Source organism: Colossoma macropomum, unplaced genomic scaffold (genome assembly GCF_904425465.1).
Source record: "Colossoma macropomum unplaced genomic scaffold, Colossoma_macropomum, whole genome shotgun sequence".
Taxonomy (NCBI): Eukaryota; Metazoa; Chordata; class Actinopteri; order Characiformes; family Serrasalmidae; genus Colossoma; species Colossoma macropomum.
In genome coordinates this window covers 8630746-8702834 of record NW_023494787.1, presented here as the reverse complement: position 1 = coordinate 8702834, position 72089 = coordinate 8630746, and the positions used below count along the sequence as shown (strand labels likewise).

Genomic DNA, 72089 nt, shown 5'->3' with positions numbered 1-72089 from the left:
GTTAAACCTGTACATTTCAGCAGGCCAGAGGGACACTCCAGTCAAAATGAAACATTTAACCATTGCTGTATCTGATGTAATCCTGCTTTCTCACATGCTACAGTGGTGCTGCATTGGTTTCTAGAGTGAGTTATAGTTTAAAGACTAAGAAAACCCATTCTGATGACGTATCCTGAAGGTTGTAGTTTTTGGGGTGGATTTTTGGGGCCAGATTGTTATGACTTTGTTTCCTGTTACCTGGTAAATGCAGAAGTAAGGTAGATAGCTAACATTACAGCTAGGAAGCCATATTATGGCCTCTTGTAATGATTCAGATGAGAGCAGAGATGACCACTAGTGCAGGAAGTTTGTATGAACATAGAGCTAACACAGCATACAGGTAAATAACCAAATATAAAAAGCATAAACAAAAACAGGAGAGGCCTAGTAAACAAAGAAAAGCATAGGCTAAGTTATTCTACGCTAAGCTTTAACAAGAGACAGTAAAACAGGAAGTAGGCACTAAACTAAGCACATTAATCTTTGTGGTGAAACAAAATGCATAATGCCATGATATTTGTATCGGGGAAAAAAAAAGTTTTTATTACTTAACCAGTGAAGTGATTCAATTAAGATTGTTTTATTGAGCCCAAGAATAGTGTGCAAAATAAATTAATAAATAAAATAGATAAAATAGTACAGTTATTGTGGGCCCCCCAACACTACACATACACATGTTATAGCAAAATAACAATAAACAAAAATGGCTAGTGTAACTTACTATAGGGAGATGGTGCTGGTCTTGGAGAATCAGTCCTGCAGAGGCAAGGGCAGTAAATAAGTGTCAGTGGAGAAATAAATACCCTGGTTACTGATATAGACTCCTAAATTATGCTTGTGTATACTTTCTCTCCTTTGACTTCTTCAGGCAGTGTTTCTAACCGACAGACAAAAAGGTCTGTGAGGGAGAATTTCACAGCAGGCAGATTTTTAGATATGCCATAAGAATGGTACACAGTTTCAGTGTGTGAACTACTCCCTGGTATTCAGGGAGTCTCATGTTGGCCAGCAACTCCAGCGTTGCTAGCTGCTAACTCTGTTCACCATAGCGGCGCTGTTGCTAATTTTAATGACAACAAAATGTCCAAATATTTTCTTTTGGAAATTCTCTTTTCTAGTTTGGTAATGTGGTCTTCCACACATTAATTGGGATCTTACACCTCTTTTGTCTTCGGTTTGGGAAATGAGTAATAATTCTTTCCACCAAACTCTTGGGAAATTGGGCAAGTTTTCAGGTTCACAAATATGCTGTGGCATATTGTAAAGTTTTTCTGAGGTGTCCCAAACTTAGTTACTATGAAGGAGCAACTGAGTGAACCTATATGCTACAGCACTATTAAACACGTTCGTGGTTGAAGCAGGCTAAACAATGACCTTTCCCTAAATTTGTATTTGAATGTGTATTTTTCCTGAGCGGATAGCATGAAGTCATAATAAGTTTATTTTCAGGGGAAATTGTCTCTCATTAAAGCTACACTATGTAAGATTTGGGGACTTGGGAGACCTCTCTGGTGGAAATATGTAATTGCAAGCTTCGGATCTCCTCTCCGAGTGGAAGAATCTGATGATTGCAAGGGCACTGGGTATTCAAAGAGAACTCAGTCAAAACACCAAGCTGGGCCCTCTTTTTGAGCCTGTGCTGTGATGTTGATCTGTAAAGGCCTGAAAACCTCCTTCAAATTCTTACCTAACACCTCTGACTTTTACATTATTGTTAATTTAGGTTGTACAGGGCACCTCGCAGCTGTGCAGGCACGAGATATATTAATGTGTGTTTGACATCAAGTAAGATCATCTTGTTATCATCTATACTGGTCCAAGTAATCAAAATCACAGACTACTTTGAGTAAATCTACCTTTATATTAAGACACAAGAAACATTTTTCAAAACCTGATAACATATTTATTTATAAAATTTATTTATTTAGTGAACGGTGGCATGTATATGACAATGCCAATTTTCAGAATTGTTTTCAGAATAAAATGATCCAGGGCACTGCTTATAAACAATATTGTAGCACATATTTTAGCAACAGGTCAATTTTTAATATTCAGCTTGTCTGCAGTGCTGAGCTACCAGGTCTACATGAAAAAGACACACTAAAATGTGACGTAAATATATAACTATCCTTTCAGAGTTAGAGTGAGTTGAAACATTTGTATCATTAGTGATAATTAGGATTAGAGTCCTCATGGCCGATAATGGGAATACACCATAATCCAGCTGTGTGGCCAGAGCTAGTGGACTAGTTACATTCCAAGTCCAGGATTGGAAAGTTGTCAGGTGTTTAGCTTTGCATTGTGTGGTTTATTAAACTGTAAGAAGCCATAGCTGATCTTTAGATGTACTTTTCTGTACTTGTACCTACATTTCCACACATCTCCTCTATTTCTTTTCTGGTTGCATTTTCTTTTTAATTTTAAACAGTTTATTCTGACTGACATTTGGATGGCTCCAGGGGTAGATCTAGTATTAACAGGGGTGGCAGAGAGTATTAATGGCTATATTAAAACCAAAATAATTTTATAAGCTAACTGTAAGCTTTGCAAATTTGCAATTCAAACTAATTATCAACCAATTAAACTGCAATTAAATTTCTCATAAGGCCTGAACTATAATTTAACAGTAGTACAGAACAAGTGAGTGTCAACTGGAGAATGTCATTATCCCAAAGATGTTTTGTTAATTTTTTTCTTTTCAGTCAATGTAATTTCAACACTACAAAGTTTAGTCAGTAGGAGGAGCAGTGCCCTCAATGCTCCACTTCAAACTCTGCCTAAGAGCACAGCCGTTGTCTCACAAGCCACTAAATTCTGACGTCTTATTGGCTCCCCAAACATCTGCACATTGTGCTGAATACAATATTGCATCATATTTTATGGGCTGCAGAATTGGTTTCCAAGTAGGGTGGTAAGCAGTGTGGAGAGGAAGGAAGCTGCCAACCCCAGCCACCCTGTAGATCTGCCCCTGGATGGTTATTTGCCATCAGAGCTTGACAGCCTCTGATGACTCTGAGACAACATAGACAGTTTTTTCTTTTTTGTTAGCAGACTTTTGTAACCCTTGACATGACTTCCTAGCTATGTCTTTAGAGGATTTACGTAGTTGTGGTTCTTAACTATAATTTCACCAAAAAAAATAAAACAAAACAAAAAAAAAACAAAACACTGATAACATCATTTATGGTTGTCAGAAACTTACGCGCTGTTATCCCAGTACCAGCCGTATGTCGGAAGCTGAGCTGTTGATTGGTCAGGTTGGAGGAAGAAAGAAATAAATTAGAAAGAAAGAAAGAAATTAGCACTGACTGACCAGTGAGAACACACCATCAACCATGTAAACCAACTGATATGTCTACTGATACGCTTATGTTTACATACAAAGAAAAGATGAATGCACTGCTGTTCCACAGTTAGCTATATTAGCTGTATTAGTGATTAGATGAGACATTAACGTTGTATTTTGTTACTTACACATAACATACTACAGCTGGCAAGAGAACATTCACTGTTGACCAGCATATTGATGGTATATATCATATAACAAAAAATCAAGAAATAGCTTCATTTTACAGTTTCACAAACTGATCATAAAATCACATAAGAAACAAACAGCAATGGAATAAGGGGTCATATTTTACTGAGCCAAAATATCAGGAAATAAACGTGCAGAGATCAGTGTGGTCACAGAAGCTCAAAAAAGAGGCAGTGTCGGTTAAAATGATAAAGATGGGAAATATGGAGCATGAGTGTTGAGAATATGAGGCCTAGTTCTGACATTTAGTGTGGCTTTATGACATTTTGTATAAGATTTGTATATTTGACAAAAAACTGAACCGATATGTTGTTGAACCGTTGTTGTTGTGTTACTCTAGAGTGTGTGTGTGTTATTTGTGTTATTCTGTGTCGGGTGTGGGCAGGGGTGGCGCCAGGAATGTGTTGGTGCTACAGGGGTGCTGAATCATGTGAAGGGGGTGTTATACATGTGGTTGCGATGGTGGCAATATGTGAACGGAGGTGGAGTGGGGGGTTAGGTACACACTGAATTCAGGATGGAGAAGATTCTGTATTAGGGTCATTCTACAGAAACGTCCATTTGTGTGTCCCTAGCATTTAGAGATATATTACACGTAAAAAATGGGTTAGGGTTACAATTTATTTATATTTTTAAATAAAGCAATACGGTTTTTAAACAATTATACCTTTTCAGCTACGAATTTAGCAATATTGTTTTTTTAAATCAATGATCTAGAATTCCAAGCACCACAGACGTGCTCGTCCCCACAGTCATGTTTAAAGGGTGCGGCCATATTTTGAAGAAAAAAACACATTTTTCTGCTATTTTAACTACAATAATCTATACATGACTATGGAATATATGAATCAAATGACATAAAGAAAACAAATGCCAAAAACAAAAAATCTCTTATTTTGAAATAAAAATCACACTGATGACATCACTTGACTTCCTTTTACCAATTTTCTGAGGATCTTTGAAGAAAAGATAGTAAGTCCACTGTGTCTTTTCAGTTATCAGAAATTTTCTCATTTAACTCCTGATTTCATATGAAGCTTTTTGTTGAAGTCACTGGTGTGACCTACTTTATTCTTAGGTCATTGTGGAAAAATAGAATACAAAAGGATTAAATTACATATTTTAGTGGATATTCCACGACTGACAACGTGGTTTGATGCTCTGTGGCAGCCATTTTGTAAAATGCATTTTTTATCAACAATGTCACTGGTGTTACTGTCTTGGGTGTTAGCTTTCTTATATGTAACACCAATGAGGATTGGTAACACCAGTGACACCTATGGATAGATAGAATTGTGGACGTTTCTGACCCATTAAAGCTGTTTTCACACCTTATTCATTTGCTTAAGTCCAAATCATAGTAAGTCCACTCTCACTTTTCCCACCTTCTGAGGTAGAAAAGTAAACAAAGCTTTTTACTATATTACACAGACCACATAACTTATTTCTGATTGGCTGGGCCACACATCAGCAACCTGTTTACTTGAATTCAAACTGACGCAGAACCAGAAGTAGAGACGGAGTGAGGTTTAGTTTCATTTCTAAGACTACATAAGCTACACGCAGACTTTATTTAAATGTAATAATAAGTGTGATAATATGTTTTTTCAAGAAAATGAATGAGTGACAGATCTGGCTTTTATACCATGATGGATGAGTGAAGGTTAAAACAAATAATAGGTCGTTTAATAGAGGCAAATAGAAAGTTATTCAGGGGTGCTAACGGGGACGCTGAATGATTTTCAGGCGGGCTTCAGCACCCTCTAGCACCCCCTGGTGCCGTTCCTGGTATGGGTTCAGTTAGTTGGGTTACGTGTCTATAATGAAGCGGAGGTGACCTTCTCTGCTAACGGACCGCTCTGTATGAGCCTTTTCTGCCGGTGTAAATAAAGAGCACCTCCTGTAGCAGAATCACAGCCTCTCCTTCTTCACCAGGACACTGACACAGGTGCACGCGAAGGGTCAGAGTTCAGCACAACACCTCTCTTTCTCATATCCTTTCATTGTTTTGCAGATAGAACACAGCTGTGCACGTCAAATATACAAACACCTACACAAAACATAATAAAGTCTACCAATATGTCAGAACTACAGGCCTGTATTCTGAGCTTCAGTGACCATAAGTGCGCTCTGCTCTTTATTCCCACTCAATGTGATGGGACTTTTTAAGTGTGGATGAATAAAATACACCCTTTTATTCTATTTCTGTTTGTTATTTGATTTTATGATGAGTTTGTGAAACTGTAAATTAAGCTGTTTCTTGATTTTTCCACTGACAATAACCAAACCAAAAACGAGAATTGACCCATTTCCCGTTTTTCAATACTGGATTTTGAAATGAAAATCAAATGAACAGAAGCTACACGGACCAAGACTTCAGTTCAGCTGGTCTTAATATCTGTTGCTTCACTTTGTTGTTAAAGCAAAGCTCTATAATTCATTGATTTTGGCTGGTCAGAGGCATCGCTGTTCAACAAGTTCACTGATCAAAGCTCTGGAATCACAAATACATCAAATGATTGTACTATGTTAGTTCTGTGCAACTTCACAGCAGCAGATCATTTACAGGAAGCTGTGAAAAATGAAGAAATTTGAAATGCGTACAGAATGATGAACAGAGATGATGATTCTGAAATGACTGAGAAATGTATAACATTAAGAGTAGTTATTATAAAATTAATATCCACAATAACTCATCTTTAGACAGTGGTGAGCACTTAAACAGATCATTCAAAAAAAGAAAACTGTAAATAGAAAATTGCATTATATCATTTAAAATTTAATCACTTCTTGTTGTTCCCAAAACCGCTTAAGTATTGAATAAAACATCTAATAAACAGCTTTGAGTGTCTAGTCTGTAGGATTTCAGTCTTCACTGTGTGTTATTATTGTGTATAAAATGACGTGATTGCACATTTTAAATGGTAGAGCAGCACAGATGCATCACACCAACTCCATCTCCACAAACATGCCTGTTTAAGCAGCTTTAGGTTATGCTATTAAGTTGTGGAACAGTGCAGTTATTTTGGTTTCCACATCAACATAAAAGAGAAAATGTGAGGCAAGAAAATGGCTACAGTATAACACAGTGGATACTGGAAGTTAAACCTGTACATTTCAGCAGGCCAGAGGGACACTCCAGTCAAAATGAAACATTTAACCATTGCTGTAACTGATGTAATCCTGCTTTCTCACATCCTACATTGGTGCTGCAGTGGTTTCTAGAGTGAGTTATAGTTTAAAGACTAAGAAAACCCATTTTGATGACGTATCCTGAAGGTTGTAGTTTTTGGGGTGGATTTTTGGGGCCAGATTGTTATGACTTTTTTTCCTGTTACCTGGTAAATGCAGAAGTAAGGTAGATAGCTTTGTATGAACATAGACCTAACACAGCATACAGGTAAATAACCAAATATAAAAAGCATAAACAAAAACAGGAGAGGCCTAGTAAACAAAGAAAAGCATAGGCTAAGTTATTCTACGCTAAGCTTTAACAAGAGACAGTAAAACAGGAAGTAGGCACTAAACTAAGCACATTAATCTTTGTGGTGAAGCAAAATGCACAATGCCATGATATTTGTATCGGGGAAAAAAAGTTTTGATTTATTACTTAACCAGTGAAGTGATTCAATTAAGAATGTTTTAGTAAGCCCAAGATTAGTGTGCAAAATAAATTAATAAATAAAATAGATAATAGTACAGTTATTGTGGGCCCCCCAACACTACACATACATAGTTATAGCAAAATAACAATAAACAAAAATGGCTAGTGTAACTTACTACTGGGAGATGGTGATGATATTGGAGAATCAGTCCTGCAGAGGCAAGGGCAGTAAATAAGTGTCAGTGGAGAAATAAATACTCTAGTTATTGATATAGACTCCTAAATTATGCTTGTGTATACTTTCTCTCCTTTGACTTCTTTAGGCAGTGTTTCTAACCGACAGACAAAAAGGTCTGTGAGGGAGAATTTCACAGCAGGCAGATTTTTAGATATGCCATAAGAATGGTACACAGTTTCAGTGTGTGAACTACTCCCTGGTATTCAGGGAGTCTCATGTTGGCCAGCAACTCCAGCGTTGCTAGCTGCTAACTCTGTTCACCATAGCGGCGCTGTTGCTAATTTTAATGACAACAAAATGTCCAAATATTTTCTTTTGGAAATTCTCTTTTCTAGTTTGGTAATGTGGTCTTCCACACATTAATTGGGATCTTACACCTCTTTTGTCTTCGGTTTGGGAAATGAGTAATAATTCTTTCCACCAAACTCTTGGGAAATTGGGCAAGTTTTCAGGTTCACAAATATGCTGTGGCATATTGTAAAGTTTTTCTGAGGTGTCCCAAACTTAGTTACTATGAAGGAGCAACTGAGTGAACCTATATGCTACAGCACTATTAAACACGTTCGTGGTTGAAGCAGGCTAAACAATGACCTTTCCCTAAATTTGTATTTGAATGTGTATTTTTCCCGAGCGGATAGCATGAAGTCATAATAGGTTTATTTTCAGGGGAACTTGTCTCTCAGTAAAGCTACATTATGTAAGATTTGGGGACTTGGGAGACCTCTCTGGTGGAAATATGTAATTGCAAGCTTCGGATCTCTTCTCTGAGTGGAAGAATCTGATGATTGCAAGGGCACTGGGTATTCAAAGAGAACTCAGTCAAAACACCAAGCTGGGCCCTCTTTTTGAGCCTGTGCTGTGATGTTGATATGTAAAGGCCTGAAAACCTCCTTCAAATTCTGACCTAACACCTCTGACTTTTACACTATTATTAATTTAGGTTGTACAGGGCACCTCGCAGCTGTGCAGGCACGAGATGTATTAATGTGTGTTTGACATCAAGTAAGATAATCTTGTGATCATCTATCCTGGTCCAAGTAATCAAAATCACAGACTACTTTGAGTAAATCTACCTTTCTATTAAGACATAATAAACATTTTTTCAAAACCAAAGAAAATATTTATTTATAATATTTATTTAGTGAACGGTGGCATGTATATGACTATGCCAATTTTCAGAATTGTTTTCAGAATAAAATGACCCAGGGCACTGCTTATAAACAATACTGTAACACATATTCTACCAACAGGTCCATTTTTAATATTCAGCTTGTCTGCAGTGCTGAGCTACCAGGTCTACATGAAAAAGACACACTAAAATGTAACTTAAATATATAACTATTCTTTCAGAGTTAGAGTGAGTTGGAACATTTGTATCATTAGTGATAATTAGGATTAGAGTCCTCATGGCCGATAATGGGAATGCACCATAATCCAGCTGTGTGGCCAGAGCTAGTGGACTAGTTACATTCTGAGTCCAGGATTGGAAAGTTGTGAGGTGTTTAGCTTTGCATTGTGTGGTTTATTAAACTGTAAGAAGCCATAGCTGATCTTTAGATGTACTTTTCTGTACTTGTACCTACATTTCCACACATCTCCTCTATTTCTTTTCTGGTTGCATTTTCTTTCTAATTTTAAACAGTTTATTCTGACTGACATTTGGATGGCTCCAGGGGTAGATCTAGTATTTTCAGGGGTGGCAGAGCGTATTAACGGCTATATTAAAACCAACATAATTTTATAAGCTAACTGTAAGCTTTGCAAATTTGCAATTCAAGCTAATTATCAACCAATTAAACTGCAATTAAATTATTATATTTTATGGGCTGCAGAATTGGTTTTCAAGTAAGGTGGCAAGCAGTTTGGAGAGGAAGGAAGTTGCCAACCCCAGCCACCCTGTAGATCTGCCCCTGGATGGTTATTTGCCATCAGAGCTTGACAGCCTCTGATGACTCTGAGACAACATAGACAGTTTTTTCTTTTTTGTTAGCAGACTTTTGTAACCCTTGACATGACTTCCTAGCTATGTCTTTAGAGGATTTACGTAGTTGTGGTTCTTAACTATAATTTCACCAAAAAAAAAAAAAAAAAAACACTGATAACATCATTTATGGTTGTCAGAAACTTACGCGCTGTTATCCCAGTACCAGCCGTATGTGGAAAACTGAGCTGTTGATTGGTCAGGTTGGAGGAAGAAAGAAATAAATTAGAAAGAAAGAAAGAAATTAGCACTGACTGACCAGTTAGAACTCACCATTGACCATGTAAACCAACTGATATGTCTACTGATACGCTTATGTTTACATACAAAGAAAAGATGAATGCACTGTTGTTCCACAGTTAGCTATATTAGCTGTATTAGTGATTAGATGAGACATTAAAGTTGTATTTTGTTACTTACACATAACATACTACAGCTGGCAAGAGAACATTCACTGTTTACCAGCATATTGATGATATATGTCATATAACTAACATTATTAAGAAATCAGCAGGTACATTAGCTGCATTACCTGTTAGCTGGGGTTTAATACAGACAGCCTTTTATAACATGTTTAATGTGTGCTTTTACAGTAATCAATGAGGACAGAGATGCAAAAGAGGAAGGCAGGGAGAGAGAAAGAGAGAGAGAAAGAGAGAGAGAGAGGTAAATTAAATAAAATAAATTTAAAACTACCACTTGATTTAGTGCAGGTTTGTACATATATATACGTATTTTCAGCTGAAAATAAACACATAATAAGTAGTAAAATTATTCATTAAATACACAAACTGGATAGGAGTCAAATTAGTTTATGGAACAGTAGTAGAAGTTTATGGAAGAATGGAGGGATGGAGAAGGAACAAATGAAAGGAAAAGGTGCGTACCAGTAATGAATAAGTAAAAAGGAGCAATGATTTTGTTAAAAAGAACTAAAGGAGAAACTTACAGTTGGTGTATTTCTCATATTTGACAGTTATTTTATTCACTATGAGATGTAGGTCACATTTTTGCACAATGGACCTCACTAAAATTCTGATCCTAGTTACAGCCCTGTATATATACACATACATACACAACAAAACAAAACTTTGTTTTGACACTGGAGCCAGTAACGTTCCTTAACACGTCCTCACAACATTAAACCTAAAAAAGAGATTCACTGGTTACTTCTGTTGCACCCACACTGTGTATTCAAATGAACTCACCTGCTATTGTCCTTGTGGTGACCTCATGTGTTGAAGTGGTAAAAGTTGCTGATGAATAAGAAGGAAGATTTTTTTACATTAATTAATCATTACAATGTTTATAAATGTATCAATGCATTATTAATTCATTAATTAAATGAATAATGTCATTTATTAATTAATGAATAATATAAAAAATGAGAAGAACAAGAAGTCTTCATAGCATTATCAAGTTTGCAAGCTGGCTTAGTTTATTTGAACTTGTATAAAATGTCTAAGACTTCAGTGCAGTTGGCTTTAATATCTGTTGCTTCTCCTGGTTGTTAAAGCAAAGCTCTGTAATGAATTGATTTTAACTGGTCAGCAAGTTCACTGTTCAAAAGTCTGGAAACACAAATGTATGAAATGATTGTAATATGTTAGTTCTGTGCAACTTCACAGCAGCAGATCATTTATAGGAAGCTGTGAGAATGAAGAAATTTGAAATGTGTACAGAATGATGAACAGAGATGATGATTCTGAAATGACTGAGAGAAATGTATAACATTAAGAGTAGTTATTATAAAATTAATATCCACAATAACTCGTCTTTAGACAGTGGTGAGCAAATTTTGAGGCAGATAATTTGAAAAAAAATATTGTAAATAGAAAATCGCATTATTTCATTTAAAATTTAATAACTTCTTGTTGTTCCCAAACTACCTTAAGTATTAAATAAAGCATGTAAAAAACAGCTTTGAGTTTCTAGTTTGTAGTATTTCAATCTTCACTGTAGGTTATTATACTGTATAGTGTCTACAGTATAACACAGTGGATACTGGAAGTTAAACCTGCACATTTCAACAGGCCAGAGGGACACTCCAGTCAAAACAAAAAATTAAATCATTGCTGTATCTGATGTAAATCTGCTTTCTCACATCCTACAGTGGTGCTGCAGTAGTTTCTCTGGAGTGAGTTATAGTTTAAAGACTAAGAAAACCCATTCTGATGATGTTTCCTGAAGGTTTTGGGGCCCAACTGTCATGATTTTTTTTCTGTTATCTGTTAAATCTAGAAGGAAGGTAGATAGAGCTAGAAATAAAGAATGCAGTTGATTCATTGAAATGGAGAGTGTAGACTGGAAATGTACGCTGCTCAGTGTGGATTTATATACACATACATACACAACAAAACAAGCTAAACTTTGTTTTGATATTGGAGTCAGTAACGTTCCTTAACACGTCCTCACAACATTAAAACCTGAAAAAGAGATTCATTGCATACTTCTATTGAACCCACACTGTGTATTCAAATGAACTCACCATCTGACGTGTTTGTGGTGACCTCATCTGTGAAACGGGTAAACATTGCTGATGAATAAGATGGAACATTTTTTTTTACATTAATTAATCATTAATATATTTCTAAATGTATTCATGCATTATTAATCAATTAATTAATTACATGAATAATGTAAAGTTTAGATTATAGAATAATAAAAATACAGAACAAGAAGATTAGCAGAACAAGAAGTCTTCATAGCATTATCAAGTTTGCAAGCTGTAAATTGTATAAAATTTTTAAGACTTCAGTGCAGTTGGCTTTAATATCTGTTGCTTCTCCTGGTTGTTAAAGCAAAGCTCTGTAATGAATTGATTTTGGCTGGTCGGAGACACCACTGTTCAACAAGTTCACTGTTCAAAAGTCTGGAAACACAGATGTATAAAATGATTGTAATATGTTAGTTCTGTGCAACTTCACAACTCTCAGATCATTTACAGGAAGCTGCGAAAAATGAAGAAATTTGAAATGTGTACAGAATGATGAACAGAGATGATGTTTCTGAAATGACTGAGTAATGTATTACATAAAGAATGAAGTTATTATAAAAATTACTATCCACAATAACTCATCTTTAAACAGTGGTGAGCAAATTTTGAGGCAGATCATTTGAAAAAAATATTGTAAATAAAAAATTGCATTATAATATTTACCATTTAAAAACTTCTTGTTGTTCCAAAACTACCCTAAACTAAGTAATGAATTAAACATGTAAAAAACCGCTTTGAGTTTCTAGTTTGTTGTATTTCAATCTTCACTGTAGGTTATTATTGTTTATAAAATGACAAGTGATTGCAAACTTTAAATGGTAGAGCAGCACAGATGCATCACACCAACTAAATGTCCACAAACATGTATGTTTACGCAGCTCTTGATCAGGCAGTTAAGTTGTGGAACAGTGCAGTTATTTTGGTTTCCACCTCAACTTATAAGAGAGAATATGAGGCGATAAAATGTGGAAAATAGTGGATACTGGAAGTTAAACCTGTATATTTCAGCAGGCCAGAGGGACACTCCAGTCAAAACAAAAAATTTTATCATGGCTGTGTCTGATGTAAACCTGCTTTCTCACATCCTACAGTGGTGCTGCAGTGGTTTCTAGAGTGAGTTATAGTTTAAAGATTAAGAAAACCCATTCTGATGACGTATGCTGAAGGTTTTTGGGCTGGGTTTGTGGGGTCCAACTGTTATGACTTTGTTTCCTGTTACCTGGTGAATGCACATGGAAGGTAGATGGCTAACATTACAGCTAGGAGCCATATTATGGCATTCCGTAATGATTCAGATGAGAGCAGAGATGACCACTAGTGCAGGAAGTTTGTATGAACATAGAGCCAACACAGAACACAGGTAAATAACCAAATATAAAATGCATAAACAACAACAGGAGAGGCCTAGTAAACAAACAAAAGCATTGGCTAAGTTATTCTATGCTAAGCTATAACAAGACACAGTAACACAGGAAGTAGGCTAATGCTAAACTAAGTGCATTAATCTTTGTGGTGGAACACTGACGGACTACAAAATGTCATGCTATTTGTATTGAATAAAAAAACAGTTTATAGTTATTACTTAACCAGTGAAGTGATTGAATTAAGAACACAGCATAAAGGAACTAGAGCAAGTCAGAGTCACTGAACTGCCCTCCATTATTTTACCAGAAGGACTAACAGACACTGAGACATTTGTTGGACCTAGAAATAAAGAATGCAGATGATTCACTGAAATGGAGAGTGGAGACTGTAAATGTACGCTACACAATGTGGATTTATATACACATACATACACAACAAAACAATCTAAACTTTGTTTAAACCTAAAAAGAGATTCACTAGGTACTTCAATTACACCCACACTGTGTATTCAAATGAACTCACCATCTGTCGTGCTTTCACTGGCCTCTTGATTTGAAGGGGTAAATGTAGCTGATGAAAAAGAAGGAAGATTTTTTTTACATTAATTAATCATGAATATGTTTATAAATGTATTAGTGCATTAATAATTAATTAATTAAATGAATAATATAATTCATTTGGATGAAGAATGAGCATTCACAGCACTGCAAAGTGTGCAAGCTGGCTTAGTTTATTTAAAATTGTATAACATGTCTAAGACTTCAGTGCAGCTGGACTTATGTCTGTCATTTCTCTTGGTTGTTAAAGCTGTGTAATTAATCTATTTTAACTGGCCTGAGGCACCACTGTTCAACAAGTTCACTGTTCAAAAGTCTGGAAACACAAATGTATAAAATGATTGTGTAGTCTGGGGTACAGGCTGATTCATAATTACTCTCATGTTTTGATTGTTCTATTTGGGTGCTGTCACTTTGGGGACCGTTTGTTGGAGGGACTTGCACAGATAGACTCCACAGCGACCGGAAAGCTGTGTGTGTCCTCTGATGGAGAGAGAGAGAAAGAGAGTGAGAGAGAGTGAGCGTGTGTTTGGGCCCACACTGGGTTTGCTTTTAATACTGCAAAGGTTGTTAATGCATCCTGTGCATTCTGATGCTGCTGCCTCTTCTGCCTTGATCAGGTGCCACTGCTCGCCAGCCCTCTGGACCGGGTTACCAACATTGAGCCTCCTGCTGTACAACGCCGTGCAAACCTCACCCTCACAACCTGACCCTACTGATACTACTGCTGTTGCTACATGAACTAATCAAAATTAATCATTTGAACTAATCAATCATTTAAACTAATCAAATTAATCAAACACCCATTACAGAACTGACTCTGACTCTGTTTTTTCCTTTGCCGAGTTGAACAGCTGCCCATCCTGTGCGTTCTGATGCTGCTGCCTCTTCAGCCTTGATCGGCTGCCACTGCTCGCCGTGCAAACCTCACCCTCACAACCTGACCCCACTGATGCTGCTGCTGCTGCTGCTGCTGCTACATGAACTAAACTAATCAAATTAATCATTTGCTCCACCTGTTTTCCCTGTTTCTGTACTATAATACTTTATACTAACAATGTTTACTATCAGGTGTCGACCAGAGGAGGATGGGTTCCCCTTCTGAGTCTTGGTTCCTCTCAAGGTTTTTTCCTGTTTCTCTTAGGGAGTTTTTCCTTGCCACTGTCGCCACTGGCTTGCTCATGGGGGCTTGGACCCGGATTTCTTTTTGTAATGCTGATTTCCTTGTAAAGCTGCTTTGTGACAACACCTGTTGTAAAAAGCACTATATAAATAAACTTACTTACTTACTTACTAGTTGTTGTGGTCGTATATACTGTGAAAAGCTTGAACTGCTAGTGTTGTTAACTTCTGGAGCAAAGCTGTTTTGACTAGAGTTATAGATAGAGCTAATCTACCTTTTTCACAAGCTTCCTTTTGTCTACTTTATTTAATCATTTTATTATTCTTCTCAAACATAAGGTTTTTTTGTTACTTTGCTGTGCTTTTGGTAAATAATCTCAATTTAATTTCAAAAGGGAAAAAGACAAAAGATTAAAGTGCAACAATCATTTTACTACTTAATGTGTCTGGTTTAGTTAGTTTTCATAGTATACACTAACTAAGCATATTCAATATTTTCATTTTGGGTTTAAGTAACCCTTATACCTTTCTGCTGGAGCTACAAACTCATAGCCTCTAGCTACAGTTTGAGCAAATGACAATTTAGGTACAACCAGAATATGGTGCAGTTTCGTTGCTGGTGCAAAAGGGGAAGGCATCAACCCTGATCATTCCTTGTTAGTAGAAGACTTTCCTGAAGACACAGAGGTGAGTTTCAATGAAGATACCCTCTAATCCATTATAGCCCTGGGACAGGTTAGGTTGCAAGGTAGGATGTATGACCCCCAGCATGATAGTCTGACAGTTATGTGAATGCCGTGAGATGGTGAATGCCAAGACCCTTCCTTTGGATGTACTGCCTGCAGGCAGTGATAAGCTTTGGAGGTTGGTGGGAGCTTCAGTTGAACAGACTGAAGAGCAACTCAAGCTGTTGGAGATTTGATGGAGAAGCAAGGCCGATTTGCAGGTGAGAACAGTGTGTTCAAGAGATTGCGTCTCTTCTCTGGGGCTGTTCCCACTCCACCTGGTGAAGAGCAGTTAGACAGTTGGATAGAACAAGCTCGTCTCATGGTCGAGACCTGTGAACAACCACATAAAGAGAAAGATTGTGAATTATGGAGAGCTTAAAGGGCCCAGCTCTTTGTTTTAGCAACCTCGATGCATCCCCATCCCCAAGAGTATATTGACGCCATTGAAAATGCGTTTGGGACATCAGAGAGTTGGGCGGAACTTTATTTTGCATTCAGGCTCCTTTGCTAGCATCCAGGAGAAAAACTCTCAGAGCTTTTAAGGCATATTGAGAAAAGCATGAACAGAATCGTACAGAGAGGTGGACTCCCAGCCTCGGCTGCGAATAGAGCTCGCCAGGATCAGCTCATTAAAGGGGCCACTGGATCTAACATGATGCTACTGACTCTCAGACTGAGAGAGCGGAGGGGCTACCTTACTTGCTGCAGCTGCTGAATGAAATTCGCCTGGAAGAAGGTTATGAGGCTTCGTGATACAAGTCAGCCCAAGTTAAGAATGTGATTGCACAAGCAAATCACAAAATGTAAGATTTTCAAGCTGAGATAAGAGAATTGAGACAACAGGTTGGCGATTATACTTCTTTGCGGTCAACACCTTCGACATTAGCTGGATTTAAGGCCTTAAAAGTTTTAAAAAAAGAGGTGAAGAAATTGAGGACACAGATAAGGGTCATGACTATTAAGCCAGCTACTGAGAACCCAGCTCATAAGCAGCTGTCCTCCGTCAATTGCTCAAGCTCTTTCCCACCACAGGGCCCTAGTGACTTTTCTGTTACTGCTGTGAAGAGGACGGGCATGTTGCTGTAAAGTGTCAGGCTCCAGAAGACCCACAGAGGGTGATTCAAAAATTCATCCGTGCACGCTGCATGGGAAAGGATGACAAGAGGGAATCCAGGGGCCGATCTGGGAATGAGTCCTCCAAGGTTCATGTGAATAGAGGGGTTGTAAGTGGGAAAAGCAACTGCATACATAGAGGGTTAGTAGGACCTCTTTCTCTATCCCAGGTGAAAGTTGAAGGAAAGAATTGTACCACCCTCCTTGACAGTGGGTCACAGATAACTATTGTCTTCGGCAGCTGGTATACTAAGCACTTAGCCCACATACCTCTTCATCCCTTAAGCGGGGTTATCCATTTGGGGTCTGTGCAGCTCTGATGAGCTATCCCTACAGGGGCTACATCCAGGTTGAATTAGAGCTCCCAAAGAATGTGGCTGGCAATACCAAGCCCATTGCTATCCTAGCTTTAGTATGCCCTGACCCCTGGTGTTCTGATAATGTACAAATTCTGGTAGGCACAAATGTTCTCAAAATCCGTCCTTTTGCCTTTTTTGATGGGTCCAGTGCAGACCAGGTGTGCTCCATGAGACCATGTGCCAATACATCCAATTCAGATCTGTCATTCCAAGCTACAAGAGCTGCTGGTTCTGCCAGGGACAAAGTGGCTGATGTCAAATGGGCTGGCCCTGATCCGTTGGTTCTTCCTGCTGCAGGTGAACACTTTGCAGTTTGCAAAGTCCAAGAAACTCAGCCATTGGGTAAGAGTATCCTCATTACAGAGCGTGCTTCATCCATGGCTTCCCGACGGATTGACCAATCACTTTTTGATTTTGGTGATTCCCCCAATTCCAGAAAAGTGGAAAGAGGGACTCTCCAGGAAACTGGCTGAAAGGGTGAATGTCTTCTCTTTGGAGGAGTGGGATGTCGGTCTAGCGAAGGGGGACGAGCATAACATTAGACTGCACGATGAAAAGCCATTCCAGGTGCGGTCCCACCGCATAACTCCAGCTGATGTCGATGACTTGCGCAGGCACTTGCAGGGGCTGTTGGCAGCGGGGATTATAAAGGAATCGAGAAGCCCTCATGCATCTCCCATTGTCCTTGCAATGAAAAAATCTGGTCAGTTGAGCATGTGTGTAGACTATAGGACTTTGAATCGACACACCATCCCTGATCAGTATGCAGTGCCACACATTGATGACACACTAGACTGTCTCAGTGGGAGCAGGTGGTTCTCTGTGTTGGATCTTCATAGCAGATACTATCAGATTCCTATGGCAGAAGAAGATAAAGCTTTCATATGTCCGCTGGGATTATTCCAATTTGAAAGGATACCATAAGGGGTTACGGAGACCCTAGCAACATTTCAGCATCTTATGGAGAAGGCAGTCGGGGACATGCTCCTGCTAGAAGTGATTGTGTACTTAGATGATTTGATTGTGTTTGGGAAGACCTTGGAGTGCCAGTTCTGTCGCTCCCAAGTGACATGTGGGGCATATCCTGTCGGAGCATGGCATCGCAACAGATCCTGCTACAAGATCTGCAGACCTTTTGGTGACCAGTGGGATGAGTCATGTACTAAAGCTTTCAACCAGATCATTCAGTGCCTCACCCACACGCCTGTCCTTGTTTTTGCTGACCCAACCAAACTGAATGTCCTCCACATAGATGCTAGTTTGCATGGGTTGGGTGCAGTGCTTAATCAAGAACATCCTGAAGGACTCCAGCCAGTTGCTTTTGCAAGCAGAAAGCTCAGCTCCTCAGAAAAGTACTACCCCGTCCATCGCCTTGAATTTCTCGCATTAAAATGGGCAGTGGTTGACAAGTTTCATTATTTGTATGGGGCAAGCTTTACAGTGAGGACTGATAACAACCCCCCCACATATGTTCTCACCATAGCAAATTTAAATGCAACTGGCCATCGTTGGCTTGCCGCCCTTTCAGCATATGATTGCACCATTCAGCCTGCATGCCACAACGTTGATGCTGACACTCTGTCACGGAATGTATTCTCCAAGGAGAGCGAGGAATGGCGAGACATGCCAGCTGACAGCATTAAGGCTCTTTGCAAAAAAGTGCGTTGTGGGAGGCATGGAATTCCCAAATGTGCTGAATTCTTGGGTGTTTCACCTGCTCCTATCCCTGATTGTTATGTCTTCCCGACTCACCTTGATATGGGCTGCCTAGAGCTACGAATCTCCAGTCACCTTCAAGATGCACAAAACTCTGATCCAACAATAGCTCCTGTGAAGAAGTATGTCAATGAGGGGTGCTTGCCGATGTATGACAAGGACCAGGAGTGTGAGACTGCGTTGCTGTGAAGAGAAGGACCGAGATTGCAGATTATTGATGGTTTACGCTACAGATGTAAGATAGCTTGTTTTGCCCAAAGTGTACGTTCCGGAAGTGCTTAAGTCTCTTCATGACGAGTGTGGCCATTTAGGTATAGAGAAGTCAGCTGAGCTCATTAGAGACCAGTTCTATTGGCCCAGGATGGGCGCTGACATCGAGGAGTATGTCAAGAATTGTGGACGGTGCATTGCACACAAAACACCCCCTCAGAGAGCAGCTCCTCTGCATAAGATCAACAGTAAGGGTCCATTAGATCTAGTGTGCCTCGACTTCTTGTCACTAGAGCCAGACAACCAAGGATTCACAGACATACTTGTAGTGACTGATCACTTCACTCGTCATGCCCAGGCCTTCCAGGCAAAAAATCAGAAAGCTTCTACTTGCTGATGTTTGGTAGGGAGGCTTGTTTGCCAGTAGGGCTGGGCGATAAAACGATAATGATAATTATCGCGATATAGCTCTCCTCGATAGAGCTATAAGAAATGTTCGATAAATTTTCGATATAATAGACCATTCTCACACTACCACGTTCCAGAGAAAGCCCTGGTGGCATTTTCTACTGCAAGGAAAGTGACACAACTCTGCTGTGGCCGGGAGAGGGCGCACTTCTGAGTTTTTCAACATGATTAGAGAGGGAGGGGGCGACGAGTAAATGAGTCTTTAGCCACGGCTGAAACGTGGAGTTATACATTCCCCATTTAAGGTGGAGCGACCGGCGATCTGTTCTCCTGTGACCAAGTGTGAGTGACAAGATAAGTGGCGTAACTATACTGTCCTACAGCAAACTTACCTCTTTCCGTACATCCTAACAAGCTTTAAATCATGTCTGCTTCTCACAACTAAACTCTGTCATATATAAATATTAGTGCATTCCCAAGCAACGACAGTGAAAGAAAGAAGTGGGTTCATGTAAATTACAGCCCTGATTTAAACGAAAGTAAACCGAGGAAGCTGTAAGGCATTGGAAAGCGGGAGAATGCTATCTTTCCAGGCTAGCTGTTTTTAGAAGCTGGCCAACTTGACGCAGCGCTCCGTCACTAGCACAACACGGCGAACTGATGATACTGTAGATCAAACAAGACACAAAAGCACCGCTTTCAGTTTAAATGTACCTAAAAGGAGGGCTCTGTTTGGTGTTAGATATATTGCAATTCACCCCTCAAATTACTATGGAGAAATCCAGATATCTGCTAGCTGGTGTTTGAATACACGGATGTGGTAGGAGCGATGGCAGTAAGGCGGTGTTAGCCAGCTAATGTTTGCTGTTTGTACTAAGTTTAGCGCTGTTGTTGGCCACGTCACCAGACAGCTAAAAATAATCTTTTTTTTTTTTTTTAAATTATGACTATTACAAAAACTGCGGCTGTGCTTTTCTAGCTGATAAAAACAGCTAATCAGACACTTTCTCCTACTCTCCCAAGACAGATTTGTGAAATGTTCCACTGTTTGGTGAGTGTTTGTCATGTTCTGACCATAAAGTATAGTTTAAAACAGCAATTAACCACCCAGAAGCAAAAATCAGCCTTCAAACTTGAAAGAAATAATGATTTGATATGTATCCTGATATGTATTGATATCGAACGATATAAATTTTGCTTATTGTGATAACATTTTTGGCCATATCGTCCAGCTCTATTTGCCAGTTAATCTCTGTTTTGCTGTGTCCGCTGAGGGGAAAGAGGAAGTTAGTTACCAGCACTACATCGCTCAGCTGAGATCGGACCTCCAAAGGGCATATCAGTTGGCTGAGGCATTTCCAACCCTAGACTCAGTTCTTGAAATACATATAGAAGCGGGAGCAGCAGCCGAAGGTGTGCAGAATGATGTTGGAGAAAGTACGGCCATTAAAAAGCCAAAGAGAGAAAAGAGACCAGTGTTACAACTCAGCTATGACGAGCTGGGAAAACCTTCAAATCATCCCCTGAATACCTTGAGCATAGGTGTGCTATGGAGGTGTAAAGAGCTGCCCAAGTCATACCATCTGGTGCCATCCTATGGCATCGTGCTCTGGTTTAGCAAAATAAACAATTATGACAGTTGAAGTATAACTGTATAAGCGAGTGAGAAAAACAAAAATAAAAACGAAGTTTAGCTGAGCTGTAGCGTTTTTCAAACTCTTTTGTATTGTATTAGAGGTTTAGAGGAAGACTGTGAGCGATATAAAAATATATTTTTATGTGACTTGTAGCCATTTTGAGCACTGAACAAGCCAGAACTAAGTAACTGTTGACACTGGTTTTTATGTGCTTGCGGACTGGTCTCTTGCAAACTGTGGTTCGTTGTGCATAGACTGGTTGTTTCCATTTAAACAAGCTGATTCTCCAACCAAGAAGCAGCATCAGATAGACCCAACGGTGACCGGAAAGCTGTGTGGGATTTTCCTGTTCGCTGCTGCGCTGCTCAGCCCGGAGAAGAAGGGGGCTTTAATCCTCAGCCACCTTGAATGCTTCGTCCCCGCCACCATTTAACTGTAAGTTGTATATTTTTTCAACTTAAAGAAGGGGCTATTTGTTTAGCCACTCAAGTATCGCACAGCCCTGCAATGTTTTTTAGTGTGCGTGAGAGAGACAGAGAGAGAGAGAGAGAGAGACAGAGAGAGAGAGAGAGAGAGAGAGAGAGAGTGAGAGTGAGAGCGTATGTGGGCCCACACTGGGTTTGCGTTTAATACTGCAAAGGTCGTGTTGGTACTTGTTTTGGTCATATATACTATGAATAGCTTACAACCCAGATAGTAGACAGTTCTGGGTCCACAGCACAATTAAGTTGTGGCAGATTCGTGCTCGGTTGATTTACACCTCAGTACTTTTGGCCCAAGTCTGGCATATCATAAGTGGCCCCCTGGAATAGCAGACCATTCTGGGCCGATTCTGGCTTACATACGCGAGTGTTGGCTGACTTCAGGATGGATATTAGGCATGTGGGCCAGAATTGGGCCTGATGCTGGACAGCTGTGTATGGCTTTAACTCATATCTACTTTTAAGGGCCAATTCTGGCATAAATGTTGTGGCCCAACAGTGTGGATAAAGGAAGAGGGCCACACCTTAATGCTGTGGCAGACCAGCGCGTGCTGATTTGCGTCTCAGAACTTGTGGCCCAAGTCTGGCATGTCATAAGTGGCCCATTACTGAAGTTACAGAAAACAGCTGACACTCGCTGTAAGGGTTAAAATCCTCATTTAACAATCTACAAGGTCTCTGGAATAGCCAGTGCTTTTCAAATGTTATGCCATAATGGTCTAGCATGTTAATTCTAGCACATTGTCTTGACAGCAGTGTTAAGTCCTCTCATCTGCACACACATCACCCTTCTGTGTAAGTCAGTAAAACTAGAAGAAAACAGTAAAAACAGGTGCTGTGGTTGTTCACCTGGGGCGATATTTCCTTGTTCATATGAGGGTTCATTGTCAGGAGTGCTTTACATTAGTTCAACCTGTAAGTAGCTTATTATTGATTATGGGTTTCTTAATGTTTGATAGAACAAAACCTTTCTTGTTGATCACAAATCTTGCAGTTGTGGAGTTCTTGCCTCATTATTTAGTTTCTAAAGTAAAACCCTCTGTTCCAGACCGGCTGGTTTTGGGGTTCTGTGACTGTGACAGTGGAACAACTTCCAAATAGACAGAGCTCATTCTGTCTGCAGAGGGAACTGCTGGAAATACTGATGGTGGTGTTGCTCCAGATTGTCAGGTAAAGGGATTTGTTGTAAAGTGAAACACAAAAACTTTGTTATCTGGAAATCTGTTAAAGAAGTAAATGATAGCTGAATGCTTTTCCTCTTTCCTCAGGCATCAGGAAGTGGACAGGTTTTGACCGATGTAAAAATTTAAGAATGGTTATAAATGGTAAGTTTTTACTTTAGTACAAGTATTTTGAAAACTTTGATTATTATTATTATTATTATTATTATTATTATTAAGATCACTGAATAACTGCCATTATCTAGTATTTTATATACATCTTTGAACAACAAATCACTTCAAACTTGGATTATTTATTATATATTACTATAGGTTATGTAATTAACGAAAAACATACATTGCTTGTTTTATCTTGTGTATTCACTAGCCGTTGTATGAGGTTAATTTACAACAGACCAAAACACTTCTGTTTTGTTGTTTGCTTTTGTGCATCAGTATTTTTTCTACTTTGAAAATGTTTATAATTGTGATACACAATAAACAATCTGAATACATTCTAAATGTTTTTGCTTTTTTTTTGTTTAAGGGATTCTGCACTGGTAAAAATGAATGTATGCAAAACGAAGCAAAATGATCATAATATACCCACGTAAGCTCATGATGGAACCCGTTTCTAAACCCACCTCTTACTGAACTGGGATCCAAGGCAAATCCCAGAACGGGCCCATGTTTAACATAATATATAATAAAATCATGCATTAAAAATCATTAGCGATACAAGATAGATTAATGCTAACGTTAATGCTAGGAAGCCAAATTATGGCATTCTGTAATGATTCAAATGAGAGCAGAGATGACCACTAATGCAAAAAGTTTGTATGAACATAGAGCTAAAACAGAACACAGGTAAATAACCAAATATAAACAGCATAAACAGTAAAGTTTAAAGTTTTAACAGCCTAGTAAACAAACAAAAGCATAGGTTAAGTTATTCTATGCTAAGCTTTAACAAGAGAGAGTGAACATGAAGTAGGTTAATGCTAAACTAAAGGGAATTAAGCTTTGTGGTGAAACAAATTACAAAATGCAGTGTGTTTCAATGTATGTTTCAAAGTACTCCTTAACCTTAATATTCAATTAAGAATATTTCAGTAAGCCTGAGAGTAATGTGCAAAATAAGTAAATAAATAAAATAGTACAATTATTGTGGGCCCCCCAAACACACTCCTTCGTCCTACTTCAACTCCAAACACAAATATACATATGTTATAGCACAATGACAATAGACAAAAAATGGCTAGTGTGACTTACGATACTTAGAGACTGTAGATTTATTTGGTGCAGAAGGAGTCCTGCAGAGGGAAGGACAGTAAATAAGAGTGAGTGGAGAAACAGACAGTCCGGTTACTGATACATAGTTCAAAATTACTCTCATATTTACTTTCCCTCCTTTGACCTCCTTAGGCAATGTTTCATTGAACCGACAGAGAAAAAGGTCTGGAGGGAGAATTTCACAGCAGGCAAATTTTTATATATGTGGCAATAATTTTGCATGGTATCAGTGTGCAAAATACTCCCTGATATTTGGGGAGTCCCATGATGTTTGGCTACTAGCAGCATTGCTAGCTGGTAAATCAATCGCCATAGCGGCGCTGATGCCAGCTTTAATGGCAAGAAAATGTTCAACATTTCTTCTTTTGCAAATACTCTTTCTGGTTTGGTAATGTGGCCGTCCACACATCTTTTTGTCATCAGTTTGGGAAGTGAGAAATAATTCACTCTTTCCACCAAACTCTTGAGAAATTGGGCAAGTTTTCAGGTTAACAAATATGCTGTGGCATATTGTAAAGTTTTTCTGAGGTATCCCAATCATAGTTACTATAAAGGAGCAACTGAGTGAACCTATATGCTACAGCACCATTAAAGACGTCTGTGGGTGAAGCAGGCTAAACAATTACCTTTCCCTACATTTGTATTGAGTGTTTAACCCCTAATGGACAGTATAATGTCATAATAGGTTTAATTTCAGGGACCCCCCCAGAATTTTGATTTTGTGACATTCAGGGGGTTCAAGAGGTTAATTAGAGTACCCCCCCAGGGCCCCTGCATTTTGCACCTTGCATGGTTTGAAGGGAAGTTGTCTCTCACTAAAGCTACACTATGCAAGATTCGGGCACTTGGGAGACCTCTCTGGTGAAAATATGTAATTGTAAGCTTTGGATCCTCTCCCTGAGTATAAGGATCTGATAACTGCAAGGGCCGTGAAAAAGTGTTAAATGAGAACTTGGTCAAAACTTGGTGAAGGATGAGTCTTTTGAGGATGGATGTGAATGATCTGCTATTGTAATCTTATCTTGATCAGTTTAATGTTGATTTTGCATTTGAGACCTAAACATCGAGCCGGGCCTTCTTTTTGAGTCTAAACCTGTGATGTTAATATGTAAAGGTGTATGACATGGTCTGAAAGCCTCCAGCAAATTCTGAACCATCACCTCTGACTTTTACATTATTATTAATTTAGGTTTTACAGGACGCCTCACGGCAGCACTGGCACACTGTGTTTTAGTGTGTGTTTTTTTCCTCCTGACTCAGTAACACTACTTTTAATTTTAATAAAAAAAATCTTATAGTGCAGCTTTATTTCACACATAAATATGTAATTGACAAGTAAAGTCATCTTCTTATGATCATCAATCCTGGTCACCAGGTTGATAATTGGGTTGACAACTAGATTCCATATAATCAAAATCACAGACTACTTCAAGTAGACATAAAAACATTTATTCAACTCTCACTGTCACTTGTGTTCAGAATAAAATGACTCAGGGCACTGTTTATAAACAATATTGTAACACATATTTTACCAACAGGTCAATTTTTAAAATTCAGCATATCCGCAGTGCTGCATTAGCAGATCTACATGAAAAAGACACACTAAAATGTAACTTAAATATATAACTATCCTTTCAGAGTTAGAGTGAGTTGGAACATTTGTATCATTAGTGATAATTAGGATTAGAGTCCTCATGGCCGATTATGGGAATGCACCATAATCCAGCTGTGTGGCCAGAGCTAGTGGACTAGTTACATTCTGAGTCCAGGATCGGAAAGCTGTGAGGTGTTTAGCTTTGCATTGTGTGGTTTATTAAAGTCTAAGAAGCCATAGCTGATCTTTAGATGTACTTTTCTGTACTTGTACCTACATTTCCACACATCACCTCTATTTCTTCTCTGGTTGCATTTTCTTTTTAATTTTAAAGTCTTTATTCTGACTGACTTTTTGGATGCCTCCTGGGATAGATCTAGTTTTTTCAGGGGCGGCAGAGAGTTTTGGGTCAGAACAAATATTATGTAATATAAACTATCCATACTCTGACCAATGACCAAACTTTACAAAGACAGCTAACCATCAGCAACCAATCTGTCTGTTCTTAGCCACTGTATTTGGAACTTGGTAGATTCTGCTGCACATAATTTATCACTGAATCCTATTCCCAGCTATGTCAACTCTAATAAGTCAGAGGTCATACGTCACATTATCCAGCTATATTAATGGCTATATTAAAACCAAAATAATTTTATAAGCTAACTGTAAGCTTTGCAAATTTGTAATTCAAACTAATTATAAACCAATTAAACTGCAATTAAATTTCTCATAAGGCCTTGAGACAAATGTAACTGTAGTTCAGAGGAAGTGAGTGCCAACTGGAGAATGTCATTATCCCAAAGACATTTTTCTTTCCCTTTTCAGTCAATGTAATTTTAACACTACAATGTTTGGTCAGTAGGAGGAGCAGTGCCCTCAATGCTCCACTTCAAACTCTGCTCAAGAGCAGAGCCGTTTGCTCACGAGCCACTGAATTCTGACGTCTCGTTGGCACCCCAAACATCTGCATGAATTAGGGCATGCTTCATGTAAATGATATGTAAATGAGGTACACGTAGGCTGGCTCTTGATTTCAGACACTGAAGCTGAATCATCATTTGTGCTTAAATGACTTGTTTCCGAGTCGTACGAAAGTTCCAGGAATGAAGACGCAGAGTAGCGTGTACCATCTTTAAAGGCAGTCAAATCGCACATTTGTGAAAAGTTGAATAAATAGAAATTTATGTTGGGTTTTTTCCTTTCTTTTTTGTGTTTTAATTGTCTGTTTTTATAGAATTTTATATAACACTGAGATTGTGTGAATGGTAGCATATTTTCAAAGTTGTTGTTAACAAAATTAAAAAAAGAACTTAAATCACAAAAAACTTAAGGGCCATTGTGCTGAATACAATATCGCATCATATTCTATGGGCTGCAGAATTGGGTTCCAAGTAGGGTGGCAAGCAGTGTGGAGAGCAAGGAAGTTGCCAACCCCAGCCACCCTGTAGATCTGCCGCTGGATGGTTATTTGCCATCAGAGCTTTGACAGCCTCTGATGACTCTGAGACAACATAGACAGTTTTTTTTATTTTGTTAGCAGACTTTTGTAACCCTTGACATGACTTTCTAGATATGCCTTTGGAGGATTTATGTAGTTATGTTTTTTAATGATAATTTCACCAAAAAACCCCAACAAAACACTGATAACATCATTTATGGTTGTCAGAAACTTACACGGTTCTATACCAGTACCAGCTGTATGTCGAAAGCTGAGCTGTTTGATTGGTCAGGTTGGAGGAAGAAAGAAATAAATTAGAAAGAAAGAAATATATTAGCACTGACTGACCAGTTAGAACACACCATCAACCATGTAAATCGACTGATATGTCTACTGATATGCTTATGTTTACATAAATAGAAAAGATGAATGCATTGTTGTTGAAGTGATGATGTTTCAGCAGAGACTTACGCGGCACCATGAACAAAAGAACCAGAGAAAGAGGATGAACCATCATCACTGTGCCTTTGGCCTATAAATGTGGACAAAAGAAACGTAACGGTCATTAAATTTGTGAGCTGTTCACCAGGATCATGATTGGATGCTGAGTTTGCTCTAACTTAGTTAAACTCTATATTAGCAGACCTGATTAGGACTAGGGCTGAAAATGAATGGTCAATAATGTCAACAATAAAAAAATCAATAACAAATCTTTTTGTTGTCTATCTTTTCGTTTAGATTTTTAAAGTGACGTCTAACCTACATTGAGTTAACGACTTAACCTGAAGAGGACGGCAATTCATTTATAGCGTCGCACCTATGTGAGCAGCTGAATAAGAGCAATTAAGAGTTAAAAAGGAAGTAGTCACAAAGAAAATATGTCAGTGTGTCTTAGCTGTCCATAGGGACCTCGCTTTGTGCTCAGGAGCACATGCTGGAACAGAACAGGAAAGAGCTTTCCCCAAGCTGGGGCTATAAATTTGGAGAAATATAATGGTGTAAAATGTCTTTGTATTTCGTAGCATTAACATCACCCTTCACTGGAACTAAGGGGCCCAGCCCAAACCCTAAAAAAAAGCCCAGATCCGTTACCTCCTCCAAAATTTACTCTTGGCTCTATACATTCCATAGTGTTCACCTGGCGTCCACCAAAAACGAAAGAGCCAGAATCTTCAGACTGAGGTGGCCAGGTAAGACCTAGAGATTTCATTAGGGTGGCATGCAGCTTCGAAAAAAACGCAAGTAAAATGTGTTCCTATATTAAAATGACTTAAAAAGTGATGTGTTTTCTGTTCAGAACTAAACCTGTCATTTTCACATGAATAAAATAGTACATCAGTTAATTAATCAATTAATTAAATAATTTACAAAATATTACAGGCAAATATTTTTGCATTTATTGCAACCCTTTAATTTCACTTTATTTGTTTATGAATGAATAATTGGCTAATACTTACAATTGTTTATCATAATTTTACTATATTCATATCCAAAGATCTCAGTCTGGGGAACACTTTACACTGATGTGAGTATTTTAACAGGTTATTCCTAGCCATATTCTAAAGAATATTGCAAAAGGATTTCCCAATATATCACAAAAAGTTGGTCTCTACACTAAAATGATAAATGTGCATGCTTCTATAACATATTTATATATACATATATATGAGGTTTTCTTCTGACAACAGAGACATATATATATATATATATATATATATATATATATATTTCTTCTGACAACAGAGAGACACATATATATAAATATATATATATATATATATATATATATATATATATAAAGAATATTTTTAAGAATACCATTAGTCAGAAAGAATTAGGTTTGATATATATTTTCTTTAAAATAAAGTCTCTTACCTTATTAAGACAAGTCCCCGACACATACAGTAAATGATGAGTTCCTGGAAGTGCTGAGCTTTTTTTAATGCAGTGAGGCTACATGTGGCTGACGCCTTATTCTCACGACTGTCAGTGTTATACAGTCATTCTACGCTAATAGAAAAATATATATCTCACATGAGGACAACAGTTCAATGGCTAAAACTGAACAAACACTTTTTTTAACTACTGCATTCAGGGATATTTTTTTCTTTGCACCCACTGGGCTCCCTAATAACAATGAGGCATCATTTGGTTGCTGACCATCCTTGTATGAGAGTTTTATAATGGCTACTACACAATAACAGCTGCAGTCTAAAGACAATAATTTATCTATTATATACTTGGTGTGACATGGTGTGCTCAACAGAAATGGCAAAAACATTTCAGCCTTCTGGTGTTTAGATTGAAGTTTTGTATAGCACAGTGGCTAACACGTCTGTCCTCCACCCAGCAGATTAGTGTTTGGTTCTCCACCCAGGCTACATCATGCTGAACTGATACACCCTGGTCCATGAGAAAGATTACTAACACAATACTAGCTTAGGCAGTGATTAGACTGTAAGTTGTTCTGGATAATTCTCTGCCACACAGCATCTTAAATAAAGAATATATCAGGTTTGTGTCAGTATAAACATTTTATATCAGAATAACTGCCTAACCTTTTCATGGTTATTAATATTATCATATTGTTGTTTTAAAAAAAAAAACACTACATGTAAAAGAAATTCTGAATGTCTCTTTTAATCATAATGATGTGCTGGTTGTTATATATTTTGGGAATGTCTGTCTTGGAAAAAAATACCCTGCAGTCCTAATGGGCATCATGTCTTTTTAACAGGCCTCATGTCTGGCTTTATCTCAACTTTTTGTCTTAGGGTGAGTGGTTAACCCTAGGTACTGTAGCTAGCATGTTGAGTATAAAAGAATTGAACCTTGTATTGATTATTACTCAATAATATTCAAAGCAATACTAAGTACTGATTTAATTTAACTTTATTTAATTAGGTTTCAGCACTTGTAAAAAAGCCATCACAACAACTTACTAATATATAATTTCCCATTATAGGTTATAAATTTCACATGACATGTTTATGATGTTATTGCCGAGTCTTTGACATAATCAGTATCAGTAACTTGTCACTGCTTTAGTCATCATATACACTATATGGACAAAAGTATTGGGACACACCTCTTATTAATTGAATTGGGATGTCATAAAATCTTTTGTAGGTGTGTAGGTGTCCCAATACTTTTGTCCATACAGTGTATCTGCTGAGAACCATTAGGGATTTTTTAAGAGGTCACATGCTGTATGTTCTCAAGTCTTATTGTAGTTGTCACAAAGTATATATCATAACAGCGGTCATAAAAAAAATCAAACTAGAAAAATGTCCATTTTTAATTTCCATAATCTGTCATAACTCATCACTGCATATGACATCTACTGTCACATAGCAGGGCTCAAGTGAAATGTTACCCTATTTCGTTTTTTTTCTTACGTGGTGTATTTTAGAGAGTGAAAATCCATGTAAACCATTTCAGTAATCATTTTATGACATATTTATTGCATACATAAGCACATGAAGAACAATACAGTTCAGAAAGTACATATTTAATTTAAATAAAGAAACTCATAAAAATATAAATATCTCTGTAGACAAATTGCTGGTATCAATATTCCAAATGGAAAATTAAAATGGCAGTTATTTTTATTTTTTTATTTTGAGCCTAAAATAAAATGGGAAATTTAAATTCAAATTGGCATTGAATGCCACTGACATTTTTGCATAGTACATTTTAATATTAATTTTGCTATAGAAAGCTAATTTGTAATAATTTGTTTGATCAATTGTTCACCTACCATCTAAAAATTCAAGATGCACAGATGTATTTTTGGGCAACTAAACAAAAAATCTCCTGAGAGAGGACGCTCCCAGACTCTCCTAAGAAAGCCTTTGCCCGCCCTGTCCATAAATCTCTGGTGAAGTCCTTTGTTCAATAGAAAGTAATTTAAATGGAAATGTGAGAAATTACCCCTGTTCACAGACTCAGGGGCATGTTAGAACATTTGCAGAAAAAGTCATACAAACATAATGAATTCAATATAACTACATTCAATATATTTGTATTTATATTTAAAATCCATCCATTAGAAAAAGTGAGTACAAATGAAAAAAGTGATTAATGAAAAAAGAACAATGGCAATTCTTTGCTGTGCCACAAAAATGAATGAATGAATTAATAAATTCCTGTCAGTAGTGATAAACTTTGCTACTCGTAAAAATGAAAAATGAGACTGTTTTGTGTGCACCCTTCTGAGAGTGTTCACTATGCTCTCTTTTGTTTTGCTGCTCGTGCGTTGATTCGCAGATTTCTTACAGCTGACCAGAAAGCTGATTTAACATGCTAAATCATCATGTTGACAGGCAACCAGAGTGGGATAACTGTCTTTTTTTTTGCACAACTGTACAAACTATGCGTACATTCATATCTTCCTGTAACATACTGTAAATTACTATTTTCACAAACCCTGCACATGTACATATTCACATATGACATTCACATATTCATAGTTTTAGCTCTTTTCACATGAGCTCTTTTAAGTCTACTCTTTCATTTAGCTCAATTTTTTATTTATATTTCTCTTAGTAACTGTCTTATTCTTTTTTTGACACCCATGCACGTGTAACATACCTGGAATACCTCTAAGCAATTGTTGTTCAGAATTTTGCTAAGGGACTCAGAGCAGCGCTGGAGCAGGGAAGACATTACAACTGTGCAGAGCTCTTGATACGGTAATTAAGAGAGCTTATTAATTTTACTCTTTCCAAAACCAAGCTGTACTAACAAAAAAGGATCTCTACAATCAGGAGAAGTTTATTAGTCTGCACAAAAGGCATTTCTGGCTCTGTAGAGATTAAGTTGGTGAGTTGTCAGTGTAGATGTGCTGGTCTCATTTTCTCTGTCCCACTGTGGTTAGGCCACACTCTCCACATAGACACATAAATAACTTCATAAACTGAATTTAGAATCTATCAGTTCACTTGAGGTTTTTGCTCAAAGTAACGTTTTTCAACTTCCTTAAAGCTCAGAGCCTTGCTGATGGGACCACACAAACACACAACAAATTCTCTGACCACTGAACTACCACAAACCCACAATGCAAAGTATTAAAAATTTAAGAATAAGCTTTTAAAAAGGGCAGATTCTATTGTCTAGCATTTTATTTTTTCTGCTGAAGTCCACTTGAACTATTTAATAATTTTACATTTTACAGCACTGAGAAGAAGGAGAACCTGATGTCAAAACAATTACATTTTATTTCTGCTAATCAAACAATCACATTTACTAAATTCTGATTTTCTGAAATGGAGTTCTGATTTCTGATGTATGATTATAGCAGGGTTGTGCTCAGGTTGTGCTCAGAGCAATGAAATTGGTTTACAAAAAAAAAAAAAAATTCTCTTGAAATAAAAGTGTAAAGTTAGAACTTCGAGGTCCCGTCAGGACTGCTATAAAAACATTATTTACTTACATTGTCATCAGAAGGACACAAAGTTGTTCTAAACTTTTACTGATTAGCTAATATTAGTGTTACATGCTAGTTATAGCAATTGTTAGCTGGAATCAGGCAATATTTTTAGCTATTTTGGCTGGAGATGAATTTGAATGTGAGTTTGCAGCTTTATCAGAATTACATTCACACCCACAATTTGTATTGTGCAATAATCATTTGCACTAACACAGTAAATGTTAAACGTTAGTGCTTAGTTTTCGATTAGTAAATTATTATTGTTGATTTATCATTATTTATAATAATAAGATGAAGAAGAAGAGTTGTAAATATGTGCAAACAAAATGTATGTATTAATAAACCATTAATATAAACTGATCATTGGACAAGATTCCACTTTATAGACAAGATTTTCTTTCTTGTGCCACAAAGAAACAAAACTGCTGTTTATTTCCCCTTACTATGCATAGGATCATGGATCATCATAATGTGTGCATGCTAAAATCACTCTTACTGCTCCCTCTCATATTAAAAAACAGAGCATGACTTACACCCATTTATGTGCATTTTTTGCCACATATATTGTGATGCCCCCAGTAAAAGAGGCAGCATCACAAAGCATTCTGGCATATGTACAATGCTCTTTTATTGGCATACTTACACTTAGAGTACTGGCTTTGCCGCTAGATGATTGACCAGAGGACTGAACACCCAGGTTAAAAATAGCAGGGACTGAAAAATATCACTGACATATCATGAAATTAGAAAAGTAAATACCGTCAACAAAACCCTTTGGCTGGCTCCAATATAGCACATACAACATAATAGTAAAATACCATAAATGCTGAACACACCAGTTACTGAGAAACACACAGCTGTACACAGCACAGCAGCGCCTGAGAAGACTCATGGGTGATATGCAAATGTACTGGAGAACATGCAGAACAGAAAGCCACAACACGGGGCAGAACGTCACCACACTATGTAAATGTGTGTATTTTCAAAGACGTTATTTTCATCTCATTTTTCAGCACTGTGGTATATTTGAAACCCTCTACACTGTAGTTCAGTTAGGCATGTTTTTTTTTTTTAGAAAGCTAATACAACTGAAAAAAAAATGTTAGGTGAATATTGTTCAGCTCTCTTTTAAACTCAGTGAACTGCAGTTTGCTTTTAATATCTACATCTCTGCTCTAATATCTTTCTCTGAGTTGTTACTTTCATGCCACAACTGACACTTCCTTCCCAACTGTAACGCTGTGGCTGCCGAAGCAAACCAGAAGACGGGTACAGGCACATGTGCCCTTTTTTATAATCTTTATTATGAACATCCAGATAACACACAAATACATAAACGGTGCTTGGATCCATGAAGAAAACAGAAAACACAGAACTGGAAACACTAACAAAGAGCAGAGTGTACAAGAGTAACGCTGGCCAAGGAACAGAGGGGTATATATACAAACACTCAAGACAAGGGACAGCTAAGCACACTTGACAAGGGTGGAGCCAGGAACAGGAAACAGGTGAGGTCTGAAGACAAGAGTAGGACAGGGTAGGAGTGAAAACAGAATAACAACAACAGCACGTGGCAGACCAAAATAAAAGCACGTGGCACACAGAAACAAAAGAAACAGAGAAAGACATGGACAAGGCATGAGAGGACGTTACACCAACACTGCAACTCCTATCTGAATCATCATTTGATCCCTATATGCATGTTACTCCTCTGCCTGAAAGTTGCCATGTCTGTCCCAGAATTTTAATTCTCATCCCAAACTCATACCATCCTGTCACAAAGTTGCCATTCCAAATCCTCCATCCCCTTCTTTCTAAATGTTACCACCTGTTTAACCACCTCTGTCAAAATTGACACTGTCCCATTGTTGCAACTCTTGTTGCAAAGTTGCTATTTTGGTTTGCTTTGTGATTATGACTGGGTATCATTCAAGATTTTTTGATACTGATACTGACACCCGTACTTCAATACTGACTCCTGAATTACTGCTCCTTTTATTTTCAAATTTACCAAGATTTTTATCCTTGGGGTAAATTTGACCCCAGCAATTTAAACCTCCAAAAACTAATTATAATTAAAATTGCTAGCCCAGTTTGTGTCAGATACTATGTTTCTTTGCAAAAAAATTGATGTTAATCATTTATTTAGAAACTTTAAACGCTGAATCGAGTCAAATTGACCCCAAGGATAATAGGAAGGTTAACCTCTTAAAAAGCCAGGGCCCACTGGCAAGCCCAAAGTTTTATTGCACACTTCTATAACCTAAGAATAGCTCAGCCAGTTTGCATTAAAGTCCTTGTAGCTACTGAATAATAAGCCTTAGTATGTAATAAGGCTGGGGTTTTAAGGGGTTGAACATTTTTCAATAACATCTCTTAAAAAAAAAAGTGAAAAGAATGTAGTATGAGTGCTTCAGGGCCTCTGCTGTTTGTATTTGTACTTATGTTCAACAAAAAAAGAGGTGACACTTTGCTTGAAACCTGCTACATAACACAACATACAGCCGCACTACATAGTAGATGTGATACATCATTATGTTTTCATGACAGATTTTACTCAGTAATATAATAGCATCATTTTACTGTTATTTTTAATGTTACTGTGTACAATGTTACTGTTGCCAGTTATTGTCAGAACAGATGCCATAATGTTTTATGTTTATGTTGCATGATCATTTTTGCCAAGTGTACTCTCATTAGCTTAGTCATTACATTAGTCATGACGTCAAATATTATGGCATCTGTCCAGAAGTGTAGCCCCAAATTTTGGGCTCCTGGTATGGTAGTCTGCTAAGGGCAATATCAAAATTAAAATGCAAAATGGCAATGTAATCCTAAGTTTGAATTTAAATGTTCCTCTCAAACATGCACGTTTTTGGGCTCAAAATGAAAATTCAAATTCAGTAATTCCAATTACATTAGCCATTTGGTGCACTAGCACTGACATTTCATTTATGCAGAAATTTAAATGCTGAGTAGCTTAATCTAAAGTTAAATGTATTTCCAGAACTGCATATTCATGCATTATTTGATTTTGCAATAACGGTGTCAAAATGATGATTAAAATGTAACTTAATCATCGTTTTTGAAATTGCGTTATCAAAGAGAAAACCAACCCAGCAAATGCACAACGTTGTCTACTTTCTTGCAACATTGCTACAACTTTGAAAAGAGGAGGAGGAGGTTGTGACAAAATACTGACAACATTGCCACTACATTGTCACAGTGTCACAACTTTCTGAGCATCAAGACAATAGGTTGTCACAACATAACTGTGTTTGCTGGGAACTTAGAAAGATATCAAAATTCAAATGTAAATGGGAAACAGAGCCTCTCCTCTTCTGAATTACAAATTCTTGCCTACTGTGCTCATGCTGTGGCAAAATGCCTTTAAAATTGCTTTAGACCAGACTGCACTTTCATTTTCATGGTCTTCCCAACCTATAAATCCTCCTGTCAGGGTGAGGCCAAGATCACACAGCAGAAAAGATTTTATCTAAAAACATGGTAGCCAAAGAGTTTATACCCACTCTTTTATGTTAGCAGATGAGGTGAAAGAGAGAAATATAGCCACTTGTTTAACGTCTTTATTAATGACCCGTTGAGAAAGTGTTTAATCAAATGTGTGGCCAAGTTCCTCAATCTGGTTAATAAAAACAAGGCTGAACTTGGCTTCCTTCTCACCAGCTTCTTTTTTGAATTTTTCGGTCCACCTTAAACAGTGCAGCAGTTACATTCTGGTGCCTCAATATGCCTGAATGGCCTCTTTTCCACTGTTGAGCCAAATGGTTCTTAAGGCCGCTTTGGCCTGTTCCGCACTGGTCTGGAGTCGTTGTACTGTTGTACTGCTAAATCAGAACCAGGAAATACTGAAGAAAACTGCACAAACGAGTGGCTAACTGCTAGCAGGCTAATAGCTACACACACACCACCCACCACAAAACACGTTTCATTGTCTTTCACTCTAACTCCAGTCTCTCTCTAAGCTCTCAGATTCTTTATCCTCTAAAACAGATGTTATTTGAGCGTTAGTTACTGAAACAGCCTGTACTGCGGTGTGTTTCACCTGTAGCTGGCTAACTACACTAGCATTTTTGAGAATCAATACAGTGCAAATCTATGGGGATACAGGTTAAGCTATTAAGACAGGCAGTGAGAAATGTTGACAGGACGTTAATTTATGTTACTAAGCTAACATTATAGAATTATTTGTAGCATACTGACTCATGATTTCGTCACATTTAAGACAAAACTGTCAGTTTTCATTTTATCTAGTCAACTTGTTTATCTCAGTATAGCAAAAAAATAATAAATAAGAGATAAGAGTAAGAAAAGAAGAAGATGAAAATGCACAGAGGTTAGAAAAAGTTATGTTGCATGAAGACAATGCTGTGTGTGTGTAGCAGGAGAAATACAGTTAAAGTTTACGGTGGGCTGGTCTGCATCATGTAACTCCCAGTCTTAAAACAAGTCCCAATCCGGCCCTGAGGGAATGTATACTAATCATATTGATTTTTTTAAAACCCAAATGTGGTTGATAGATACCAGTGTTGGGGAAGCTACTTTGAAAGCATTGCTTTGCAAGCTACCAATTACTTCACACTGGAAGTTAAACTAACTCGATCAAAGATAACCTGAAACTAAACCTAAAACTACTTCATGAAAAAAAATCAAATTGACAATGTAATGTGGTTTGAAATTATAACAAAATATAATATAAAAAAGTCACATGCCAGCAAAAAGTGTCCACTTGATCACCACTTGGTCATACATAAGCAAAAAATACACCACTAATTATGCAAGGAATGTCAGCTTTTTATGGCCCAAAACTGTTTGTAAAGTAACTTTACTACTTGAATCACTATTGCAAATATGAATGTATGAAACCTCTAGTTTAATTAGATGTAGTTTATTACTCCCCAACATTGATGGATACCCTGTGATTGTTTTTACTAGAAGAGTGAAAGTGCATCATATTAAAGGTTGATATAATGTAATCAGTAACAACTGAATAGCAAATAATATTTATAATTTTATTTGTAATTATAAATAATAGAAATAATACTTATTCAACTGTTGTTTTGCAATCAAATTCAGCATTGTTTGTTTTTCTTGTCATAATATGTGGGCCCCCCTTCTGAATCTCTGTGTAAATGAAATGTCAACACTTTTCCTTTAGAGAAGTGAAATTTCTATTGTAGGCTATTCGGTGGGAACCCTAATATTCATAAACAGAGCTGGTGCCAGCTATAAGGCAAGTGGACAATTCCCTAGGGCAGAGGTCACTAATAGGTGGACCACGGTCCGAGTCTGGACCCAGACGCTGTCCTATGCGGACCTGGACCTATAACCGATAAACTATGGAGAATTATTTAATTTCGACAGGGTGGTCGTATTTTAATCAGCGTAACTTTTCCAGTCATTACAGTACCGTTTTAGCGGCCCGGGAAACTCACAGACCAATCGCATGAGTTGTACATATCACACGTGACACTACTCAGCCAATCAGATCTATGCATTACGATGAGCACTGAGACTCAAGTGAGTGACGCGCACACAGAGGAGGGACGAGGCGAGAAAAAGGAGTCGGAGAAGAAAGTGAGTCAGAGAAAAGTTCATTCACATGGCGAGCTCTAAAAAGAGAAACTGACAATAAAGGTGGTTGAAATGTTATTGAATTGTACTTTATTTGATTTGACATTCAGTTGTTGACTGTATAAGATATTGATAAAACTACTAGGCTACTTTAGTAAACAGTATATGGCACTGAGTCATGATGATGAAGTTAGACATTATGAAGTTCCAGACCTTTACTTGAGGAATTTTCTCTAACTGGACCTTATTGAATTTTAATTAAATACCCCTGGCCTATGGCCTCTGCATTATTGGAGGCCTCTACATCAATACTCTGCATCAAAAAAAAGAGTAAATGAGTATTAATTTTCTTATTGAACATGTTAGTTAGTCATCACCGGTCATAAAACCAAACAGTTCTGGAGTTTCAGCCACACTCATTGCTAAAAGATGTATAAAATTAAGTACAAAGCCATGCAATCTCCGTATACAAACACTGGCAGTAGTATGGGTCATAATGAAGAGCTCAGTGCCTTTAAGTGTGGCACTGTCATAGGATACCACATTTGCCACAAGTCAGTGTGATATTTTTGCCCTGCAAAATCTGCCCTGAGCAACTGTAAGTGTTATCATTGAAGCGTCTAGAAGGAAAAAAGCTCAACCGCAAAGTAGCCGTCCATGCAAACTCACAGAGCAGGACTGTTGAGTGCCCAAGTAACCAGTAAAAATCGCCTATCCTCACTATTGCACACTACAGAGTTCCAAACTGACTCTGAAAGAAACATCAGCGAAGAACTGCCACAGCCAAGCAGCTGCACAAAAGCCTAAAATCCACTATGTGGATGAATCTGGGTTTAGCAGATGCCAGGAGAATGCTACCTACCGGAATGCATAGTGCCAACAGTAAAGTTTGGTGGAGGAGGGATAATGGTGTGGGGCTGTTGTTCAGGGTAGGCTAGGGCCCTTAGTCGGGTAATGTTAATGCTACAGCAAAGAAAGACTTTTTAGGTAATTATATGCCACTTTGTAGGAGCAGTTTAGGGAAGACCATTCCCTTTTCCAGCATAACTGTGTTCCTGTGCACAAAGCGAGGTCCATAGAAACATTGTTTGATAAGTTAGTAATGTGTGAGGGAACTCCAGTGGCTTGCACAGAACACATAGCTCAACCCCATTAAACTTTTGGGATGAATGTTGATTGCAAGCCTCATCCAACATCATTCAGCTCCAAATTACTATTAACATATTAATTCCATAGTTTTAGAATGGGTGTCCCAACAACCTCATAGAGGTGCTTTAGTATTGTTTCACATTGCTAGTTGTTGCGAGTTGACTGTAAGTGTATGTTATGTGTAATCCTGTCTATCAATGATTGAAGTTCACATGGCAAAACATAAAAAACTGAATTTACTAATCACTGCTTTCTGTTTTTATTAGCATTTCACAAACTGTCCCAAGATACTCGTCTCATACTCACTATTTTCACTTTAAATACACAAGATGAAGGGGTGTTTTCTGTGTATGTGTAGGTTACTTACAATGTACAATGTTTTAACACTAAACTCCAGCTTCAACAAGTTCATCTATTTGATTGAATATTTGTCGAACTTTTGTTATTTCAGAAACATCTTACCACTAAATAAACAACCAGAAGACATAGAATACCTTAGAATGCAGTCATATGGCCTACTTAAAGCGCTTGATGCACTCCTTCCACTCTGCAAGTGCACCAGGACTTCGCTGACCTACTTTACTCAACACGTCAAATGAGTATTACTCCTCGATGAATTGAAACTATAGCATGAGTATTTATGCTGTAGCATGAGTTGAAAGACTAGAAGGGGAATTGGTTATTAACTGTAGTTATATTCCTTTTTAATTTTTAATTATCAACTGCAACTGACTATAACTGTAAACAGAAAACTTGACAACTGTAGAATGACTCTTGTTGTCTTTTTTCATGTTTTGGTATTTTGCATACTTCCAAGGCAACTTGGTGTGTACATCTCTATGGATAGAATTAAAACATTGATAGGCCTAATAGACATCTTAATTTATTTTGAATGAAAACATTAATTGATGTGGGATGGAAAAGGGGAGAGTGTTTTTTGTCTGGGAAGACAGCACTGCCTTGCAATACACTTAAATTGAGCCCTTTTTTAGTTCTTAACTTTAAATTAACTTTAATGCTGGGCATTAACTGATCATGCTGCATGTAAGTAACCCAGACTGATCTTCACCTCTTTCAACTCTTAAATCAAAAATTCAAATACACTGAAACATACTGAAAGGCATTTGCGTATGCAGGGAAACAGATGGACTACAGTCTGTAATTGTAGAACTACAAAGTGCACCTATATAGAAAGTGGAGCTGATAAAACAAGGAGGTGGTCATAACGTTATGCCTGATTGGTGTATAACTGACTAAGAGTACAAGAATTTAATTTTAATGATACTTGAATAAAGTACACAAAATAATACTTAATAAAATAATACTTACGTGTGGCAACAAACTACTTTTACATCAGTACTTAATGAACTAATATATTAATTTGCCACACAAGTCGTTGTAAGTGTTGCAAAGCTTTAGCAGGTAAATGTGGAACTTGCATGCTTTATAAGAAACACCATGTTACAAGCATTAATTAAAGCATTAACATCTCATTCTCTGTTTTTCTCTTCTTCCCTCTCTGTAGGTCCAGTCTGTTATGTCGCTTGCATTCACCTTGATGGTTCTGATGATGATTCCACAGAGTCTAAGGCAAGAACACACACAGGTAATAGTGCTAAATACTCAGACAGAAACACTCACTGCCAGCATATTGACATATTCTATTACATTAATGGACAAACGGAGAGATAACAAAGAAAGCATCTACACTCAGTATGTTTCTCCACTCATTTATTGAGGTTTTCCTTTAATTTGTCATCTTTCAGTGATTGCAGAACCTTTGTTGTGAAGTTCAAAATAACTCAGTTTAGTAGTGGGCGGTATGGCCAAAAATGTATATCACAGTATATTTTTATTTTTTTTTCCTGCTTTGTCATATTTCATGGTGTACATATGTGACCTATTTTGTATTGTGCAAAATGGTAGTCGAGGTCTGAATTTTTACAAGGCTGAAGCTGACTTCCTATAAAGCAGCTTTCCGTTCAAATATTCTGTTCCACCTCAAGGATGTAGTAGTTACATAGATGGATGGATAGATGGATAGATGGATGGATGGATGGATAGAAAGTTGCAGCAATATTACAATGTAAAGTGCATAGTGAAAGTGTCACTATAGTAGCAGTTATATATTGATATATTGCACAATGTGCATTAACAGGAGAGGTGATATAGTGATGTGGTTCAGCTCAGTTCAGACAGCAGGAGATCAGTAGCATCTCTGCAGTAAGGAGACTCGTTGTAGAGCCTTATAGCAGTGGGTAAGAAAGATCTCACATGGTGTTCTTTAACACAGCGCAGCTGTAACAGTCGGCCACTGGATGTGCTTCTCTGTTTATCCAGTGTAGCATGCAGGGGGTGTGAGGTGTTATCCAAGATGGCTAACAGCTTGTTGAGCATCCTTTGTTCTGCCACAACCTCCAAAGATTCCATCTTGACTCTTACAACAGAGCCAGCCTTCCTAAAAGGTTTGTTTATTTTGTTCAGAGCATTTTTGTTAATGCTGCTGCCAAAGCTTAGTACACACACCAAAAGACCTCTCTTGTACACTGCGAGAGTGTTACAGCTCCAGTCCAGCTTGTTGTCCAAGTCCACACACAGATACTTGTAGGTCCCCACCACCTCCACATCAACTTCATCAATGGTGACTGGTGACAAGGCAGGTTTGGACTTCTGAATGTCCAATACCATCTCCTTAGTCTTACTGACATTCAGCTGCAGCTGGTTCAGTTTACACCAGTCAACAAAGTCCTTCACTAGCTCCCTGTATTCCTCCTCCTGTCCATTCCTCATGCACCCTCATGCACAATGGCTGTGTCATCCGAGAATTTCTGCAGATGACATGACTCTGTGTTGTACCTGAAGTCAGAGGTGTACAGGTTGAACAGGAATGGAGTTAATACAATCCCCTGGGATGCCCCAGCACTGTACACAGCCTTGTCTGAGACACAGCCCTGCAGTCGCACATACTGGGGTCGTCCAGTCAGGTAGTCCATTATCCATGAGATGATAGATTCATCCACCTGCATCAGCCGTAGCTTCTCCCCTAACAGCACAGGCTGTATGGTGTTAAATGCACTGGACAAATCAAAGAACATGATCCTCACAGTGCTGCCTGATGTGTCCAATTGAGAGTACGTTCTGTCCAGCAGGTAGATAACTGCATCATCCACTCCAATGCCATCCTGATATGCAAACGGCATTGTTTAGGAGACAGACTCAATGGAGCAGTAGAGGAGCCATTGTCAAACCACACAAAGAACTGCTTTAACTCATTTGCTTTAACTCATTCGCCCATTCAGTCTCTAGACACTGCAATGAATGCACTAGGGCTCTGGTTTTGCACTTTCGCGATGGTCGAGTGGATGAAATAGATGGAAATAGATGCCTGTTAATCAGCCTGGTGTCCATGTTAGGCTAAGACTAAGCCCAAAAGACAGGCCATTCTTTTGTGTCCACTTCCTCGGAAAACAAAATGAGCAACTTCAGATGCAACAGACAAGACAGCAGGAGAAGACAGAGGGACCGCTGTGTTTTCATTTTCAGTTTAAACATAACTTAAACGTCCATGGTTAACGTTAGTGACATTTGCACTGTTTGTATGTTGCGTTATCTGTGCATATTTGTGGCATACTTGCATAATGGTTGTGACAAAACTCCATACTTGGGGAAGAACTGAACTGGTATACTGCCCTCTACTAACTATGTGTAACACTTAAACACTGACCAACACTGGTAACTGATGAAGCATAAAGATAAAGTCCCAATGAAATCACTTACTGGAGTCGGAAGGGGTTGCTCTGAAGACCTACACCTGTGTCACAGCACAAGGAGGACTGCTCTCAGTCTAACAGCAAAAAAGAACAACAGAGAGGAAATTAGATTAAAAACTCTATTTTGCAGTTACATTTTTATTTGTTCATGTTTGTAATTCTCTTTGGCCCCGAGTGTCTGGGTAAATTTCGTTTTTTAAAGTGAGGATCTTACTGTTAGAGCTTCATACACATCATCTGAGGGCTTGGTCTTCATATTAAGAGCTGTGTATGTGTCGTCGTCTTTGGTGTCTGGGCCAACATTCTATATGAACAAGAAAAAAAAAAAAAGAGTGTGTCGGCACCATGCACAGCTGCCTCACTCATGAATAATAATGCACACATTCTAATAGATCACATACCTCGTAATCATCTTCAATTGCTGTCTTCTTCTGCTTCTTCCTTCTGCTTTCACCAACCCCATATTCACTTCCACTTGTTGTCTTATTCTTCCTCCAGCTTTCATGTAATAAATGACAACAGTTCTGCATTGTATATTAACATGCTTAATTATTCTCATATCATATGATGAATACAGCAATGTTGTCCTCTAAACCCCACTTAAAGGTTTGAGCAACCTCAATGAACACTTGGATATGGTTTGAGCAGAGTGAGAGTTCTGGGAATGTATTTATGGAAGAGGTTTTGTTGATTATTGACCTTGTGTTTGTTATCTATGTTAGCCATGAAAGTCCAGTGCTAAACCAATTTGCACACCAAACATGTCCTACCTATCAACTACATCTGGCCCAGGTCAGACCATTCCTTTAAAGGTTGTGCTTTGTGCAGTTTCCCAGACATGGATTAAACCTAGTCTTGGACTCAACTGTGGCGCCAAGGGTGAATCACCAACAGAAATTCTTTTTAGTCTATGCTTAGGTTTAAATGGGTTTGGGAAACTGGCCCTAAATGTTGGATAGTTGGATACAGAGTTTGATTGTAACTGTAAGCATCACCTTATCCACAGAATGTTGAGGAGAACGGCTGCAGCGAGTCCTCCACAGAATCCACCGATGCCAGCAGCAGTAACCTTTCCTTTAGGACACTCCTCTGAGTGAAAAGTTAAAATACTAAAATGAAGGTCTTTTACACCAGAAAACAGTCAGGTAATTACATAACCAACACTGCTCACCTATACATGTGACTGGTACAGGGCGCGCAAAGTGATGGCCAATTTTGTTGCCAGTCTTGCAGTAGAATGGTGCAATGTCCTCTTTAGTAATACTGGCGATGCTGTAGGTCTGCCCATATGCCACAGGTGCACTTTCACCTTCTTTATACCAGGTGTAGTCCATCACAGGTGGGTTAGCATCAGCCTTGCATGTCAGGGTCACTGACACTGATGTATTCTTTGGGGAGTCTAGAAGTACAATACATCATTTTGAGCTGCTGGTTTTACAACTCAGTCAGAGTTAAAGGGAACACTTATGCGCATAATGTATATGAAATATAGTGTGCCAGTACATATAAATGGCCCTTTACTTACATAAAATATCAAGTGGCGTGTACTCTGAGAACGCAGATCCGTGCCGGTTGGATGCCCTGCACTTGTATTTGTAATTGTCTTCGATGCTGATAATTCTGATTCTGTAACTCTGCCTGGTCCCTATTTTTAAATCCTCTGTTCCTGATCTCTTAAACCAGGTGTAGCTCTCCACAGGTGGGTTTGCATCACTCCTGCAGGTCAGAGTCACTGAACCTCCCTCAATTATTCCACCAAATGATCCGCTGAACACCTCTACCCTCTTTGGGCCATCTGCAAAAAATGAGCAAAAACGAAAAAAAAACATAGACCATAGAATTCTAACAATGGAAATTAGCTGATGGACTGCTCTGCAATCAGTACCTGCCCACTAATCCCAAACATGATTCTTATGTTCCTCAGCAAACAGAAAGGCACACTGCAATTGCAACACACTGATTGTTAACTTAACAATTGACAACATGCAAATGTCTTGACTGAGCATCAGATTAGAGACCACTCTTTAACAAGGAAACGGAAAATACTGTGAAACACTGTGTTACTATGATGTATATATACAGTGTACAACACAATAACTAGTATAATTAGGTCATTAACTGTTAGTACAGGACTGGATCAGACTGTATCAGCAGGAACAGTATGCCCACAACTACACAGAGAGCAAGCAGATATAAATGACCCTTCAATAACTTACATAAAATATCAAGTGTTTTGTACTCTGAGAATGCAGATCCGTGCCGGTTGGATGCCCTGCACTTGTATTTGTGACTGTCTTCAATGCTGATTTGTTCGATGGTGTAACTCTGACCATAGCCTATTGGGAAATCAAAGGTTTCTGATCTCTTAAACCAGGTGTAGCTCTCCACAGGTGGGTTTGCGTCACTGCTGCAGGTCAGAGTCACTGAACGACCCTCAAGTATTTCATAAGGCAGTTTAGTCACCACAACCCTCTTTGGGCCATCTGAAAAAAAAGACTAGTCAGCTCCATAATTCTTGGCACGCTTCATAAAGAAGAAAAAAATGAAAATATGAATGAAATATATCCTGTAAATGCAGAACACTTAGTCTAAGAAAACAACATCGTGTGTCATAACTTGAATGTAGCACCTTGTGCAACATCTCTGTAATGAATCTTCTCTTGTAATGTTTACTGAGGTCAAAAGCAATGAATCTGAAACCACTCCACAGCATTGAATCTCTCCAGATCCTCTAAGGACCTAGGGTTCTCTCTTTTAGTCTATCCTTTTCAGTTTCCTAAACACAGGGTTTCGGCCACGGTACTGAAATGGCCATGTCAAAATCTTGATTCTGTCTTTGAGCTACTGAACTTGTGGTTTGGGATCATTGTTCTCCTGGAAGATCCAACCACAACCCAGTGTTAGCTTTTTGGCAAAGGCAGTCAGACTTTCATTTATAGGCTCTTAGTACTCATGGAGTCCATGATGCCATGTATCCTTACAAGGTTTGGAAAAAAAAAATAAATCCACAAAACATCACAGATCCTCCATCATACTGTAGTGGACACCACCTGGATTCAGCTTACAAAATAGTATTTACAAGACCTCTTCACAACTAGTTTTTACCTTCCTGTCGATATTTCGAACATGGATCCACAGCTCCATCAAGTGGCTGGAATAAGACATGCAAAACTGTTGTGAAGCCATTCCACCACAGATCAAAAGAACTCTGATTTCACATGTCAGCATGATGTTTAAACTTCCTATGGTTTGTAATCAATATTACTTTTATGCTACTTAGTTAAATCCTTAAACATCTAACTCTTCTTTCGGTAGATGCTAGGAGTATGGAGTGTTTAGATATGTACCTGAGAACCTATTTTTCTTTCAGGGGTGCCCAACCCTAATTTAACACACCTAATCCAGGTAATCAAGGTTTTTAGGGGCATCTGACTACATGAGTCAAGTGTGTTCAGGATCTGAACCCTCCAGGGTGGTAGATCTCCAGGACCAGGATTGAGCACCATTGGGGATGGCCTATGGCCAGAACAAAACCAAGCTCTCATTGTTGGCTCTGGTTGTTTTGAATTTATTGCCCTAACATTGGATATAGTCATTTTCAGGTATGTAGCTATTTTTTAAAAGCAGTTTTCTGGTTTATGAATGTCAGCACACTTTTTTCACTTATTTCATTAATCTTCCTCAGGTTCTGACCACAGGAAGATGTTTACCATTCTCAGTGCATGAGTGACACTGGCGCAGTGCTGTGTGTGGTGCTGATACAAGTGTATCAGGCACAGCAGTGCTTCTGGAGTTTGGCACACAGTCAGTGTCAGTGTCACTGCTAGGTTGTGAGTGGTCCACCACAAAAAAATACCCAGACAATTTTTTATATCAGTCACTCTGGGATCAGTAAGTGTTGTCCCACTGAACCAGACGTAATTCACAGTCAGGTTGCTTAAACTATAACATGTCAGAGTCACTGAACTGCCCTCCACTATTTCACCAGAGGGACTAACAGACACTGAGACATTTGTGGGACCTAGAAATAAAGAATAGAGTTTAGGCTGAAAAAATAGGCTGTTAATAGAGTTATATATATATATATATATATATATATATATATTCATAAAACAAAACAATTGAAACCGGTTACTTCTACTGCACCTTCACTGTGCATTCAAATGAACTCACCTTCTGTCTTGCTTGGGCTGATATTAGGTGTTAGATGGGTAAATGTTGCTGTTGAATAAGAAGGAATATTTTTTGACATTAAATAATTAATGATATATATATATATATTTATAAATGTATCACCAATTCATTAATTAAATGAATAATGTAAGTTTTTATTATTAAATAACATAAATAATGAGAAGAGGAAGAAGCATTCATAGCATTATCAAGTTTGCAAGTTGGCTTAGTGATTTGAAATTGTATAAAATGCCTAAGACATAATTAATTTATAATTAATAGATTTTGCCTGGTCAGAGGCATCACGGCTCAACAGGTTCACTGTTCAAAAGTCTGGAAACACAAATGCAAAATTTGATTGTAATATGTTAGTTCTGTGCAACATCATAGCAGCAGATCATTTGTAGGAAGCTGTGAAAAATGAAGAAATTTTAAATGTGTACACAGTTTTTATTACATAAATATAAAATTAATATCCACAATAACTCATCTTTAGACAGTGGTGAGCAAATCTTGAGGCAGATCAATTAAAAAAAAATGGTAAATAGAAAATTGCATTATAACATTTATCAATTAACTTCTTGTTGTTCCTAAAAATACGAAATACCAAAATACCAATAGCAAAAGTATTGGATTAAACATCTAAACAGCTTTGGGTGTCTAGTTTGTCGTATTTCAATCTTCACTGTACGTTATTATTGTGTATAAAATGACAAGTGATTGTAAACTTTTAAATGGTAGAGCAGCACAGAAGCATCACACCAACTAAATTTCCACAAACATGCATGTTTACACAGCTCTAGGTTATGCTATTAAGTTGTGGAACAGTGCAGTTATTTTGGTTCCCACCTCAACCTAAAAGAGAAAATGTGAGGTGAGAAAATGCCTACAGTATAACACAGTGGACTTCAAAATGAAAAATGTAAACATGGCTGTATCTGTATCATTTCTTACATCCTACAGTGGTGCTGCAGTAGTCTCTAGAGTGAATTATAGGTTAAAGACTAAGAAAACCCATTCTGATGAGGTATCCTGAAGGTTGTAGTTTTGGGGTGGATTTTTGGGGCCAGATTGTTATGATTTTTTTGTTACCCGGTGATGCAGAAGGAAGGTAGATAGCTAACATTACACCTAGGAAGCCATATTATGGCCTCCTGTAATGATTCAGCTGAGAGCAGAGATGACCACTAGTGCAGAAGCCTACACAGCGTACAGGTAAATAACCAAATATACAAAGCATAAAGAAAAACAGGAGAGGACTATTAAGCATACAAAAGCATAGGCAAAGTTATTCTACGCTAAGCTATAACAAGAGAGAGTAAAAAAAAAAAGGAAGTAGGCGCTAAACTAAGGGCATCAACCTTTGTGGTTAAACAAAATGCAAAATGCCATGATATTTGTATTGGAAAAACAATTTTTTCAATTATTACTTAACCAGTGAAGTGATTCAATTAAGAATGTTTTAGTAAGTCCAAGAATAATGTGCAAAATAAATAAATAAATAAAATAAAATTGATAAAATATTACAATTATTGTGAGCCCTCCAACACGTCCTACTTCTGCATCCACCCCCAAAAAACATACACATATACACGTTATCCTAAATTAACATTAAACAAAAATGGCTAGGGTGACTTACCATAGGCAGTGTGTGAAGGTGAAGAAGTAGTCCTGCAAAGGCAAGGACAGTAAAAAAAGTGTCAGTGGAGACTAAAAAAATACTCTGGTTACTCATACAGAGTTCTAAATTACGCTCATGTTCTCTCTGGGGACCCCCCAGAACATTCTGTCTATGATTGTCCAAGAAGTTAATTAGAGGGTCCCCTTGTATTTTGCACCTTACATAGTTTGAAGGGAAACTGTTTCTCATTAAAGCTACACTATGTAAGATTTGGGGACTTGGGAGACCTCTCTGGTGGAAATATGTAATTGTAAGCTTTGGATCTCCTCTCTGAGTGGAAGAATCTGATGATTGCAAGGGCAGTGAAGAAGTTTTCAAAGAGAACTTAGTCAAAACACCAAGCTGGGCCCTCTTTTTGAGCCTGTGCCTGCGATGTTGATATGTAAAGGCCTGAACACCTCCTGCAAAATCTGACCTAACACCTCTTACTTTTACACTATTATTAATTTAGGTTTTACAGGGCACCTCGCAACTGTGCAGGCACAAGATATATTAATGTGTGTTTGACATCAAGTAAGATCATCTTGTGATCATCTATCCTGGTCCAAGTAATCAAAATCACAGACTACATTGAGTAAATCTACATTTATATGAAGACACAAGAAACATTTATTCAAAACTAAAGAACATATTTAATAATAATATTAATTATTTAGTGAACTGTGATGTGTATATGATAATGTCAGTCTCCTCACTTGTTTTCAGAATAAAATGACCCAGGGCACTGCTTATAAACAATATTGTAGCACATATTTTACCAACAGGTCAATTTTTAATATTAATCTTGTCTGCAGTGCTGAGCTACCAGGTCTACATGAAAAAGACACACTAAAATGTGACGTAAATATATAACTATCCTTTCAGAGTTAGAGTGAGTTGGAACATTTGCATCATTAGTGATAATTAGGATTAGGGTCCTCATGGCCGATAATGGGAATGCACCATAATCCAGCTGTGTGGCCAGAGCTAGTGGACTAGTTACATTCTGAGTCCAGGATTGGAAAGTTGTGAGGTGTTTAGCTTTACATTGTGTGGTTTATTAAACTGTAAGAAGCCATAGCTGATCTTTAGATGTACATTTCTAGTTTTAGGAGTGGCAGAGAGCGGGTTAGAACAGATGTATTTAGTACACATTTATGTAGTAAACTATCTATAGTCTGACCAATGAACAAACTTTACAAAAACAGCTAACCATTAGCAACCAATCTGTCTGTTCTTAGCCACTGTGTTTGGAACTTGGTAGATTCTGCTGCACATAATTTATCACTGAATCCTATTCCCAGCTATGTCTACTCTAATAAGTCAGAGGTCATACGTCACATTACCCGGCTATATTAACGGCTATATTAAAACCAAAATAATTTTATAAGCTAACTGTAAGCTTTGCAAATTTGCAATTCAAACTAATTATCAACCAATTAAACTGCAATTAAATTTCTCATAAGGCCTTGAGACAAATGTAACTGTAGTTCAGAGGAAGTGAGTGCCAACTGGAGAATGTCATTATCCCAAAGATGTTTTTCTTTCCCTTTTCAGTCAATGTAAGTTTAACACTACAACATAGACAGTTTTTTCTATTTTGTTAGCAGACTTTTGTAACCCTTGACATGTCTTTCTAGCTACGTCTTTGGAGGATTTACATAGTTATGTTTTTTTAATGATAATTTCACCAACAAAAACCAACAAAACACTGATAACATCATTTATGGTTGTCAGAAACTTACGCGCTGTTATCCCAGTACCAGCCGTATGTCGGAAGCTGAGCTGTTTGATCGGTCAGGTTGGAGGAAGAAAGAAATACATTAGAAAGAAAGAAATATATTAGCTGACTGACCAGTGAGAAAACACCATCAACCATGTAAACCAACTGATATGTCTACTGATACGCTTATGTTTACATAGAAAGAAAAGATGAATTCACTGCTGTTCCACAGTTAGCTATATTAGCTGTATTAGTGATTAGGTGAGAAATTAAATCTGTATTTTGTTACTTACACATAACATACTACAGCTGGCAAGAGAACATTCACTGTTAACCAGCATATTGATTATTGATGGTATATATCATATAACTAACATTATTAAGAAATCAGCAGGTACATTAGCTGCCTTTCCTGTCAGCTGGTGTTTGATACAGACAGCCTTTTATAACATGTTTAATGTCTGCTTTTACAGTAATCAGTGAGGACAGAGATGCAAAAGAGGGAAAGCAGGGAGAGAGAGAGAGACACAGAGAGAGAGAGAGAGAGAGAAAGAGAGAGAGAGAGAGAGAGAGAGAGATAAATTAAATAAAATAAATTTAAAACTACCACTTGATTTAGTGTAGGATTGTATTTATATGTATTTCAGCTCAAAATAAACACATAATAAGGGGTAAAATTATTAATTAAATACACTTAAACTGGATAGGAGTCAAATCGGTTTATGGAACAGTAATAGCAGTTTATGGAAGAATGGAGGGATGGAGAAGGAACAAATGAAAGGAAAAGGTGCGTACCAGTAATGAATAGGTAAAAAGGAGCAATGATTTTGTTAAAAAGAACTAAAGGAGAAACTTACAGTTGGTGTAATTCTCATATTTGACAGTTATTTTATTCACTATGAGATGTAGGTCACATTTTTGCACAATGGACCTCACTAAAATTCTGATCCTAGTTACAGCCCTGTATATATACACATACATACACAACAAAACAAAACTTTGTTTTGACACTGGAGCCAGTAACGTTCCTTAACACGTCCTCACAACATTAAACCTAAAAAAGAGATTCACTGGTTACTTCTGTTACACCCACACTGTGTATTCAAATGAGCTCACCTGCTGTTGTCCTTGTGTTGACATCATGTGTTGAAGGGGTAAAAGTTGCTGATGAATAAGAAGGAAGATTTTTTCCATTAATTAATCATTAATATTTATACAAGCATCAATGTATTTTTAATTAATATGTAATTTATTAATTAATGAATAATATAAAAAATGAGAAGAACAAAAAGTCTTCATAACATTATCAAGTTTATAAGCTGGCTTAGTTTATTTGAAATTGAATAACATGTCTAAGACTTCAGTGCAGCTGGCTTTAATATCTGTTGCTTCTCTTGGTTGTTAAAGCAAAGCTCTGTAATTAATTGATTATGGCTGGTCTGAGGCACCACTGTTCAACAAGTTCACTGTTCAAAAGTCTGGAAACACAAATGTATAAAATGATTGTAATATGTTAGTTCTGTGCAACTTCACAGCAGCAGATCATTTATAGGAAGTTAAGCTGTGAAAAATAAAGAAAATTTGAAAGTGTACAGAATGATGAACAGAGATGATGATTCTGAAATGACTGAGAGAAATGTATAACATCAAGAATGAAGTTATAAAATTAATATCCACAAAAACTCATCTTCAAACAGTGGTGAGCAAATCTTAAGGCAGATCATGTGTAAATATAAAATTGTGTTATATCATTTATCACTTAATAACTTTTTGTTGTTCCCAAAATACCTTAAGTATTGAATAAAACATCTAAAACAGCTTTGAGTGTCTAGTTTGTAGTATTTCAGTCTTCACTGTATTATTGTGTATAATATGACAAGTGATTGCAAACTTTTAAATGGTAGAGCAGCACAGATGCATCACGCCAACTAAATCTCCACAAACATGTATGTTTACGCAGCTCTAGATCAGGCAGTTAAGTTGTGGAACAACGCAGTTATTTTGGTTTCCCCTCAACCTAAAGAGAAAATATGAGGTGATAAAATGTGGAACATAGTGGACTTTGGAAGTTAAACCTGTACATTTCAGCAGGCCAGAGGGACACTCCAGTCAAAATGAAAAATTTAACCATGGCTATATCTGATGTAAACCTGCTTTCTCACATCCTACAGTGGTGCTGCATTGGTTTCTAGAGTGAGTTATAGTTTAAAGACTAAGAAAACCCATTCTGATGATGTATCCTGAAGATTGTAGTTTTGGGGTGGATTTTTGGGGCCAGATTGTTATGATTTTTTTGTTACCTGGTGATGCAGAAGGAAGGTAGATAGCTAACATTACAGCTAAGAAGCCATATTATGGCATTTTGTAATGATTCAGCTGAGAGCAGAGATGACCACTAGTGCAGAAGGTTTATATGAACATAGAGCCAACACAACGTACAGGTAAATAACCAAATATACAAAGCATAAACAAAAACAGGAGAGGACTAGTAAGCAAACAAAAGCATAGGCAAAGTTATTCTACGCTAAGCTATGACAAGAGAGAGTAAAAAAAAAGGAAGTAGGCGCTAAACTAAGGGCATCAACCTTTGTGGTTAAACAAAATGCAAAATGCCATGATATTTGTATTGGAAAAACAAATTTTTTAATTATTACTTAACCAGTGAAGTGATTCAATTAAGAATGTTTTAGTAAGTCCAAGAATAATGTGCAAAATAAATAAATAAATAAAATAAAATTGATAAAATAGTGCAATTATTGTGAGCCCTTCAACACCTCCTAACTCCCACATCCACCCCAAAAAAACATACACATTATTGCAAAATAACAATAAACAAAAATGGCTAGCGTGACTTACCATAGGCAGTGTGTGAAGGTGAAGAAGTAGTCCTGCAAAGGCAAGGACAGTAAAAAAAAGTGTCAGTGGAGACTAAAAAAATACCCTCGTTACTCATACAGAGTCCTAAATTACGCTCATGTTCTCTCTGAGGACCCCCCAGAATTTTCATTTTGAGACATTCTGTCTATGATTGTCCAAGAAGTTAAATAGAGGGTCCCCTTGTATTTTGCACCTTACATGGTTTGAAGGGAAACTGTTTCTGATTAAAGCTACACTATGTAAGATTTGGGGACTTGGGAGACCTCTCTGGTGGAAATATGTAATTGTAAGCTTTGGATCTCCTCTCTGAGTGGAAGAATCTGATGATTGCAAGTGCAGTGAAGAAGTTTTCAAAGAGAACTCAGTCAAAACACCAAGCTGGGCCCTCTTTTTGAGCCTGTGCCTGTGATGTTGATATGTAAAGGCCTGAACACCTCCTGCAAAATCTGACCTAACTAACTTACTTTTACACTATTATTAATTTAGATTTTACAGAGCACCTCACAGCTGTGCATGCACAAGATATATTAATGTGTGTTTGACATCAAGTAAGATCATCTTGTGATCATCTATCCTGGTCCAAGTAATCAAAATCACAGACTACATTGAGTAAATCTACATTTATATGAAGACACAAGAAACATTTATTCAAAACCAAAGAACATATTTATTTATAATATTTATTTATTTCGTGAACGGTGATGTGTATATGACTATGCCAATTTTCAGAATTGTTTTCAGAATTAAATGATCCAGGGCACTGCTTATAAACAATACTGTAACACATATTTTACCAACAGGTCAATTTTTAATATTCAGCTTGTCTGCAGTGCTGAGCTACCAGGTCTACATGAAAAAGACACACCAAAATGTAACGTAAATATATAACTATCCTTTCAGAGTTAGAGTGAGTTGGAACATTTGTATCATTAGTGATAATTAGGATTAGGGTCCTCATGGCCGATAATGGGAATGCACCATAATCCAGCTGTGTGGCCAGAGCTAGTGGACTAGTTACATTCTGAGTCCAGGATTGGAAACTTGTGAGGTGTTTAGCTTTACATTGTGTGGTTTATTAAAGTGTAGGAAGCCATAGCTGATCTTTAGATGTACATTTCTAGTTTTAGGAGTGGCAGAGAGCGGGTTAGAACAGATGTATTTAGTACACATTTATGTAGTAAACTATCTATAGTCTGACCATTGAACAAACTTTACAAAGACAGCTAACCATCAGCAACCAATCTGTCTGTTCTTAGCCGCTGTGTTTGGAACTTGGTAGATTTTGCTGCACCCAATTTATCACTGAATCCTATTCCCAGCTATGTCTACTCTAATAAGTCAGAGGTCATACGTCACATTACCTGGCTATATTAACGGCTATATTAAAACCAAAATAATTTTATAAGCTAACTGTAAGCTTTGCAAATTTGCAATTCAAACTAATTATCAACCAATTAAACTGCAATTAAATTTCTCATAAGGCCTTGAAACAAATGTAACTGTAGTTCAGAGGAAGTGAGTGCCAACTGGAGAATGTCATTATCCCAAAGATGTTTTTCTTTCCCTTTTCAGTCAATGTAATTTCAATACTACAAAGTTTGGTCAGTAGGAGGAGCAGTGCACTCAATGCTCCACTTCAAACTCTGCTAAAGAGCACCGCCGTTGGCTCATGAGCAACTAAATTCTGCTATTCGCTCCCCAAACATCAGCATGAATTAGGGCGTGCTTCGTGTAAATGATATGTAAATGAGGTACACGTAGGCTGGTGCTTGATTTCAGACACTGAAGCTGAATCATCATTTGTGCTTAAATTACTTGTTACCAAGTTGTATGAAAGTTCCAGGAATGAAGACGCAGAGTAGTTTGTGCCATGATTAAAGGCGGTCAAATGGCACATTTGTGAAAATGTGAATGAATAAAGCATTTATGTCGGGTTTTTTCCTTTCTTGTTTTGTGTTTCATTGTTTATTCTTATATAATTATCTAACACTGAGATTGTGTGAGATTGTGATTTATGTAATTGTGTTTTTAACGATAATTTCACCAAAAAAGAAACCACAGATAACATCATTTATGGTTGTCAGAAACTTACGCGCTGTTATCCCAGTACCAGCCGTATGTCGGAAGCTGAGCTGTTTGATTGGTCAGGTTGGAGGAAGAAAGAAATAAATTAGAAAGAAAGAAATAAATTAACACTGACTGACCAGTGAGAAAACACCATCAACCATGTAAACCAACTGATATGTCTACTGATACGCTTATGTTTACATAGAAAGAAAAGATGAATTCACCGCTGTTCCACAGTTAGCTATATTAGCTGTATTAGTGATTAGGTGAGAAATTAAATCTGTATTTTGTTACTTACACATAACATACTACAGCTGGCAAGAGAACATTCACTGTTTACCAGCATATTGATGGTATATATCATATAACTAACATTATTAAGAAATCAACAGGTACATTAGCTGCCTTTCCTGTTAGCTGGTGTTTGATACAGACAGCCTTTTATAACATGTTTAATGTCTGCTTTTACAGTAATCAATGAGGACAGATGCAAAAGAAAGAAGCAGGGAGAGAGACAGACAGAGAGATCATTTGAAAAAATATTGTAAATATAAAATTGCAATATATCATTTATCACTTAATTAGTTCTTGTTGTTCCCAAAATACCTTAAGTATTAAATAAAACATCTAAAACAGGTTTGAGTGTCTAGTTTGTAGTATTTCAGTCTTCACTGTATTATTGTGTATAATATGACAAGTGATTGCAAACTTTTAAATGGTAGAGCAGCACAGATGCATCACGTCAACTAAATCTTCACAAACATGTATGTTTAAGCAGCTCTAGATCAGGCAGTTAAGTTGTGGAACAGTGCAGTTATTTTGGTTTCCACCTCAACCTAAAGAGAAAATATGAGGTGATAAAATGTGGAACATAGTGGACTTTGGAAGTTAAACCTGTACATTTCAGCAGGTCAGAGGGACACTCCAGTCAAAATGAAACATTTAATCATGGCTGTATCTGATGTAAACCTGCTTTCTCACATCCTACAGTGGTGCTGCAGTAGTCTCTAGAGTGAATTATAGGTTAAAGACTAAGAAAACCCATTCTGATGACGTATCCTGAAGGTTATAGTTTTGGGGTGGATTTTTGGGGCCAGATTGTTATGATTTTTTTGTTACCTGGTGATGCAGAAGGAAGGTAGATAGCTAACATTACAGCTAAGAAGCCATATTATGGCCTCCTGTAATGATTCAGCTGAGAGCAGAGATGACCACTAGTGCAGAAGGTTTGTATGAACATAGAGCCAACACAGCGTACAGGTAAATAACCAAATATAAGGTAAACTAAGGGCATCAACCTTTGTGGTTAAACAAAATGCAAATTACCATGATATTTGTATTGAAAAAAAAAGTCTTTAATTATTACTTAACCAGTGAAGTGATTCAATTAAGAATATTTTAGTAAGTCGAAGAATAATGTGCAAAATAAATAAATAAATAAAATAAAATTGATAAAATAGTGCTATTTTTGTGGGCCCTCCAACACCTCCTACCTCCCACATCCACCCCAAAAAAACATACACATTATTGCAAAATAACAACAAACAAAAATGGCTAGGGTGACTTACCATAGGCAGTGTGTGAAGGTGAAGAAGTAGTCCTGCAAAGGCAAGGACAGTAAAAAAGTGTCAGTGGAGACTAAAAAAATACCCTGGTTACTCATACAGAGTCCTAAATTACGCTCATGTTCTCTCTGAGAACCCCCCAGAATTTTCATTTTGAGACATTCTGTCTATGATTGTCCAAGAAGTTAATTAGAGGGTCCCCTTGTATTTTGCACCTTACATAGTTTCTCATTAAAGCTACACTATGTAAGATTTGGGGACTTGGGAGACCTCTCTGGTGGAAATATGTAATTGTAAGCTTTGGATCTCCTCTCTGAGTGGAAGAATCTGATGATTGCAAGTGCAGTGAAGAAGTTTTCAAAGAGAACTTAGTCAAAACACCAAGCTGGGCCCTCTTTTTGAGCCTGTGCCTGCGATGTTGATGTGTAAAGGCCTGAACACCTCCTGCAAAATCTGACCTAACACCTCTTACTTTTACATTATTATTAATTTAGGTTGTACAGGGCACCTCGCAGCTGTGCAGGCACAAGATATATTAATGTGTGTTTGACATCAAGTAAGATCATCTTGTGATCATCTATCCTGGTCCAAGTAATCAAAATCACAGACTACTTTGAGTAAATCTACATTTATATGAAGACACAAGAAACATTTATTCAAAACTAAAGAACATATTTATTTATAATATTTATTTATTTAGTGAACTGTGATGTGTATATGAAAATGTCAGTCTCCTCACTTGTTTTCAGAATAAAATGATCCAGGGCACTGCTTATAAACAATATTGTAACACATATTTTACCAACAGGTCAATTTTAATATTCAGCTTGTCTGCAGTGCTGAGCTACCAGGTCTACATGAAAAAGACACACCAAAATGTAACTTAAATATATAACTATTCTTTCAGAGTTAGAGTGAGTTGGAACATTTGTATCATTAGTGATAATTAGGATTAGGGTCCTCATGGCCGATAATGGGAATGCACCATAATCCAGCTGTGTGGCCAGAGCTAGTGGACTAGTTACATTCTGAGTCTAGGATTGGAAAGTTGTGAGGTGTTTAGCTTTACATTGTGTGGTTTATTAAAGTGTAGGAAGCCATAGCTGATCTTTACATGTACTTTCTTGTTTTTAGGGGTGGCAGAGAGCTGGTCAGATGTAATTAGTACATATTTATGTAGTAAACTGTCCATACTCTGACCAATGAACAAACTTTACAAAGACAGCTAGCCAACAGCAACCAATCTGTCTGTTCTTATCCACTGTGTTTGGAACTTGGTAGATTCTGCTGCATATAATTTATCACTGAATCCTATTCCCAACTATGTCAACTCTAATAATTGACATATTAACTGTAGTTCAGAGTGAGTGATTGCCAACTGGAGAATGTCAGTATCCCAAAGATGTTTTGTTTATTGTTTTCAGTCAGTGTAAATTTAACACTACAAAGTTTGGTCAGTAGGAGGAGCAGTGCACTCAACACTCCACTTGAAACTCTGCCTAGGAGCATAGTCGTTGGCTCATGAGCCATGAATTCTTCTGTTTTACTGGCTCCCTAAACTTCTGCATGAATTAGGGCGTGCTACATGTAAATTATATGTAAATAAGGTACAGCTAGGCTGGTGCGTGATTTCAGACACTGAGGCTTGTTACTTGTGCTCAAATCACTTGGTTCCACATCATATGAAAGTTTTAGGAATGAAGACACAGAGTAGGTTGTAGCATTACCATCATTAAAGGTGGTCAAATCTGTGCTCCTTTTTGTGGAAATCTGAATAAAGCATATATTTATGAGTTTTTTCCTTTCTTTTTTGTGTTTCATTATCAATTGTTATATAATTATGTAGATTGTAAGAATGGTAGCACATTTTGAAAGTCATTGTGACAAAAAACTTGAAGTCATTGTGACAAAAAACTTGAGGGCCATTGTGCTGAATACAGTTTTGCATCATACTTTATGGGCTGCAGAATTAATGACTCTCAGACAACACAGAGAGTGTTTCTTTAGCAGACATTCGGATCCCTTGACATGTCGTTCTAGCTATGTCTTTGGAGGATTCACATAGTTTTGTTTTTTAATGATAATTTCACCAAAATAAAACCACCACTGATAATATCATCAGTACTTTCAGAAACTTACGTGGGGTAGTCCGTTGTGTAGTGCCAGTAGTATGTCGAAAGCTGAGCTGTTTGATTATTCGGGTTGGAGGAAGAGATAAACAAATTAGAATGAAAGAAATATATTAACACTGACTCACTGAGAGAGAGAGAGCAAGAGAGAAAACGAGAAACAGAAAGCGTGAGGTAAAGACAGAGAGGAAGAGTGAGAGATAGTGAGGACAAGAGAGAGAGAAAGAGAGCGAGCAAGAGAGAAGGAGTGACAGAGACAGAGAGGGAGAGAAGTGCTGAAAGTCACAGGACCTGCAGGTGTTACTCAGAACACTCAGAGGGAAGTTATAAATTACAATATAAAAGTGTTGAATAATAGTTTTACTGACAAAGGAATACTGATATGTCTACTGATATGCTTCTGTTTATATAGAAAGAAAAGATGAATGCACTGCTGTTAAAGTGGTGATGTTTCAGCAGAGACTTACGTGGAATCATGAACAAAAGAACCAGAGAAAGAGGATGAACCATCATCACTGTGGCTTTGGCCTATAAATGTGTACAAAAGAAACGTAACGGTCATTAAATTTGTGAGCTGTTCACCAGGATCATGATTGGATGCTGAGTTTCTCTAACTTAGTGAAACTCTATATTAGCAGACCTGATTAGGACTAGTGCTGAAAATGAATGGTCAATAATGTCATAAAAATCAGTAACAAATCTTTTTATTGTCTATTTTTTTTCATTTAGATTTTCAAAGTGACGTCTAACCTACATTGAGTTAACGACTTAACCTGAAGAGGACAGCAATTCGTTTATAGTGTCGTACCTATGTGAGCAGCTGAATAAGAGCAATTAAAAGTTAAAAAAGAATTAAATCGTTTATTTTTAAATGAAGAATAAAGTAGTCACAAAAAACATATGCAAGTGTGACGGTACCTTCAGCCACATGCCGGTGTTCTGACAAACAACTCTAGTTCTCACTAGAGCTGGGCAATTGGGCAAAAATGTAATCGCAGTACGTCAAGAAGTGTTTCATGATGCACGATTAGTCAAGATCAGGGATGGATCAGGGCCTCATGAGACCCTGAGCACAAACCCCCATATTATAACAACAATAGCCAAAAAAGAAAAAACGAATAAAATCCTGAATTGAATTCTGAATAGTAAGTAAAAGGAACAAGAACCCTATCAACTTTTTATTTTAAGTTCAAATAACTCAAAATTTTTAAGTCAGCCCAGAGACTAATCTTTTTTAAGTTAAAACCCACAATTTTTTTGTAAAGTGATTTTGCTATGACACAACAAGCCTGCATACACAATTAAATCACATTTGTTATGCTATATCTGTGTTATGTGGCAAATGGCACATACCAAGAGCTCATTGGCTAATGCTTAAAATAGTTTTTACTATATTCAGACCCAAAAATCTCAGTTCAGAGAAAACTTTACATTGATGTATTTTTATAGATAAAGTAGATAAAGATAAATATAAATAGACATAGATAAAGATAGACATAGATAAAGTGTTTTATATGGTTATACCTAGCCATATTCTAAAGGATATTGCAAAATTATTTCTTAATATATCACTAAAAGTTGATCTCAAAAATAAAGGATAGTGTTGACTAAACAAATAACAATGAGATACCAACAATCATTTTAATTCTGATATCACCAAATAGACAGATTTCTTAAGTATGAAAAAGTGTGCACATTTAATTAAATGTAAAAACATGACTAATTTGCAAACATAAATGTTTTGATTTTTTTTAGAATATCAGTAGTCAGTAATAGGCAAGGATTAGGTTTAATATATATTTTTAAAAAAGGTTTTGGTTTTTTACATGTTCGGTCTTAAACCAAAATAAAGTCTCTTACCTTATTAAGACAAGTCCCTGACGCATACAGCAAATGATGAGTTCCTGGAAATGCTGAGCTTTTTGAATGCAGTCAGGCTATATGTGGCTAACGCCTTTATTACACGTGACTGTTGGTCTTATAGTCATTCTACGATAATATAACAATATTTATCTCTTACATGAGAACAATAGTTTAATAGCTAAAACTTTGCACATTGTAAAAACAAATAAAATTTTCAGTCTATGGTCATAAAATACTTTTTTTACTACTGCATTCAAGGGTCATTTTTTCTTTGCACCCATTGGTCTCCCTAATAACAATGAGGCATCATTTTGTTGCTGACCATCCTTTTATGACCACAACTTACCCATGTTCTAATGGCTACTACATATAATAATATATATATATGTAATATATCTATTACATACTTGTTGTGCAATGATGTGTTCAACAGAAATGGCAATAATAATATCAGGCTTGTGGTGTTTAGACTGAGGCTAATACCTCTGTTCTCCACCCAGCAGACAGGCTACATCATGCAAAAAAAAAAAGTACAACTTGAAAATGAAATATGTGGTAGTTTTCAGGTGATGACATTTAACTGCAAAGAATTGCTAGTGATACTCAGGGAAAGAAATACATATATACATAGGACAAAATGTGTCAGCTTTTGAATCTATTTTTTTTTTTACCACAGGATGTGACAAAACACTATTTTAAACCACTATTTATCTTTGTCATAGAGAAAACCAGCTTAGATCTGGAGTTCCAAATATGGGGATGATTTGCGACAAAAATAAAAATTAATGTAAAACAGCTATTTGTCATTTCATTTTAGTCGTTATTCTGGTTTTTCATAGCCAAATCTAAAATGGAAAAGCTAATAGAGAAAAGAAAATCTAAGCTTCACAATTAGCACTAGAAGGGGCTACGGGGTACATTTTAGGACATCCTTAGACCTCCGAGTCAGAACGGCATCATTCCCACTTCGAGTCTCGAGAAAAACCATCGTCATGACTCAGATCTGACTGAACATCAGACCAAACACAAGCCTGGTCGAGCATATAGTGGTTCGTATAACTTAGAAAACTATTACGTATCTTAATATAAATGCCAGTATAACATTTCCAGTTTTTTCTGACGGTGTTTGTTCTGATGTTCAGTTTCACCAGATCTGAGTCATGACGATTCCCAACACCACACAAGAGTTAACTGAACTACAGTGCAGAGGGTTTCAAATATTCCACAACACAAAAAAAGAGATGAAAATGACATTGTTGAAAATACACACATTTACATAGTGTGGTGACGTGTTGTGGCTTTCTGTTCTGTATGTTTTGTGGTACATTTGCATATCACCCATGAGTCTTCTCAGGGGCTGCTGTGCTGTGTACAGCTGTGTGTTTCTTAGTAACTGGGTGTGTTTACCATATATGGTATTCTGCTATTAAGGTGTGTGTGCTTCTTTGGAACTAGCGAATAGGTCTGTTGATGATGTTTACCTTTCTGGGTACATATAAGCGATTTTTTCACTCCCCACTGTGTAGACCCAGGTTTTCAGTCCACTGGTCAACCACCTAGCAAATCCAGTACTCTAAGTTTAAGTATGCCAATGAATGAACATTGTACATGTGCCAGAATGCTTTGCAATGATGCATCTTCTATTGGGCATCACAATATACACCCATCAGGCATAACATTGTGACCACATCCTTGTTTCTATGCTTATTGTCCATTTTATCAGCTCCACTTACTATATAGGTGCACTTTGTAGTTCTGCAACTACAGACTGTAGTCCATCTGTTTCTCTGCACACGTCAGTGTTACTGCAGTGCTGAGAATGATCCGCCACCCAAATAGTACCTGCTGGGTGAGGGTCCATGGGGGTCCTGACTACTGAAGATGGTAAAAGGGTGCTAACAAAGTATGCAGAGAAACAGATGGACTACAGTCTGTAGTGACGGGGTTCTAGACGATACTACTTCCTGTCCCATGACTTTTGGCACGTCAGTGAAAATACATAACCTTTAACATTTAACAAATCAACAATCAGAAGTGATTTTTATGTTAGTTCATAACAATATTAAATATTTTCTTGTTGGAAATATAATATTCAATACTCCGTAAATTAATAAATTCCTGTCAGTAGTGATAAACTTTGCTACTCGCACTAGCAGAAATGAAAAATGATTCTGTGCATTTTTATGGAAGTGTTCACTATGCTCTCTTTTGTTTTGCTGCTTGTGCACTGATTCTCAGATTTCACTGATTCTCAGATCGGAAAGCTGATTATACATGCTTAACCATCATGTTGACAGCCGACCAGAGTGGGATAACTGTGTGATTGTGCAACTGTACAAACTATGCATACATTTATATCTTCCTGTAACATACTGTAAATTTCCTCAAACCTCAAACATATGTACATATTCACATATGCATCTCTTTAGCTCCTTTTACAATAGCTCTTAAGTCTTCTCACCATTTATTATTTTTTATTTATATTTATTTATTCTTGTTTTCTTTTAAATGCATGTGCAACATACTTGGCAAAATAAAGTGATTCTGTAGAAACAATTGTTCCTCTAAGCAATTGTTGTTCAGAATTTTGCATAGGGCCTCAGAAAGCCAACACCAGCAGTGCTGGAGCAGGGAAGACATTACAACTGTCTAGTGCTCTTGATAGGGTAATTAGGAAAGCTTATTAAGGTTACTGTGTCCAAAATCAAGCTGTACTAACAAAAAAGGATCTCTACAATCATGAAAAGTTTATTAGACTGCATAAAAAACATTTCTGTTTCACACTCAGAATGAAATGAAGCCCTGGAGGGGTTGCTAAGCCCTTGGTGAGTTGTCAGTGTAGGAGTGCTGGTCTCATTTCCGCCGCTCCACTGTGGCTACACCACACTGTCCACATAGACACGCTAGACTGAATTTAGAATCTGTCAGTTCGCTTGAGGTTTTTGCTCAAAGCAACGTTCTTCAACTTCCTTAAAGCTCAGAGCCTCGCTGATGGGACCACACAAACACACAACAAATTCTCTGACCACTGAACTACCACAAACCCACAATGCACAAAGAACTGATGCACTGACACACTGATGATACTGAAAGGATTAAAAATGTAAGAATAAGCTTTTAAAGATGGCAGATTCTTTTTCTAGCATTTATTCTTTTCTGCTGAAGTCCACTTGAACTGTTTGTATAATTTTACATTCTAAAAACATCTTTATCCCTCAGAATTAAACAGGCTATGACACGGTAGGTGTACCTGATAAAATGGCCAGTGAATGTAGGTATAAAGTAGGTAATAAAATGGTAAATCAGTGTTTACTAGCTGCCACTGACATTAAAGCAGCACTGAGAAGAAGGAGAACCTGATACAACTACAATTTTTCTGCTAATCAAACTATGGGGTCAAATCACATTTAATAAATTCTGATTTTCTGAAATGAATTTGATTTCTGTTGTATGGTTGTAACAAGGCTGTGCTCAGAGCATTGAAATTGGTTTTGAAATAAAAATGTAAAGTCAGAACTCCTGTCAGACATCATGCAAAAGGCCTCATTTTGACAAACTGCTCCAAAAATATTATTTAATTACATTTTCATCAGAAAGACAAAAAAAGTTCAGTTGTTCTGGAGTTTTACTGATTATCTAATATTAGTGTTAAGTACTAGCTATAGCGGTTATTGGCTGGAATATTGCTAAAAGCTATTTTGGCTGGAGATGAATGTGAATGTGAGTTTGCAGCTTTATCAGAATTACAATGACACCTACCATTTGTATTGTACAACAATCACTTGCACTTACATATTAAATGTTGAACGTTATTACTTAGTTTACACTTAGTAAATTATTATTGTTGATTTATAATAATAATAATAATAATAATAATAATAATAAGCTCTCAATCTGTACAAAACAAATATATATCATTAAATCATTAATATAAACTAATCATTGGACAAGATTCCACTTCCACAAAAACAAAACTGTTTGCAGTTCTGGTTTATTTCCCCTTACTGTGCATAGGATTATGGTTCATCATAATGCGCACATGCTAAAATCACACCCAGATGTGGTTTAGCTTTAAAGAAAATTGAATTTTCCCCCTCACTTCTACTGCTCCCTCTCCTATTTAGAAACAGAGCATGATTTACCACTTACTATATGGGTGCACTTTGTAGTTCTTCAATTACAGACTGTAGTTCATCTGTTTCTCTGCATACTTTGTTAGCACCCTTTTACCATCTTCAGTAGTCAGGACCCCCAAGGACCCTCACCCAGCAGGTACTATTTGGGTGGTGGATCATTCTCAGCACTGCAGTAACACTGACGTGTGCAGAGAAACAGATGGACTACAGTCTGTAGTTGCAGAACTACAAAGTGCACCTATATAGTAAGTGGAGCTGATAAAATGGACAATAAGCATAGAAACAAGGATGTGGTCACAATGTTATGCCTGATGGGTGTATATTGTGATGCCCAATAGAAGATGCATCATTACAAAGCATTCTGGCACAAGTACAATGTTCATTCATTGGCATACTTAAACTTAGAGTACTGGATTTGCTAGGTGGTTGACCAGTGGACTGAAAACCTGGGTCTACACAGTGGGGAGTGAAAAAATCACTTATATGTACCTAGAAAAGTAAACATCATCAACAGACCTATTGGCTAGTTCCAAAGAAGCACACACACCTTAATAGCAGAATATCATATATGGTAAACACACCCAGTTACTAAGAAACACACAGCTGTACACAGCACAGCAGCCCCTGAGAAGACTCATGGGTGATATGCAAATGTACCACAAAACATACAGAACAGAAAGCCACAACACGTCACCACACTATGTAAATGTGTGTATTTTCAACAATGTCATTTTCATCTCTTTTTTTGTGTTGTGGAATATTTGAAACCCTCTGCACTGTAGTTCAGTTAACGCTTGTGTGGTGTTGGGTTCTGTGGGACCCATTTTTAATGTTTACCAAAGGAAAAAATGATGTAATTTATTATTATTTCAAACTCAGAATTGTTGGCCTTTGCTCATTTTCTGTGAATAACATATATCACATATTTAGATAGAGAGTTCACACTTCATAGTAGGGGTGCAACAGTTATCGACTTAGTCAACTAAAATCGATGACCAAATTAGTTGGTAACTAATTACATAGTCAATTAGTTGGTGATGTCATTATGCGTCTTTCTCGTGCTCACTAGGAATGTTTTGATATCACCGCTTACTGTAGAGTTAACAACAGCGCGATGGCAGCCTCAAAAGCATGTAACTATTATTCACAGCGACCCTGTTCACTTTTCAGGTAACGTTTACAGTTTTAAACACTGCATCGTTGTCTTAACGTCAAGGCCACCGGTGCGTTCAGATTCGGCGAACACAGGAGAGCGTTTGCAAACAGTTTTCTGTTTTCCGCTAACATTGGCCACCACTCGCAAACAGTTTCAGGAGGTAGTTCTCCATGAACACACAGGGCACCTGGACGAAGGGTTACTGCTGAAATGAAGCATTTACACAAAATCGTTTAAATTGAACTGCTCATAGAGAACAAGTTTGCCACAAACGTTCGCCGGTTTCCCATCCGGTCTATCAGAGCACATCTCCTCTGCAGTGTGGAATATCTGCTTTCAGAGGAGATCAGGCCTCTCACAAAAAGCATAAAGAGATACTGACTTTCCTGCATTTAAATAAAGACCTGTGACTGTAGAATGTAGTTGCAGTAAAGTGCAGACAGACAGCAGAATGCACAAAGCACAGACTGCACTGTTTGAATTTAACAATTAAATTTAGGTTGATTTTTTTTTTTGTTTACTTAATTAAAGGAAAACTGATTCAGTTTTGTTATAGTTTTATTGCTGCTACTTTGCACATCCTTAGTTATAAATTTTGACAGGAAAAATATATTGGAGTTTTATTTTTTATCTTTTGCATTAGCAGAAAAGCTCATTAAAACAGTGATTTCTTAAATGTTATTCACCTTTATTGTTTTCATTGTTAGTTAGCAAATGCATAAAACAACCTCAAGCTAAATTTAAAGGCTAACAGCTACATAAGAGTTATTTGGTAATGTAGTGCTTCATAATCCGAATAATCGATTATTCGTTTCAGTAATCAGTAGATTATTCGACTTGCAAATTAGTCATTTGTTGCAGCCCTACTTGATAGCGACAGCCTTCCATCTCTAATACCTTTAAACTGTCCCGGTAGTCTCTTTTTAACTTTAAAATCTTGGGTGTTTCATTTTGTGTTTTAATGAGCCGATAATGTTAATACATTCAGTTACTCCAACATTTAAGAAAAAGGGCAGGACAGACATGCACTGACTCCAGATTGGTTATGGTTCAGAAACTGGGAGGCTCATTGAAAATGAGCCAGAAATTGCAAATCTGAAAATAGCAAATGTTAAATGCATATTGTTCAGCTGTGATTTGAACAGTTGCAGTTTGCTTCTAATAGCTACATCTCTGCTCTAATATCTGTCTCTGAGTTCTTACTTTCATCCCACAACTGGCACTTCCTTTCCAACAGTGCAACTTTTGTTCCTACCTGAATCTTTATCTCATCCCTGTACGCATGTTACTCCTGTCTGAAAGTTGGCAGGCCTGTCCCAGAATTTTCATCCTCATCCCAAACTTGCTATCCTGTCGCAAAATTGTCATCCCAAATCCTCCATCCCCCTCATTCCAAATGTTACCAGCTGTTTCAAAGCTTGCCGCAATATGTCAAAATTGACACTGTCCCAGCTTTGCTACTCTTGTCACAAAGTTGTAATTTTGGATTGCTTTGTGATTATGGCTGGGTACCAGTTATTGTCAGAACAGATGCCATAATGTTTGATGTTGTGACAGTTTATATTACATGATCATTTTTATCAAGTGTACTCTCACTAGCTTAGTCATTACATTAGTCATGACATCAGATATTTCTGTCAAGACATGTAGCACCAAACTGTGGGCTCCTGGCACAGTAGCTGTGGTGGAAAATACAACAGAAGGAACAGCAGTGTTTTCTGTTTATGTGTACCCTATATATGAAAAATGTACAAACTTCATACTTTAACAGTAAACTTCAGCTTTAATTTCATTTATTTGATTGAATATCAATTGAACTTTTGTTATTTCAGAAACAGCTTACCACTAAATAGAAAACCAGAGGACATAGAATACCATAGAATACTGTCATATGGCCTACTTAAAGCCCTTGATGCACTCCTTCCACTCTGCAAGTGCACCATGACTTGACTGACCTACTTAACTCAACACATCAAATGAGTATTACTCTTTCATGCGCTGAAACTATAGCATGAGTATTTATGCTCTAGCATGACTATTTATGCTGTAGCATAAGTTGAAAGACTGGAAGGGGAATTGGTTATTAACTGTAGTTATTCTTTTAATTTTTAATTTTCAACTGCAACTGACTATAATGTTTTGGTATTTTGTATACTTCCAAGGCAACTTGGTGTGTACATCTCAAATGTGGATAGAATTAATACATTGATAGGCATAATAGACATCGTAATTCATTCTGAATGAAAACATTAATTGATGTGGGATGGAAAAGGGGAGAATGTTTTTTGTCTGGGAAGACAGCACTGCCTTGCAACACACTTAAATTGAGCCCTTTTTTAGTTGTTCTTAACTTTAAATGAACTTTAGTGCTGGGCATTGACTGATCACGCTGCATGTAGGTAACCCAGAATGTCTTGTCTTCACATCTTTCAAATCTTAAATTCAAAATTCAAATATACTGAAATGTGGCAATGAAAAATTCCATGGCCTTTGTAATTTGTAACAAGGACATTCAAGGCTTAAATGAAAATGTAAGGAGTAAAAAGTATATTTTGAAAATATAACTGAGTAAGAGTACAAGCATTTAATTTCAAAGATACTTAAATAAAGTACACAAAATAATAGTTAAAAAAATACTTAAGTGTGGTAAAAAACCACAACTACTTTTCTACCCTGTACTTAATTTACTAATATTCTGATTTGCCACACGAGTCAAACAGGCTGTTGCAAAGCTTTAGCAGGTAAATGTAGAACTCACATGCTTTATAAGAAACACCATGTTATGAGCATTAATTAAAGCATAAGCATTAACATCTCATTCTCTGTTTTTTCTGTTCTTCCCTCTCTGTAGGTCCAGTCTGTTATGTGGTTTGTATCCACAGTGATGGTTCTGATGATGATTATTCCACAGAGGCTAAGGCAAGAACACACACAGGTAATAGTGCTAAACACTCAGACAGAAACACTCACTGTCAGCATATTAACACATTCTATTACATTAATGGACAAACAGACAGATGACAAAGCAAAAACAAGATGATTTTTAAGCAAGGTATTGGGTCACCACAATAGCTTCAGTGCTGATTGACATAGACTCTACAAGTCTCTGGAACTGTACTGGAAGCATAAAGTTGTTTCCTCAGTTGGTGTTTTGATGTTTGTGGTGGAGAGCACTATCTAACTTTGGCATGTTTTGTGGTATACATACAATGCATTCAGAAAGTCTTCAGACCCTTTCACTTTTTTCACATTTTATGTTGTGGCCTTGCGCTAAAAAAAAAGTTTTTCCTCATCATTCTGCACTCAATACCCCACAATGACAAAGTGAAAACTGAAATTTAGAATTTTTTGCAAATTTATTGAAAAGGAAAAACTAAAATATTGCACTGACATAAGTATTCAGACCCTTTACTCTGTATTTAGTTGAAGCACCTTTGGCAGTGATTACAGCCTCCAGTCTTCTTGGGTATGATGCCACAAGGTTTGCACACCTGGATTTGGGGATTTTCTGCCATTCTTCTCTGCAGATCCTCTCAAGCTCTGTCAGGTTGGATGGAGACTGTCGGTGGACAACCATTTTCAGGTCTCTCCAGAGATGCTCGACTGGATTCAAGTCAGGACTCTGGCTGGTCCACTCAAGGACATTCACAGAGTTGTCCCTAAGCCACTCCTATGTTGTCTTGGCTGTGTGCTTAGGGTCACTGTCTTGTTGGAAGTCTGAGGTCCTGGGTACTCTGGATCAGGTTTTCATTAAGAATATCTCTGTACTTTGCTCCTTTCAGCTTTCCCTCAACCCTGACCAGTCTCCCTGTCCCAGCTGCTGAAAAACAATCCCACAGCATGATGCTGCCACCACCATGCTTCACTGTAGGGATGGTATTGGGCAGGAGATGAGCAGAGCCTTGCTTTCTCTCGATATGACACTTAGAATTGAGGCCAAAAAGATTAATATTGGTTTCATCAGACCAGAGAATCTTGTTTCTCACAGTCCTTTAGGGGCTCCTTTTGTACAAACTCCAGGTGGGCTTTCATGTGCCTTTTACTGAGGGGAGGCTTCTGTCTGGCCACTCTGCCATAAAGCCCAGATTGGTGGAGTGCTGCAGTGATGGTTGACCTTCTGGAAGTTTCTCCCAGTTTGCACACAGGATCTTTGGATTCTGTTTTCACTTTCTCATTATGGGGTATTGAGTGCGGATTAATGGGGGAAAACCTGAACTTTTTATTTTGGCACGAGGACAACATAAAATTGTTAAAAAAGTGAAAGGGTCAGAAGACTTTCAGAATGCATTGTATATGACCTTTTTAAATAAGTCAACAGTGGCTTATTACTCTAGAATATCCTTTTTTTTTTTAACAAGAAACATTTTTAACAACCAAAGTAAATCTGATATATTTGTATTGTGTAAAATAGTAATCCAGGTCTGAATTTCTAAAAGGCTGAACTTGACTTCTTATACAGCAGCTTTCCTTTTAAAGATTCTGTTCCACCTTAAGAATGCAGTAGTTACATTCTAGCACCTGTACAGGCACCTGAATGTAACTGCTGCACCATTTAAGGTGGAATGGGAAATTCAAATAAGAAGCTAACTTCAGCTCATTTGTCTCATATGTTCTTCCCTTAAACTCATGTCACTGACCATCGGACACTGCTAGAATTTAAAAATTATTATGTTCATTCACTTCATTGAGTCATGACGGTCATTAAACAAGGCCTCGACTATAATTACAATAATTTAAGGTAATTACAGTGATTAAACAAGGCCCTGTGTATAGTCTCGTCTGGTGCAGCTGACCAAGTTAGGCAGCTTCTCAGATGCTACAAGAGGACATAGATGCCTGTTAATCGGTCTGGTATCCATGTTAGGCTAATGCTAACCCCCAAAGACAGGCCACTCTTTTGTGTCCACTGCCTCGGAAAACGAAGGGGACTACTTTAGATGTAACAGACAAGACAGCAGGAGGAGACAGAGGGACCGCTGTGTTTTCATTTTCAATTTAAACATAACTTAAACATCCATGACTAATGTTAGTGACTTTTGCACTCTCTGTATGTTGCATGATCTGTGCATATTTATGGTGTACTAGCATAACGGTTGTGACAAAACTTGTGCCCGGTGGAGAACTGAACTCATAAACTGCCCACTACTAACTCTGTGTAACACTGACTAACACTGGTAACTGATGAAACATGAAGTCCCACTGAAAACACTTACTGGAGTCAGAAGAGATTGCTCTGAAGACCTACACCTGTGTTGTAGCATAAGGAGAACTGCTCTCAGTCTAACAGCAAGAAAGATTAAAAAATTAATTTTGCAGTTACATTTTCATTTGTTCATGTTTGTAATTCTCTTTGGACTCGAGGGCCTGAGTGAATTTGGTTTTTGAAGTGAGGATCTTACTGTTAGAGATTCATACACATCATCCGAGGTCTTGGTCTTCAGATTAAGAGCTGTGTATGTGTCGTCTTTGGTGTCTGGACCAACATTCTATATGAACAACAAAAAAAAAAGTGTATCAGGACCATGCACAGCTACCTCACACTCCAACTGTATGGCTAAACAGCACTGCATGATTCTGCACTCTACCTGGAGGCCATGATGAATAATGACGCACACATTCTAATAGATCACATACCTCGTAATCATCTTCAGTTGCTGCCTTCTTCTTCCTCCTGCTTTCACCAACTTCATATTCATTTCCACTTGTTGTCTTATTTTTT

At 37.4% G+C, this 72089-nt stretch overlaps 1 protein-coding gene across 1 annotated transcript; it reads right to left on the bottom strand.

Annotated features, from left to right (window-relative positions):
- Nucleotides 1–40592: 40592 nt before the first annotated feature.
- On the bottom strand, nucleotides 40593–61108 carry LOC118805326 (B-cell receptor CD22-like). Its single transcript, XM_036566053.1, has 16 exons — nucleotides 61076–61108; nucleotides 59683–59743; nucleotides 59226–59271; nucleotides 57090–57121; nucleotides 55547–55586; nucleotides 53434–53465; nucleotides 51694–51741; nucleotides 50600–50639; nucleotides 48834–48865; nucleotides 44547–44816; nucleotides 44193–44420; nucleotides 44017–44110; nucleotides 43423–43519; nucleotides 43236–43325; nucleotides 43029–43095; nucleotides 40593–40836 (listed from the first exon to the last, which is right to left on the bottom strand). Exons 2-15 carry the CDS (start codon nucleotides 59726–59728, stop codon nucleotides 43057–43059), a joined length of 1134 nt encoding a protein of 377 aa, XP_036421946.1. The 5' UTR covers nucleotides 59729–59743; nucleotides 61076–61108; the 3' UTR covers nucleotides 40593–40836; nucleotides 43029–43056.
- Between the last annotated feature and the right edge of the window lie 10981 nt (nucleotides 61109–72089).

Coding starts and splice junctions, on each gene's coding strand:
- LOC118805326 (XM_036566053.1), bottom strand. CDS start 59,728: ATGATGGTTCATCCTCTTTCTCTGGTTCTTTTGTTCATGATTCCAC. Junction 59,272..59,682: donor TCTTTTGTTCATGATTCCAC/GTAAGTCTCTGC, acceptor ATAATCAAACAG/CTCAGCTTTCGACATACTAC. Junction 43,326..43,422: donor CAATTGAAGATGATTACGAG/GTATGTGATCTA, acceptor TTGTTCATATAG/AATGTTGGCCCAGACACCAA.